The sequence below is a fragment of the Emydura macquarii genome, unplaced genomic scaffold (assembly GCF_026122565.2).
Source record: "Emydura macquarii macquarii isolate MOO-44397 ecotype Brisbane River unplaced genomic scaffold, CSIRO-AGI_Emac_v2 contig_1946, whole genome shotgun sequence".
Classification (NCBI taxonomy): domain Eukaryota; kingdom Metazoa; phylum Chordata; order Testudines; family Chelidae; genus Emydura; species Emydura macquarii.
This window is the reverse complement of record NW_027132083.1, coordinates 59,756-120,703: the sequence shown is the minus strand read 5'-3', so window position 1 is coordinate 120,703 and position 60,948 is coordinate 59,756. Positions and strand designations below refer to the sequence as shown.

At 46.3% G+C, this 60,948-nt stretch overlaps 5 protein-coding genes across 5 annotated transcripts; all 5 read left to right on the top strand.

Annotated features, from left to right (window-relative positions):
* The first annotated feature begins 244 nt into the window (after positions 1–244).
* On the top strand, positions 245–1,207 carry LOC137159831 (olfactory receptor 52K1-like). The gene has a single exon (XM_067558290.1). It carries the CDS (start codon positions 245–247, stop codon positions 1,205–1,207), a length of 963 nt encoding a protein of 320 aa, XP_067414391.1.
* Positions 1,208–13,883: 12,676 nt separating this feature from the next.
* On the top strand, positions 13,884–14,846 carry LOC137159830 (olfactory receptor 52K1-like). The gene has a single exon (XM_067558289.1). The coding sequence runs from the start codon at positions 13,884–13,886 to the stop codon at positions 14,844–14,846; it is 963 nt and encodes a 320-aa protein (XP_067414390.1).
* An 11,849-nt stretch (positions 14,847–26,695) lies between these two features.
* On the top strand, positions 26,696–27,658 carry LOC137159829 (olfactory receptor 52K1-like). Its single transcript, XM_067558288.1, has one exon. The coding sequence runs from the start codon at positions 26,696–26,698 to the stop codon at positions 27,656–27,658; it is 963 nt and encodes a 320-aa protein (XP_067414389.1).
* Positions 27,659–45,793: 18,135 nt separating this feature from the next.
* LOC137159828 (olfactory receptor 52K1-like) lies at positions 45,794–46,756 on the top strand. The gene has a single exon (XM_067558287.1). The coding sequence runs from the start codon at positions 45,794–45,796 to the stop codon at positions 46,754–46,756; it is 963 nt and encodes a 320-aa protein (XP_067414388.1).
* Positions 46,757–53,075: 6,319 nt separating this feature from the next.
* LOC137159826 (olfactory receptor 52K1-like) lies at positions 53,076–54,038 on the top strand. Its single transcript, XM_067558285.1, has one exon. It carries the CDS (start codon positions 53,076–53,078, stop codon positions 54,036–54,038), a length of 963 nt encoding a protein of 320 aa, XP_067414386.1.
* Positions 54,039–60,948: the final 6,910 nt, after the last annotated feature.

The window sequence follows — 60,948 nt, the reverse complement described above, 5'->3', positions numbered from 1 at the left end:
AGCAATAAATCTCTCCTGGCTTAGTCATGCCAACGCTCCACAAGCCTGCTGAAAGGCCTACCAATTTTGGCTGCTGTTAGCAAGAAGTATGAAAATCATATTACACTATCACATGGTCCGTGGGCCCTTTTATTAGTGTATTAAAATCTCCCGTACACTTGCAGGTTTTTAATTTACAGGGTCTATTCATTCCACGTGTTATGTTTTATTGAAAGGACAGACATTGCTGAGAGACTTGGAAAAAATGCCACAACAAGACAACCTGTCAAGTTCCACCAGCGTAGGCTCTGATCCGTCAGTATTCTTCCTGAGCGGCATCCCGGGGCTGGAAGCCATGCACCTCTGGATCTCCATCCCCTTCTGTTCAGTGTTCACTGTGGCCCTTCTAGGAAACTGCACCCTCTTGTATGTTATCAAGACAGAGCCTACCCTCCAGAAGCCCATGTACTATTTCCTTGCCATGCTGGCCATCATCAACCTGGTTTTATCCACAACCATCATGCCAAAATTACTGAGTATCTTCTGGTTTAATTCCAGGGAGATCAGCTTTAATGCTTGCCTGGTGCAGATGTTTTTCCTTCACTCATTCTTTCATGTGGAGTCTGGTGTGCTGGTGGCCATGGCCTTTGACAGATATGTGGCTATCTGTCACCCCCTGAGGTATGCCACCATCCTGACCAATTCAGTGATAGCAAAGATCGGGCTGGCAGCATTGATCCGGGCTGTTCTCATAGCTATCCCTCTGATCATCTTCCTCAGTAGGCTGCCCTTCTGCCGGTCTCACATCATTTCCCATTGCTACTGTGAGCACATGGCAGTGGTGAAGCTAGCCTGTGGCAACACCATGTTCAGTAACATCTATGGGATTTTCATAACTCTCTTCGCCGTGGGAATGGATCTCATGTTCATCGCCGTGTCGTATGTCAAGATCCTAAGGACTGTGTTAAGCCTGGCATCCAAGGAAGAGCAGGTGAAGGCTTTCAGCACTTGTGTTTCCCACCTTTGTGCCATCTTAATGGTTTACACTCCGGTGTCTCTAACCTCAATAGTTCACAGGTTTGGCCAACTAGTCGCCCCTCACATACACATCCTGATGGCCAGTTTCTACTTCATCTTTCCGCCCATGATGAACCCCATCGTGTACGGGGTGAAAACCAAACAGATTCATGACAGAGTGCGTCTCTTGTTCCGACGTAAAAAATTCTAGACCGAACATTGGGTGGAGTCTAGTCCTGGGAAACCCATCAGCAATATCCCGACTCCCCCTAAACACATCAGCAGAGATAGTGGAGACGTACCTAACTGCAGCATCTTGCACCCTGGACATTTTTAAAGCTCTTCACATATTATGGAGTGAAGCGTCTGGGTATGCATGAGTGGAAACTCCCTCTCCGTTGCAGGGGGTGCAGCATACAGTCCCCGGTGTCTCCCTGAGCTGTTTTGGTTAACAGGGAAGTTGAACTTGGCAGTGGTCCTGCCTCATTTGTCCGTCACTAGCAAGAAGGCTAGACTTAAGCACTCCTTGCATGTGGGGAGACAAAGTGACTTGCATAACGTCACCCAGCAGACCAGGTCTCTTTCATCCCAGTCCAGTACTCTATCCACTAAGCCCTGCTGCTTCCATGACCATGAGATTATTTCAGTTTTAATAAGATGATTTCATGGCTTGCAATGCATGTGACATGTTGTTTCTCTAGTAGTCAGTTTCCTACCCCTTTCTCTGTCCATCCCACTGCACTTCAATACCATTCAACACCTAATTTTTGGTGTACCTAGGGCCCAGCCCAATTCTTATGAAGTCAGTGACCTGAAGAAGAACTTTGTCTAGATCGACAGCTCGTGTCTTTCATCAAAAGAAATTGGGCCAATAAAAGATGTTGCCTCCCACAGCTTCTCTCTAGGTCAGTGGAAGTCCATCCTATCATTGCCATGGGATCATATCGGTGATGAGTATGAATTAGGAACACGTTTTACCACCTTTCACCCAGAATGGATCACAAAGCTGTGTAAGAACTGTGGGGCTAGTGCTCAGATGTGACCAACTCCCACAATTCTTACTGGCTGAGGTGGGAGTTCATTGGTCCCCTTTTGTCCGGATCAGGCCACATATTGGGGTGGGCTACACTAGAAAGGCTTTGCTGGCATAGCTATACCAGCAGCACCTTCTAAATGAAATGCAACTTATACCCTCGTAAGGAAACCTTTTGTTGGTATAGGTAAATCTCCACCCAAAATAATACAAGCTATATTGTCAAAAGGACTCTTTTGCTGATATAGTTGTGTCTACACTAAGGGGTTGTCCTGCACAGTTATGTCTGTGAGGGCTGTGCCTTTTTCACACTTCGGACTGGAATAGCTGTGCCATAAAAAGTATTGTCGTAGACCTGGCGTGTGCCATTGGGATCTGGAGAATCTGTTCATTTGAATTCTGTGTGCGTATTAAGGGTGTGGGGAGGGGAAAGGCGGAGGGTGTCTAACTTTCACATTTCAAATATTTGTATTTGTTCTTATGTGTTCTGAAGGGGGCCCCTAACTGCTCTGGGGTATAGAGCTACATTAATGTGAGATAGGAGCTGTGTTTTATTTCCAGAACTAAACAGTAAAATGTGGGCTTGTAAAATAAGCTGAATTTTATATTAGAAGGAAAAGCCAAGAAGAAAAATATCACAAGAAAAGTCTCCAAAAGGGCGGGGGAGAGAGAAAACTCATCAAATATTGAAACAAGCCATGTCACTGTACCCATCTAGTATTGCTGTGTGTCAGAATGTTTGAAATCTAAATACACTTGCTTCCCAGGCTCTCTGCCTACGATTCACATAAATGCTTCTGTCTTTGATCTCCAGGATTTGTCTCACGTTCGCACTTGCACAGTACTTGCTTGCTTTCTGAAATGAAGATTTAAGCTAGGTAAATAAACTCTTTAGGAAACCTCTGACGTCGATCTGTGACTGACTGTTTTTCTATTGCATGTGGCTAGGATGACACCCCTCTAGCAATAAAACGTCTATGATCTCTTTTGACTCAGTTGATCAAAAGGAAAATGAGAGAAAAGTATTCATGGCATTCAAGTACACATGACTAAAATTAGTGGGTGGAATCACCTCCCTGAATTGTACTGAAACAGTAATCAAGAATTATGATACCAGCCATTGCTCCTCTTTACTGGAAGCTTGATTGATTTTGATAGAGTCACTTGTAAATCAACAGCTTAAAAACGCCCCTTTTTTGCCCACTAAACACTGACACCAACTTAACTCTAGAGGGCAGCATCTAGTGGTGCAAGATTGAGGAAAAGTTAAATTATGTACAAGATGACGTCTTCTACTTTGAAAACAAAAAAAGGGTTTCAGAACTGACGAGGGGTTTTGATAAAACTTGGTAACATTAGAATAACACGACATTGCTTTGAATTGTTCTGTGAGCCAGCATATTGGGTTGAAAACACTTTTCTGAGAGGCTCCTGGCTAATTTAGTGCATTCCACTCTTCCAGATCCAAATCATACATTTCAGACAATTTCTTAATTATAAGACCTCTGTCAAGGCATGCAGTCGGAGCTTTGTATTCCGCCATATGTTGGAAAATTTCCTGTGTCTTTGAATATGCCTGAGAATTCATGTTCAATTGCCATTTCCATGAGCCCTGGGTTCCTGGTTCTACTGTTGTTCCCATGTTTCCTGGTTGGCAGAGCAAATCACCAGAAGCTGAAACAAAGAGCAGACACAGGTCAGCACTGACCTGAATGATCCCCAGCAGCAAGGGCCTCTTTTTTTCTCCATGTCACCTACCTGCAATATGCCCTGGCATGCTCACCACAGCCTGCCTGTGATATCGCCTGTATCCACCCTATCATCCATCTGCAGTCTCCATATGGGGTTAGTTTCTGTATTTCAGTTTTATAACTCCCCTTTTAGGATTCCAGGAACCTCACAAGATAAAACTGAAACCGTTTCCAAAAACAAAGCCCCTCCATCATGTGCTGAGGCTCCAGTATTCCCCCACTGCACCAGCTGGCCCATTGCGAGCTATAAGAACAGTGACCCCCAACTCAAACTTTCTCCATCTTCCCCCATCACTCAACTAGTCACAGGCTAAAAGATGGGCTTTGCCGCACACTTGGCAGGTTAACAAATGCAGGTTGGGTGGATCAAGGGGGGAACTTTGTACCAAAGTGACCGCCACTCACGGAGCGTACTCTGTCGGAAGCAGCCTCTGTCTTAAAAGAGAGGCCAGTTCATTCATCTATCTGTCTATCTGTCTATCTATCTGTCTATCTGTCTATCTATCTATCTATCTGTTGATCTATCTGTCTTCTATATTCTTGCCTTGCTGCCATCACCCTAGTATCTTAGTGCCTGAAACTGTGGCCGCATCTCGCGGGGAAAGAGGCCACCTCTCAGTATTTGTCTCCACACCGAGCAATAGCCCCGTGACAGTAAATCTCCGAGCCCAGGTCACCAGACTGGGGCACACAGTACTGCACTGAGAACAGCTGTGTGTACTTTGTGGTTTTACAGGTTAAAAGCAGCACCGTGAACTGCACTCAGAAACTTGTCGGCGGACAGGGCTGATTCTGGAGCACTGGTCTGACCTGTTCTCTGCACAATGATCTGCCTAATTGGTGGGTGCATGTTAAAGTTTGCACACGTGTCCCTGAATGGTGTAAATGAGCAGAGTCAGCCATGTGCATCGCAGTCATCTAACCCCGTTGAACAGAGGGAGTAAGGTCCCATAATGGAAAGGAAAGGGCTCATTGTGACACACTACACCCTTGTACACCCTTATGGTGTAATTGTGTATCATTCATGTACACCCTTATTGTGTAATTGGGTATTGTCTAATGCACAGTATGCCATATGAGATGTTTTTGGAATGCTCATGGCATACAGAACATTATTGTTATAGTACTATGTTTATTGCAGTGTCATGTGTACGGTTAGGAGGCTTCGCTGTGTAATATTCCCACATATGTGTGTCATGGCTTGAGACAGATCTAGGCATAACTCTACAGAGCTCAAGAGTAATTCACATTTTATTAGGACTTGCATAGAAGAACCCAGTTCAGCATTCCAAGAACAAAGGACTGGCCCAAACGTAAACAAACGAATCCACAGTGGATCACGGTGAGTCAGGACATGGATGGAACCATGCATGGACACTGTTTGTCCCCTGACCCTGAAAGGGGTTGCGAGGTCCTTGAGGGGTGGGAAGAAACATGTTAAAAAGGGGAGACGTTTTGCTGTTCTCTCTCTCTTCCATCTCCATCTGCAAAGAGCATCAAACAATTGAAGTGCTGATCACAGGGGGAGGGCCTGCCTGGAGGCAGACCAGCCAGCCTGTGGTGAGAATCATCTGAATATGTAAGGTTGCTGAAAGTGTTACGCTTTGTTTAGAATGTGTTTGTTTTTTGTTTATCTTGATCTAATCTGACATGCTTTTCTCTGATTTATAATCATTTAAAATCTTTTTGTACTTAATAAATTTGTTTGTTTGTTTTATTTAAAGCCATGAATTTGGCTTCAGGTGTATTAGAGACTCCATTTGAAGTGAAAAGTCTGGTGCATATCAATTTATTTGATAAATTGATGGACATATGAGCTTGCAGAGTTCAATGGGAACACTGAACATTGTAAATCGGCAGTAGCTAGTGTTGCATGTGGGACTGGGGGTAATAGCTGGGGTCATACCAGTGCATAATCCCATGAGTGGCTGTCTGTTGGCACTTACCCACTGAGTTGGTCAACTTGCTTGCTGGTGGCAATGCGTGAGCTGCCCAGGGGTGAGGGTTCCCATAGCAAAGCAGAGTAAGATGGGCTTCAGGAGTTGGTTATTTGGGTGACACAGCGATTCACCAGTCCCTATTACAGAGGAGAATGTGACACACATTTGTAGGCACAGATGGCAATAACCTATCCTGGCCACTGCCACTTTCTGAGTGGTCAGCAGTAGGACCCCAGCAACTAAACATTGCACCTCCAGCTCTGATTAAAACTGGATGAACTCCTTTGGGCATGAGAATCATAGTATCTTTTCCTGTCCTTCAGACTACCTGCATCTTACCAGACTGAGCCTCAGCCAGCTCCTAGCCTCAGACAGAGACTGGCTATTCCAGTCCAGTGCTCCCGCTGGGCTGGGTGTGATGTAGCTGTAGAAGTGGATGTCATCAGTATATCGAACACTATTGCTTATTTTCTCCATCTGATTCAGCAGCTTCATGTGCCGTTTGCCCAGCAGAGGGGACAAAATAATGCCCCTGAACTATGGGGCATGAGAGTTCCTGCAGGAAACTGTCCCCTGGGACCTCCCCCAGAGGGAGGAATGATGTCTCACTCGTCTTACAAGGAACAAGTCACAGCCGAATAAAGCTTTGTGGTCAGTAGAACGGAAAATTTCTGACAGCGCCACAAGAATCAGTCGGGACACTGGCTCTTCACCCAGCACGAGGAGGAGACCCTCGACCAGTGCAGATTCTGTACCATATACAGAATCATAGAATCACAGAAGATTAAAATTGGAAGGGAACCCAGGAGGTCATCTAGTCCAACCCTATACTCCGAGAAGGCTAACCCCACCTAAATCATCCCAGCCAAGGATTTCTCAAGCTGGGCCTTAGTAACCTATAAGGATGGAGATTTCACCAGCTCCCTAGGTAACTCATTCTTGTGCCACACCACCTTCGTAGTGAATTTTTTTCCCCTAATATCCAACCTAGACCTCCCCCACTGCTATTTGAGACCATTGCTCCTTGGTCTGTCATCTGCCACCACTGAGAACAGCGTAGCTCCATCCTTCCTGGAACCCCCTTCAGGTAGTTAAAGGCTGCTATCAAATCCCCCCTCCTTCTTCTCTTCTGCAGACTAAATAGGACCAGTTCCCTCAGCTCCCAGCCCCTTAATCATTTTTGTTCCTCTCACCAGTGCCATATAGAGGGAATAATCACCACTCATGACCTGCCGGCATTGCTTCTATTAGTGCAGTCCAAGGGCATCAAGGGCAGACTATTGACTCAAATCCAGCTTCTTCTCCACTGTAACCCCCTGTATTTTTCTGTAAAACTGCTGCATAGCCAGTCAGTCCCCAGTCTGTAGCAGTGCATGGGATTTTTCCATCCTAAGTGTAGGACTCTGCACTTGTCCTTGTTGAACCTCATCAGATTTCTTTTGGCCCAATCCTCCAATTTGCTAATTTCTCCATAGGTGTGAAACGTGATTTAAGAGGGCCAAGGAAAGCTGAGGAGTGAAAAACTACCAGTGCCACTGCCCCACTAAAACCTTCTTAATTTTCTTCCTCAAGAACACAAGTGTAGATGCAGGTCAGTTGTGGGACTGCCAACCTCTTGAGGTGGCCTCCTGCTGTAGAGATTTCACAATAGCTTCCTTAAGGGTCTCTGAAATGCTACCTCCTTATCTCAGTTTCAGCCTTGCTGAAACCAGTGTCATGCTGTGTGGAGTGGCTCACGACCAAGAGTGCCACCTCAGGACAGACTGGGAAAAAACGGAGCAGACACCCGAAACTTGTGGTGGGTCCTATAATTAGATTTCGCCAACACAGAAAGAAATGTGAACTGCTCGATCACTGTAATGGTCTTACCATGGAGTCACAGACAATCCCCGTGGGCTCTCCAGACTAACTTGCCACCCAAGCAAGCTGGACTTCATGAAAAATGATTCCTTACACCAAATATAAAAAAATATTCAAGTTGCTTCCAGTCCCAAGAGACCAGCCATTTATCCCAGATCAATTGGTACCTCAGATCTCACAACAAAGACAACTCTGGTAACCAATTCTATAGTAAACTAATTAAGGATTTATTAATTAGGGAAAAATGAGAGTTATTTACAGACATTTTATAGGGTCTAAACACTAAATACAGACTTATAAGATGAATGCCCACGTTGAACAAAACTAACATACCCCTGATCTGGTTTGGTTTCCAGCTCTGAGTTTGTCAGCTCTTAGCTAATGCCCTGGCAAGCACTGGCACCTGGCTTACCAATGTCACAACCAGTACTGCCTTCTGGTTGGTTGCCAGTGGGAGAATATAGAGTCATAGAAATGCAGGGCTGGAAGGCTCCTCGAGAGGTCATTTTGTCCAGTCCCCCCGGGGACTGCAGGGGGACCAGACATACCTATACCAGCACTGACAGGCATTTGTCCCACCTCTTCTTAAAAAGCTCCAGTAAAGGGGATTCTGCAACCGCCCTTTGAAGCCTATTTAGGAACTTACTTACCCTGAGAGTTAGAAAGTTTATCCTAATATCGAACAGAAATCTCTCTCTTGCTGTACATTGAGCCCATTACCTCTTGTCCTACCTTCAATGGACGTGAAGAAGAACTGATCACTACCCTGTTGTGATGAAGTTGGCTCAGTTTCCCCTCTATCCTGTATTGTTACCCAGTGAGGGTGGTTGCTCTCAGTGCAGGCTAAGGGCAGGTGTACACTTTTCACACCCTTGAGTGACACACTTACATCGATATAGGTCTGTAGTGTAGACCAAATCTTAGAGCCATAGTTACAGGAGTCTCCTTAGTTTTCATATCAATTTAGCATCTGATAAACCAATGGCAAATCCAGTCAACTGACACCTAGCAGGCAATGCCCCAGACAGAGGTGGATTCCCAGCCACTCCTTAGGGAAACTGAACAACAATCCTCATCTCAAGATCAAAGACTGGAGAGGTCGGAGGTGGGGGGATAGTGGCTGGCTGCTGGAAGGAGCTGGGGATCTCTCCTGGAGTGTGACCAAGGAGGTCAGACTGGGAGACCAACTGGGGTCCATTACAGCCTGGCTCAGCTCTGAGCTGACCAGAATGTTGGAATGATTGAAATAACAGAGTGGTAGATTTGTAAGATAAGAAGGGCCCAATATGGACATCTGGTCTGACCTCCAGCATCTCAGGCCAAAAAAGCCACTCAATAATTACTGCATCCAGCCCCTTAACTTGTGATGGAGCTAGATCATCTCTCTAAGAACATCCGATCTCCACTGAAAAACCCCGAGCCATGGAGAATTTACTATAGCCACTGATAATCCTCTTGAAACGGTTAATTGCATCTCAGTTCCAGTAGCATAGTTGCGTCTCATTTGCAGTTTAAACTCTGTAGGCTTCAATTTCCAGCCACTGGAACTTGCTATGCCTTTGTCTGCTTGTCAGTTTCCAATAGCGCAGGCTCTGGATCCATCAGTCTTATTCCCGAGTGGCATTCCCAGAGCTGGTGAGAATTTGTGGAGTTTCAAAGTTCACTTTCTGATGCTGACAATAAATAAATGAAAGAGAGGCCTGTCCGTCTCTCTGTGTGTACGTCTCTGCGTCCATAAAATAGTAGGGAAAAAGTCTTCCTCTGCTTTGCTATCACCTTTGTTCCTGTTGACTAGTATATTTGCTGGCTAGCATATAAATATATATCATATTAATAATACATATTATCCGCACCCCATATATATACTAGTGTGTATTAAGTATCAATAACATTAACCACAACTATTGTAACAGCATATGTGAACAGGATTATGGGATAGGCCTGTTTCAGCTATATCACTAAGTATCCCATAACACCTTGCATTTGCTTAACTGAGTATTTGGCTCAAGTGGATAGGACACTTGTCAAAATCAAGATACATTTATTTTGTATTTCTTAGTACAAACTAAAGAAGTACCCACACAGACCAGTACCTGGAATGCTAGTGTCCAAAATAAAGATAAGGAAGGAAAAGGACCTGTTAGGAATCTGGAAAAGATTGATGGGTTGGATTTCGGTGACATGTGAAGAAATGTGTATTTTGTACAATCATATATATAATACCAGCTGAAATGTGTAGCTGGGAGAGCACATCTTCTGTGTAAGAGGAATGCAACACCACGACATGGAAAGGCTCTTCTCAGACAGGTATCATATCAAACTTTTTTCTTGTACCATATCAATAAACCTGATGGCTATTTGGTCTCTTGAGTCTATTTCATAATAAATTAATGAACCAAAGTATGGTCAAGCAATTGACTCTACAAGTTATCGACAATTGCAGAGAGTTTGAAGAACCACAAACAGATATCAGTGTACAGCTGTTATGTCCCAGTTTTCCATAAAACATTTGATCTCTGACACTCTCTGCACAACACTGTGATTGGGACCATCATAAGTAGCAGCCAGGCCTGGACAAGTGCCTGCCTCTCCACCGCATGGGCGCCCCCGAGTGCTTCCCTTGTTCCCAGGCAGGGGTGCCCGTGAGGAGCCCCAGGTGCTGGGTGGGTGACAGAGGCTGGCTGCTGGGTGAGAGGTGAAGGCAGTGGGCTTCTGGGGTGGAGGGTGTGGGCGGGGGCTGTTGTGGCACCTGCCTGGCCCCTTCCCCTCTCGCTGGCCTGGTTCCTGTGGCAGCCCGGGGGGACAATGTGCCTGATTTCCCATTTGGTCAGTCCAAGGGGACAATGGCTCACATGCCTGGTGGGCGAGGTGGAAGGAGGCTCTATTATACCGTGTGCATTGATAGTACGGGGGGGAACAATTTAGAGATCTGGCTGGCGCCAGAACAACTGGAATCACAACCTCTCCCTGGCAGGCCTCCCCTCCTTTACCCTCAGTCTCTCCTCCTTGAAAGCAGTGGCCCCTTCCTGCAGCGCCCAGCGGTCGCTCCTTCCTCTCCCCACAGGCAGCAGCTCGCAGCAGCTCGCCCAGCCTCTGAGGTCACTGGACTGGCTCAGCTCCAGCCAGCTGCTGTGCTGGGAGGGGCCCTGCAGCACCATCTGACTGAATGCAGAGCAGTCCTAGTCAACAGGAAACCCACGTGCGGGAGTGGGCAGCCCCACGCTGAGCCCCTGGAGACTGGGTGATTTCCAGCCGTGATTTCAAAGACCCCCTGTCTGCAGACCCCAGAACATTAGCCAATCCATGGCTCTGATTAAATCCCCCCCACTCCCCATGTCCGTGTTCAAGACTCGAACAATCACCGGGGCAGGCCAAGCCCTGCAAGCCTGGGGCAGATGCGGAATTTCCACCTACATGCATGGCCCTTTTAGTATGGCTAGAGCTGTCTGCCCAAAGGGGAAGTGGTAACAGTGGCAACTGTGTAGTGTTGCTGCTTATGTTCCACCCCAGAGCGGATGGCATGGCTGCAGTGGGTGAGTGGGTCTGTCTGGAATGAGGTTTGGGGGATTGTTCTGGATAAAAGAGGCAGTATATGTAATTACCCATCTCTTTCCCAAACAAATGCTCAGTTGTCTTCATATTCAAGCCCCAGGCAGAGCCCTAAACACACGGGGTGATTCTCTGCACAGCATGAGTGCATTTTTGCACCTGCTCACTTAAGATGTGTAAATTCCCAGGTGCACGCATTATTAGAGGAGATTTGTACCCTTTCTGTGGACACGTGCAATATGGCCCACACTTGCATACGCTCTGTTGAGGGTTTGGCCCACATGTTTTCATGTAGATGAAGAGATTAACACCCACACAGCAGGAAAGTCGTGGGTTAATCTACATTCATCACTTGCTGTGACTCCCTAGGCACCAAAGCAAATGTACCGTTATAACGACCCAAGTCTCTGAACTCCCATCAGGGGAATAAAGTCAGCAAGGTGTCATTAGAAGGTATAAATACTCTCATCCAGCTGATCATGCCGAGTGGAGAGTCGTGCAGTCTGTGGATGACTGCAGCATTTGCAGAGCGTGAAGAAGACACAGATCTCAGGTGAGCTGGGGTAGTTTGCATTCAAATTAATCAAAGATCTTTTTAACTAGCAAGCAATTGAAAATCTTAGGACAATTCTGCTGTCAGCCGTGCTGGTGTAAAATTGGAACGACTCTGGATTTACACCTGCAGAAGTGAGAGCAGAGTTAGTTTGGTCATTTAGAAGTGAACTATTTAATTTTATTAAAAAAAACAAAAACAAATCTATACTAAAAATCCACTTTTTGAAAAAATCCGAAGTGTTGGAGTTACACACCCATCTTTAGTTCTCTCCCCTTCTACAAGTGTATGGTGAGAGGCTCTTTGTGCTGTATCTGTGTCATCATGGGAGACTGCAGTCTCGGTGAATATATGTTGGGGGTCTCATACTGCCGCTAGTGAATCTTTCTGTTGCTGATACGAGGCCTGGGGCTATTTGACAATCTGATCAGTGATTTGGAAGTAAATCTAAAAACTGTGCTGATAATCTTCGGTAATGACACAGAGTTCGGCAGAGTGGTGAATAATGATTAGCACAGGGCGTTCCTAGAGAGTGATCTCAATGGCTTGCTCGAAGGGTCACTTGAACATCATGCAGCTGATTACAACTAAAGGCAAGACCATACAGCTGGGACCCTAGAATGTAAATCCCACTTACAGGATGGAGGAATATGTTTTAGAAAGCACTGACTCAAAAAAGAACTTGGAGTCATAATGTGTAATTAAAAATGAACTTGAGGTCATGTTGTGTAAGCAACTGTACATGAGGTCCTAGTGGTGGTGAGGAAAGGAAACGCCATTCTTGAATGTATAAGCAGGAGACTATTGAGCTGGAATGGAGAGGTGTCCAGCTGGGAGAGACCATTACTGGACACTGCTTCTAAGTCCAATGTCCACACTTGAAAAAGCTTGTTGACAAGTTGAAGGAGTTCGAAAAATGAGCTACAAGAATTATTTTAGATCTGGAAAACGTGGCTTATATCCATAGACTAAGAAAGCTCAGTCTCTTTAGTTTATCCAAGAGAATGTTAAAGGTGACTTGATCACAGTCTTTAAGTCCACACATGGGAAGAGATTTCTGACTATAACAAAGTTTTTTAATCTATATAAAAAAGGCAGAGTGAAATCCAATGGCTGGGAGCTGAGACTAGAGAATTTCAGACTAGAAATAAGGCTCACATTCCTAGAGCAAGGCAAACTAAGACTTAGAGCAACATATCTAGGCATGTGGCTGGATCACCATCACCTCAAGTTTTTAAATGAAGGCTAGATGCCTTTCTAAGGTCAAAGAGAAGTTATGGGCTTGATGCAGAAATCACTTTGTGACATTCTGTGGCCTGTGGTATTCAAAAGGCCTGATTAGATCATTATTCTTCTTGCCTTAAAATCTGTGAATCTATAATTATTAGACTGCAATTTTTTTTCAGTTCATAAAAGAGCTAAAACATTTTCTACAAGTTGGATTAATCTGGGTTGTAGCATTTTGTAATATTTTCTTCTCTATATTCCACGAACTGAGGGTATGTCTGCCTTTAGACCCTGCACGCCAAAGCTAGGTCAAGAATAAATGGCAGTGTAGATGGTGAGGCTCTTCTTAGCCAAGCAGAGCACTGGGATGCCAGCGGTTTAAAGTATACAGCCTACATAGCTCTTTGCACACCAAGCAGTGCTCCCCTATTTACCATTTAGAGTCCTGCTGCTTCTTTGCTGCCAGAACCCTTAGCCACTGCAGCGATAAACTCCAGGCTGACAATCTTCCAGCAATGCATTAACGATACCAACACTGTTCAGATCAGCAGAGGTACCTGAGCTGTGGGCTAAAGTAGAAAGAGGCTAGTGGCAAGCTGACTCTGGTAGGGGAGCTTTTGCACAACACAGGGAGTGCTGCAAAGCCCATCGTTTTTCCTGCCCTCTGTCTACTATAACCATTAGCAAGTCTTCTAAACGAAAGGCCTGGAGAAAAAGGCCACAATCCAAAGCTACTGATGTTAATGGAATTATTTCCACCGACTGTAGTGGGTTTAGGTTGAGATCGACATAATTTAGGTCTAAGAGACGTTCGCCCCTGACATAAGCAGAGGCTTCCGATGAAGTCAACGGGCGGTGCCTCCCCTTCTCCCAGAGGTGACTGGCCCCTACTATGTATCTAATTTACAGGGTCTCTTCATTCCATCTGTTGTGTTTTATTGAAAGGACAGACACTGCTGTGAAACTTGAAAAAGATGCCACAAGAAGACAACTTGTCAGGTTCCAACAGCACAGGCTCTGATCCGTCAGTGTTCTTCTTGAGCGGTATCCCAGGGTTTGAAGCCATGCACCTCTGGATCTCCATCCCCTTCTGCTCGATGTTCACTGTGGCCCTTCTGGGAAACTGCACCCTGTTGTATGTTATCATAACAGAGCCCTCCCTCCACAAGCCCATGTTTTATTTCCTCGCCATGCTGGCTGTCATTGACCTTGTCTTACCCACAACCACCATGCCAAAATTACTGAGCATCTTCTGGTTTAATTCCAGGGAGATCAGCTTTACTGCCTGCCTGGTGCAGATGTTTTTCCTTCACTCATTCTTTTATGTGGAGTCTGGTGTGCTGGTGGCCATGGCCTTTGACAGGTACGTGGCCATCTGCAACCCTCTGAGGTACGCCACCATCCTGACCAATTCAATGATAGCAAAGATTGGGCTGGCAGCATTGATCCGGGCTGTACTCATAGATATCCCTTTCATCATCTTCCTCAGGAGGCTGCCCTTCTGCCGGTCTCACGTCATCTCCCACTGCTACTGTGAACACATGGCAGTGGTGAAGCTGGCCTGTGCCAACACCAGGTTCAGTAACATCTATGGGATCTTCGTAACTCTCTTCACCGTGGGAATGGATCTGATGTTCATCGCCGTGTCGTATGTCAAGATCCTAAGGACTGTGTTAAGCCTGGTATCGAAGGAAGAGCAGCTGAAGGCTTTCAGCACTTGTGTTTCCCACCTTTGCGCCATCTTAATGGTTTACACCCCGGTGGCTCTAACCTCAATAATTCACAGGTTTGGCGACCTAGTTGCTCCTCACATACACATCCTGATGGCCAGTTTCTACTTCATCTTTCCTCCCATGATGAACCCCATCGTGTACGGGGTTAAAACGAAACAGATACGTGACACTGTGCTTCTCCTGTTCCGACGTAAAAAATTCTAGGCTGTGGAGGGTCTGGGCATGCTGGATTGGGAACTCCCTCTCCTTTGCAGCGACTGCAGCATATAGTCCCTGAGCTGTTTTGGCCAACGGAGAAGTTGTACTTGGCTGTGGTTCTTCCTCATTTGTCCATCACTAGCTCAAAGGCTACCTTTACTCACTCCTTACACATAGGGAAGGGAAGTGACTTGCCTAACATCACACAGCAGCCCTTTTACTGAACTAGAAACTCATCCCATGTCATCCCAGTCCAGTGCTCTGTCCACTAAGACCTTCTACCTCCATGACATTGAGGTTATTTCAGTTTTAAGGAGATGATTTCATGGCTTGCAATGCATGTGACATGGTGTTTCTCTATTAGCTGGTTCCTTAACCCTTTCTCTGTCTGTCCCACAGAACTTTAACAGCATTCAGCACCTAATTTTGGCTGAAATAGTGCCCTGCCCAATTTTCAGTAACCTGAAGAAGAACTGTGTCTAACTGGAAAGCTAATGTCTTTCACCAACAGAAACTGGCCCAATAAAAGATGTTGCCTTTCACATCTTGTCTCTCTAGGTCAGTGGGAGTCCATTCTTTGACTGCAATGGGACCTTTTCAGTGACAAGTATGAATTAGGAACACACTATAACACCTTCCACTCAAAAGGATCACAGAGCTGGATAAGAACTGTGGGTCCAGTCCTCAGATGTGACCAACTTCCTCAATTCTTATTGGCTCCAGTGGGAGGTGCCTGGTCCCCATCTGTCAGGATCAGGCCACACATTGGGCTAGTCCACACTAGACGGTCTTTACCGGCATAAGTATAACAGCAGAACCTTCTAAAGGAAATGCAATTTTTACCCGCATAAGAAGCTCTTTTGTTGGTATAGGTAAACTTCTCCCCCAAATGATACAAGCTATATTATCAAAAGGACACTTTTACTAATATAGTTGTGTTTACAGAGGCATTTTTGTGGCACAGCTATCTCTGTCAGGAGTGTGTATTTTTCACAGTCCTGACTGGAATAGCCAAGCCAACAAAACTCTCTTGTGTAGACCTGACATATGCCATTGGGTCTGGAGAATCAGTTCAATTGAAGTCTGTGTGCATATCAAGAGTGTGGGGAGAGGAGAGATGGAGAATTTCTTAGCGTCATATTACTAATATTTGTATTAATTTTTATGTGTTTTGAAGGGGTTGCCCTAACTGCCCATGTTTAGGGTTACCTAATTTGAGATCTGAGCTGTGTTTTATTTCTAGAACTAAAGAGTAAAATATGGTCTCATAAAATAATTTGTATTTTATATTAAAGGGAAAAACCAACAAAAACAAAATCACAAGAAAATCTCCAAAGGGAAGGGGGAGAGAGAACACTCATCAAATATTTGAACAAGCCATCTTACTAAACCCTTCTAGTATCTCTGTGTATCTGAATGTTTGAAATCTAAATACGCTTACTTCCAGGCTCTCTGTATAGGATTCATATAAATGTTTCTGTCTTTAATCTCCAGGGTTATGCCTCACATGAGTACTTGTACTACCTTGCTTTATGAAATGAAGACTGAAGCTAGTTAAATAAACTCTTTAGGAAACCTCTAACTTCAACCCGTGACTCAGTATCTCTTTTATGTGTGTGGCTAAGATGAAACCTCTCTAGCAATAAAACGTCTGTGACCTCCCCATCTGTTAACACAGATCCTGGAATGGAGTTTCACATTGTTGTTTTCTTTATATTATGTTTGAAGGACTCTTACGAATGTTCATGTGATTTCTGCGTTATGTAGAGTATTTGACAGAAGTCTCTAATTGTAAATCTCATTATTAAAAATTGTAGGTTATAAGTGTACAAGCTAGGTGGTCAGAAAGCAAATGCGACAAAAAAAGTCATGCAAGAAGAACCACACATGACTAAAAATAGTGGGGTAGAGTCACATCCATGAATTGTATTGAATAATCAAGATTTTCCACCCTACCTTTCTGTGCTTCTCTTTTCTGTAAAAGTTCTTGACTTTGAGAAAATCACTTGTAATTCAACAGCTTAAAAATACCCCTTTTTTCCCCACTAGTCACTGACACTAACTTAACTCTAGAGGGCAATGTCTAATGGTGCAATATTGAGGAAAGGTGAATTATGTTCAAGATTGAATACAAAAAAGGGGATTTCAGAATGGACGAGGGTTTTTTATGGAACTTGGTAATGTCAGAACTATACAACACTGCCTGAATTATTCTGTAGGCCATGTTAGTGGGTTGGAGACACTGTTCTGAGAGGTTCCTGGCTAATTTAGTGCATTCCTCACACCCCTCTTCCCTGGATTTCTGAAATCCAAATCATATACTTCAGAGAGAACCGTAATTAAATAACTGGGTCTCTATTTGAGCTTTGTATACAGCCATGTCTAGGAAAACGTTCTGTATTTACAAACATGGCTGTGCATTCATATTCAATTGCCATTTCCATGAGCCCTGGCTTTCCTGGCTCTACCGTTGTTCCCATGTTTCCTGGTTGGCAGAACAAATCACCACAAGCTGAAACAAAGAGCAGCCACAGGTCTGCACCGATGTTCACGATCCCCAGCAGAAATGGCCCCTTTTCCCTCTAGGTCACCCACCAACAATGTGCTCTGGCATGCTCACCACAGCCTACCTGTGATATGCTCTGTATCCACCCTGATATCCACCTGCAGTCTCCATATTGAGTTAGTTTCTGTATTTATTTCAGTTTTATAGCTCTCCTTTTCGGATTCCGGGCACCTCACGCAATAAAACTGAAACCATTTCCACAGACAAATCTACCCCATCATGCGCTGAGCTGCTCGTATTCCCCCATTGTATTAGCTGGCCTGTTATGAGCGATAAGGACAATGACCTTCAAGCCAAACTTGCTTCATCTGCCCTCATCACTCACCCAGTCACCCAGGCTAAAAGATGGGCTTTGCTGCACACTTGACAGGTTAACAAATGCAGGCTGCGTGGATCAAGGGGGGAAGTGTATACCAAAGTGACTGCCACTCACGGAGGGGATTCTGCCTGCAGCAACATCCATCTTAAAGGAGAGGCTGGTTCACTCATCTCCAATGATATATCTGTCTTCTAGTTTCTTGCCTTGCTGCCATCACTCTGGTGTCTTAGTGCCTGCAACTGTGACCGCATCTTGCAGGGAAAGAGGCCACCTCTCACTATTTGTCTCTACACCAAGCAATAACCCCATGAAAGTAAGTCTCTGAGCCCAGGTCAACAGACTGGGGCTCACAGTTCTGCACTGAGAACAGCTGTGTGTACGTTGTGGTTTGGGCTCTGACTCTGAGGGACAGGGGTGGGCCGTAGAGCCTGAGCCTGAATGTCTACACAGCTATTTTTAGTGCAATATCATGCACCACCTGAGCCTCGGTCTGTCAATCCAGATACGGGGTCTCATTGCCATGAGCTGTGTAGACATTACCTCGGAGAATCAACTTCCAGATCAGCGGCAGTTTTACAGGTTAAAAGCAGCACCATGAACTGCACTCACAAATTGTCGGTGGATAGGGCTGATTCTGGAGCACTGGTGTGACCTGTTCTCTGCACAATGATCTGCCTAATTGGTGGGTGCATGTTACAGTTTGCACATGTGTCCCTGAATGGTGTAAATGAGCAGAGCCAGCCATGTACATCGCAGTCATCTAACCCTGTCGGACAGAGGGAGTAAGGCCCCACAACAGAAAGGAAAGGGCTCATTGTGACACACTACATCCATGTACACCCTTATGGTGTAATTGGGTATTGTCTAATGCACAGTATGCCATGTAAGATGTTTTTGGAATGCTCATCTTATGGCATACTGAACATTATTGTTATAGTAGTATGTTTATTGCCGTGTCATGTGTATGGTTAGGAGGCTTCACTGTGTAATTTTCCCACATATGTGTGTCATGGCTTGAGACAGATCTAGGCATAACTCTACAGAGCTCAAGAATAATTCACATGTCATTAGGACTTGCATAGAAGAACCCAGTTCAGCATTCCAAGAACAAAGGACTGGCCCAAACATCAACAAATGACTCCACAGAGGACCAGGGTGAGTCAGGACATGGATGGAACCATGCATGGACACTGTTTGTCCCCTGACCCTGAAAGGGGTTGCGAGGTCCTTGAGGGGTGGGAAGAAACATGTTAAAAAGGGGAGACGTTTTGCTGTTCTCTCTCTCTTCCATCTCCATCTGCAAACAGCATCAAAAAACTGAAGTGGTGATCCTAGGGGGAGGGCCTGCCTGGAGGCAGACCAGCCAGCCTGTGGTGTGAATCATCTGAATATGTAAGGTTGCTGAAGGTGTTATGCTTTGTTTAGAATGTGTTTGTTTTTTGTTTATCTTGATCTAATCTGACATGCTTTCCTCTGATTTATAACCCCTTAAAATCTTTTTGTACTTAATAAATTTGTTTGTTTTATCTAAATCCATCCATTGGGCTTCAGGTGTGCTAGAGACTCCATTTGAAGTGACAAGGCTGGTGCATATCAATTTATTTAATAAATTGATGAACAAATGAGCTTGCAGAGTTCAATGGGAACACTGAACATTGTAAATCAGCAATAGCTAGTGTTGCATGTGGGACTGGGGGTAATAGCTGGGGTTATACCAGTGCATAATCCCATGAGTGGCTGTCTGTTGGCACTTACCCACTGAGTTGGTCAACTTGCTTGCTGGTGGCAATGCGTGAGCTGCCCAGGGGTGAGGGTTCCCATAGCAAAGCAGAGTAAAATGGGCTTCAGGAGTTGGTTATTTGGGTGACACAGCGATTCACCAGTCCATAGTACAAAGGAGAATTTGACACACATTTGTAGGCACAGATGGTAATAACCTATCCTGGTCACTGCCACTTTCTGAGTGGTCAGCAGTAGGACCCCAGCAACTAAACATTGCACCTCCAGCTCCGATTAAAACTGGATGAACTCCTTTGGGCATGAGAATCATAGTATCTTTTCCTGTCCTTCAGACTACCTGCATCTTACCAGACTGAGCCTCAGCCAGCTCCTAGCCTCAGACAGAGACTGGCTATTCCAGTCCAGTGCTCCCGCTGGGCTGGGTGTGATGTAGCTGTAGAAGTGGATGTCATCAGTATATCGAACACTATTGCTTATTTTCTCCATCTGATTCAGCAGCTTCATGTGCCGTTTGCCCAGCAGAGGGGACAAAATAATGCCCCTGAACTATGGGGCATGAGAGTTCCTGCAGGAAACTGTCCCCTGGGACCTCCCCCAGAGGGAGGAATTATGTCTCACTTGCCTTACTAGGAACAGGTCACAGCTGAATAAAGCTTTGTGGTCAGTAGGATGGAAGGTTCCTGACAACGCCACAAGAATCAGTCAGGACATTGGATCTTCACCCAGCACAAGAAGGAGACCCTTGAGAAGAGCAGATTCTGTACCACATACAGAATCATAGAATCACAGAAGATTAGGATTGGAAGAGACCTCAGCGGTCAGCTAGTCCAACCCTATGCTCCGAGAAGGCCAACCCCACCCAGATCATCGCAACCAGGGATTTCTCAAGCAGGGCCTTAGTAACCTATAAGGATGGAGTTTTCACCAGCTCCCTAGGTAACTCATTTTAGTGCTTCACCACCTTCCTAGTGAAATTATTTTTCCCTAATATCCAACCTAGACCTCCTCCACTGCAATTTGAGACCATTGCTCTTTGCTCTGTCATCTGCCACCACTGAGAACAGCCTAGATCCATCCTCCCTGGAACCCCCTTCAGGTAGTTAAAGGCTGCTATCAAATCCCCCCTCCTTCTTCTCTTCTGCAAACTAAATAAGACCAGTTCTCTCAGCTCCCAGCCCCTTAATCATTTTTGTTCCTCTCACCAGTTCCATATAGAGGGAATAATCACTTCTCATGACCTGCTGGCATTGCTTCTATTAATGCAGCCCAAGGGCACCAAAGGACACACTGTTGTCTCATATCCAGCTTCTTCTCCACTGTAAACCCCTGTACTTTTCTGTAGAACTGCTGCATAGCCAGTCAATCCTCAGTCTGTAGCAGTGCATGGGATTCATCCATCCTAAGTGTAGGACTCTGCACTTGTCCTTGTTGAACCTCATCAGATTTCTTTTGGCCCAATCCTCCAATTTGCTAATTTCTCCATAGGCGTGAAACCTGATTTAAGAGGGCCAAGGAAAGCTGAGGAGTGAAAAACTACCGGTGCCGTTGCCCCACTACAACCTTCATGATTTTCTTCCTCAAGAATACAAGCGTAGGTGCAGGTCAGTTGTGGGACTGTCAACTTCTTGAGGTGGCATCCTGCTGTAGAGATCTCACAATAGCTTCCTTAAGGGTCACTGAAATGCTACCTCCTTATCTCAGTTTCAGCCTTGCTGAGACCAGTGTCGTGCTGTCTCGAGAGGCTGGCGAACGAGAATGCCCCTGAGGGCAGACTGGGAAAAAAACGGAGCAGACACCCGAAACTTGTGGTGGGTCCTATAATTAGATTTCGCCAACCCAGAAACAAATGTGTACTGCTGGATCACTGTAATGGTCTTACCATGGAGTCACAGACAATCCCTGTGGGCTCTCCAGACTAACTTGCCACCCAGGCAAGCTGGACTTGGTGAAAAATGATTGCTTACACCAAATATAAAAAAATATTCAGGTTGCTTCCAGTCCCAAGAGACCAGCCATTTACCCCAGATCAATTGGTACCTCAGATCCTACAACAAAGACAACACTGGTAGCCAATCCTATAGTAAACTAATTAAGGATTTATTAGGTAGGGGGAAAATTAGAGTTATTTACAGTTCCAAAGAAGGAAACATATACACACAAATGAGTTTCAGTCTATGATTCAAATATAATTAAATGTAGTAATCTGTCAGAATTGAATGCCTTTTAAAATCTTAATCCTAATTAAGGATTCATTAAACCTTATTTATTTAATAAATTAATAAATATAAGGATAATCCAAATAAAGGCCTTAATCCTTTAGGTCAACCGTAGGGCTCTCTGGTTTTTTGTTTCTTAGCTCCAACCATACTTAGAGTTCAAAGAGATGAGATGAAAAATATTCATATCAACTATTTTGATTTTCCTCTTTCAGCATTCCAACCAATGGGGTGAGACCTTCTGTATGTATTTCTCCATGAATGGGTGGGGCAATTAACAAAGCTTTTGTCCTATGGTGGCCCACTTAATTTTTGATCATCCCCCTGGATGTGCGGGGAGAACCACTCTTCCCAGCTGCGTTCCCAGCATCAGAGTAGGGATTTTATCATTATAAAACACAAGATATTTTACCTTGTTGTGTGGAATACAAACATTAGAAGTGAGATTAATGCAGGTAGCAATTACAGGCATTGCATAGGCTCTAAACACTAAATACAGACTTATAAAATTAATACCCCTGTTGGACAAAACTAACATACCGCTGATCTGGTTTGGTTTCCATCTATGAGTTTGTCAGCTCTTAGCTAATGCCCTGGCAAGCACTGGCACCTGGCTTACCAATGTCACAACCAGTACGGCCCTCTGGTTGGTTGCCAGTGGGAGATCATAGAGTCATAGAAATGCAGGGCTGGAAGGCTCCTCGAGAGGTCATCTTGTCCAGTCCCCCCGGGGACTGCAGGGGGACCAGACATACCTATACCAGCACTGACAGGCATTTGTCTCACTTCTTCTTAAAAAGCTCCAGTGATGGGGATTCTGCAATTGGCCTTTGAAGCCTTTTTAGCAATTTATTTATCGTGAGAGTCAGAAAGTTTTTCCTGATATCTAACCTAAATCTCTGTCCTGCTATGCCTTTGTCAGTCTGTCAGTTTCCAAGAGCGCAGGCTCTGATCCAGCAGTCTTATTCTTTAGTGGCATCCCCAGAGTTGGTTAGAATTTGGGGAGTTTCAAAGTTCACTTTCTGATGCTGACAATAAATAAATGAAAGAGAGGCCTGTCCCTCTCTCTGTGTGTACGTCTCTGCGTCCATAAAATAGTCGGGAAAAAGTCTTCCTCTGCTTTGCTATCACCTTTGTTCCTGTTGACTAGTATATTTGCTGGCTAGCATATAAATATATATCATATTAATAATACATATTATCCGCACCCCATATATATACTAGTGTGTATTAAGTATCAATAACATTAACCACAACTATTGTAACAGTGATATAGCTGAAACAGGCCTATCCCATAATCCTGTTCACTTATGCTAAGTATCCCATAACACCTTGCATTTGCTTAACTGAGTATTTGGCACAAGCGGATTGGACACTTGTCAAAATCAAGATACATTTGTTTTGTATTTCTTAGTACAAGCTAAAGAAGTACCCACACAGACCAGTACCTGGAATGCTAGTGTCCAAAAGAAAGATAAGGAAGGAAAAGAACCTGTTAGGAATCTGGAAAAGACTGATGGGTTGGATTTGGTCAGTCCGAGGGGACAATGGCTCACATGCCTGGTGGGCGAGGTGGAAGGGGCACTATCACACTGAGTGTGTTGATTGTGGGGGGGGCACAATTTAGAAATCTGACCCAGAACAACTGGAGTCACAGCCTCTCCCGGGCAGGCCTCCCCCCTTTCCCTCAATCTCCCCTCCTTGAAAGCAGTGGCCCCTTCCTGCAGCGCCCAGCTGTCGCTCCTGCCTCTGCCCACGGGACGCAGCTCGCAGCAGCTCGTCCGGCCTCTGAGGTCACTGGACTGGCTCAGCTCCAGCCAGCTGCTGTGCTGGGAGGGGCCCTGCAGCACCATCTGACTGAATGCAGAGCAGTCCTAGTCAACAGAAAACCCACGTGCGGGAGTGGGACAGCCCCACACTGAGCCCCTGGAGGCTGGGTGATTTCCAGCCATACTTTCAATGGCCCCCCTGGCTGCAGAACCCAGAACATTAGCCAATCCATGGCTCTGATTAAATCCCCCCCACTCCCCATGTCCATGTTCAAGACTCAAACAAACACTGGGGCAGGCCAAGCCCTGCAAGCCTGGGGCAGATGCGGAATTTCCACCTACATGCATGGCCCTTTTAGTATGGCTAGAGCTGTCTGCCCAAAGGGGAAGTGGTATCAGTGGAAACTGTGTAGTGTTGTTGCTTATGTTCCACCCCAGAGCGGATGGCATGGCTGCAGTGGGTGAGTGGGTCTGTCTGGAATGAGGTTTGGGGGATTATTCTGGATAAAAGAGGCTGTATATGTAATTATCCATCTCTTTCCCAAACCAATGCTCAGTTGTCTTCATATTCAAGCCCCAGGCACAGCCCTAAACACACGGGGTGATTCTCTGCACAGCATGAGTGCATTTTTGCACCTGCTCACTTAAGGTGTGTAAATCCCCTGGTGCACACATTATTAGAGGAGATTTGCACCCTTTCTGTGGACACGTGTACTATGACCCACACTTGCATATGCCCTGTTGAGGGTTTGGCCCACACGTTTTCATGTAGATGTTGAGATTAACACCCACAGAGGAGGAAAGTCATGGGTTAAAATACAATCAACACTTACTGTGACTCCCTAGGCTCCAAGGCAAATGTACTGCTATAATGACCCAAGTTTCTGAACTCTCATCAGGGGAGTATAGTTAGCAAGGTGTCATTTGAAGGCATAAATACTCTCATCCAGCTGAATCTGGCTGGGTGGAGAGTCGTGCAGTCTGTGGATGACTGCAGCATTTGCAGAGCCTGAAGAAGACACAGAGTTCAGGTGAGCTGGGGTAGTTTGCATTCAAATTAATCAAGGATCTTTTTAACTAGGAGATTTTGCAAGCAATTGAAAAGCTTAGGACAAATCTGCTGTCAGCCGTGCTCGTGTAAAATTGGAATGATTCTGGATTTACACCTGCATAAATGAGAGCAGAGTTAGTTTGGTCATTTAGAAGTGAACTGTTTAATTCTATCAAAAAAACAAAAACAAATCTATACTATGAATCCACTTTTTGAAAAAATCTGGGGTGTTGGAGTTACACACCCATCCTTAGTTCTCTCCCCTTCTACAAGTGCATCGTGAGAGACTCTTTGTGCTGCACCTGGGTCATCATGGGAGATTGCAGTCCCCGGGAATATATGTTGAGGGTCTCATAATGCCGCTAGTGAATCTTTCTGTTGCTGATACGAGGCCTGGGGCTATTTGACAATCTGATCAGTGATTTGGAAGTAAATCTAAAATCTGTGCTGATAATCTTCGGTAATGACACAGAGTTCGGCAGAGTGGTGAATAACGATTAGCACAGGGCATTCCCAGAGAGCGATCTCAATGGCTTGCTCGACTGGGGTCACTTGAACATCATGCAGCTGATTACAACTCAATGCAAGACCATACAGCTGGGACCTTAGAATGTAAATCCCACTTACAGGATGGAGGAATATGCTTTAGAAAGCACTGACTCAAAAAAGAACTTGGAGTCATTATGTGTAATCAGAAATGAACTTGAGGTCATGATGTGTAAGCAACTGCACATGAGCTCCTAGTGGTGGTGAGGACAGCAAATGCCATCCTTGAATGTATAAGCAGGAGACTGTTGAGCTGGAATGGAGAGGTGTCCAGCTGGGAGAGACCATTACTGGACACTGCTTCTAGGTCCAATGTCCACACTGGAAAAAGCTTGTTGACAAGTTGAAGGAGTTCGAAAAATGAGCTACAAGAATTATTTTAGATCTGGAAAACGTGGCTTATATCCATAGACTAAGAAAGCTCAGTCCATTTAGTTTATCCAAGACAATGTTAAAGGTGACTTGATCACAGTCTTTAAATCCACACATGGGAAGAGATTTCTGATTATAAAAGGTTCTTTAATCTAGCTGACAAAGGCTAGATGGCTGGGAGCTGGGAGCAGACAAATTCAGACTAGAAATAAGGCTCACATTCCTAGAGCAAGGTGAACTAAGATGTGGAGCAACATATCTAGGGATGTGGCTGGATCGCCATCACTTGAAGTCTTTAAATGAAGGCTAGATACCTTTCTCAGTTCAAAAAGAAGTTATGGGCTTGACACACAAATCACCTAGTGACATTCTATGACCTGTGGTATTCAGGGGTCCTGCTAAGATCATTATTCTTCTTGCATTAAAATCTGTGAATATATAATTATTAGATTGCATTTTTTTTTCAGTTTATAAAAGAACTAAAACATTTTCTACAAATTGGATTAATCTGGGTTGTAGCATCTTGTAATATTTTGTTCTCTTTGCTCCTGAGAGTATGTCTGCCTTTACAGCGGCATGTAGAGTACAGACCCTGCACACCAAAGCTAGCTCAGGAATAAATAGCAGTGCAGATGGTGAGGCTCTTCTTAGCCAAGCAAAGCACTGGCATGCCAGAGCGTTAAAGTATACACCCTACATAGCTCTTTGCACACCAAGCAGTGCTCCCATATTTACCATTTAGAGTTTTGCTGCCTCTTTGCAGCCAGAACCCTTAGCCATTGCAGCGATAAACCCAAGCCTGATTATCTTCCAGCAATGCATTAATGATTCCAATGCTGTTGCGATCAGCAGAGGTACCTGAGCTGCGGGCTAAAGTAGAAAGAGGCTAGTGGCAAGCTGACTCCAGTAGGGGGGCCTTTGCACAACACAGGGAGTGCTGCAAAGCCCATCGCTTTTCCTGCCTTCTCTCTGCTGGAACCATTAGCAAGTCTTCTAAACAAAAGGCCTGGAGAAAAAGGCCCCAACCCAAAGCTACTGACGTTAATGGAATTATTTCCACCGACTTTAGTGGGTTTAGGGTGAGATCAACATAATTTAGGTCTAAGACACATTCGCCCCTGACATAAGCAGAAGCTTCTGATGAATATCAATGGGCGGTGCCTCCCCTTCTTCCAGAACAGACTGGACGGTAATATGTATCTAATTTAGTGGATCTGTTCATTCCATGTGTTGTGTTTTCTTGAAAGGACAGACATTGCTGTGAGACTTGCAAAAGATGCCGCAACAAGACAACCTGTCAGATTCCAACAGCACAGGCTATGCTCCGTCAGTGTTCTTCCTCATTGGCATCCCAGGGTTGGAAGCCATGCACCTCTGGATCTCCATCCCCTTCTGCTCAATGTTCTTTGTGGCCCTTCTAGGGAACTGCACCCTCCTGTATGTTATCAAGACAGAGCATACCCTCCAGAAGCCCATGTACTATTTCCTTGCCATGCTGGCTGTCATCAACCTGGTTTTATCCACAACCATCATGCCAAAATTACTTAGCATCTTCTGGTTTAATTCCAGGGAGATCAGCTTTAATGCTTGCTTGGTGCAGATGTTTTTCCTTCATTCATTCTTCTTCATGGAGTCTGCTGTGCTGGTGGCCATGGCCTTTGACAGATATGTGGCCATCTGCAACCCCCTGAGGTACGCTACCATCCTGATCAATTCAGTGATAGGAAAGATTGGGCTGGCAGCTTTGGCCTGGGCTGTTCTCATAGTGGTCCCTCTGCCATTCCTCCTCAGGAGGCTGTCCTTCTGCCGGTCCTATGTCATTGCCCATTGCTACTGCGAGCACATGGCAGTGGTGAAGCTGGCCTGTGCCAACACCAGGATCAATAACATCTATGGGATCTTCACAACTCTCTTCTTCGTGGGGCTAGATCTGACGTTCATCGCCCTGTCATATGTCAAGATCCTAAGGACTGTGTTAAGCCTGGCATCCAAGGAAGAACAGCTGAAGGCTTTCAGCACGTGTGTTTCCCACCTTTGTGCCATCTTAATGGTTTATACCCCAGTGGCTCTAACCTCAATAATTCACAGGTTTGGCGACCTAGTTGCTCCTCACATACACATCCTGATGGCCACTTTCTACTTCATCTTTCCGCCCATGATGAACCCCATTGTGTATGGTGTGAAAACCAAACAGATTCGCGTCAGGGTGCGTCTCCTGTTCCGCGGGAAAAACGTCTAGCCTGAACATTGTGTGGAGTCTAGTTCTGGGAAACCCATCAGCAATAACTCCACCCCCCTAAACACGTCAGCAGAGATAGTGCAGACCAACATTACTGTAGCATCTTGCACTCTGGACAATTTTAAAGCTCTTCACATATTATGGAGTGAAGAGTCTGGGTATGCAGGAGTGGAACTTCCTCTCCATTGCAGGGGGTGCAGCATAGAGACCCCAATGTCTTTCTGAGCTGTTTTTGTTAACAGGGAAGTTAAACTGGGCTGTGGTCCTGCCTCATTTGTCCATCACTAGCAAGACGGCTAGACTTGCTCACTCTTTGCATGTGGGTAGGTGAAGTGACTTGCGTAATGTCACCCAGCAGACCAGGTCTCTTTCATCCCAGTCCAGTGCTCTATCCACTAAGCCCTGCTGCTTCCATGACAATGAGATTATTTCAGTTTTAATGAGATAATGAGATAACTGAGATAATGAGATAATGTGACATGGTGTTTCTCTAGTAGCCAGTTTCCTACCCCATTCTCTGTCCATCCTAATGAACTTCAATAACATTCAGCACCTAATTTTCAGTGTAGCTAGGCCCAGCCCAATTCTTACGAAGTCAGTGACCTGAAGAAGAACTCTCTCTAGATGGACAGCTCGTGTCTTTCATCAAAATAAATTGGTCCAATAAAAGATGTTGCCTCCCACAACTTGTCTCTCTAGGTCAGTGGAAGTCCATCCTATCACTGCAATGGGATCATAGCGGTGATGAGTATGAATTAGGAGCATGTTTTACCACCTTTCACCCAGAATGGATCACAAAGTTTTGTAAGAACTGTGATGCTAGTGCTCAGATGTGACCAACTCCCACAATTCTTACTGGCTGCAGTGGGAGATCATTGGTCCCCATCTGTCAGGATCAGGCCACATATTGGGGTGGGCTACACTAGAAAGGCTTTGCTGGCATAGCTATAGCAGCAGCACCTTCTAAAATAAATGCAGCTTATACCCTCATAAAGAAACCTTTTGTTGGTATAGGTAAATCTCCACCCAAAATAATACAAGCTATATTGTCAAAAGAACTCTTTTGCTGATATAGTTGTGTCTACACTAAGGGGTTGTCCTGCACAGTTATGTCTGTGAGGGCTGTGCCTTTTTCACACTTCGGACTGGAATAGCTGTGCCATAAAAAGTATTGTCGTAGACCTGGCATGTGCCATTGGGATCTGGAGAATCTGTTCATTTGAATTCTGTGTGTGTATTAAGGGTGTGTATTAAGGGAGAGGCGGAGGGTGTCTAACTTTCACATTTCAAATATTTGTATTTGTTTTTATGTGTTCTGAAGGGGGCCCCTAACTGCTCTGGGGTATAGAGCTACATTAATGTGAGATAGGAGCTGTGTTTTATTTCCAGAACTAAACCGAAAAATGTGGGCTTGTAAAAATAAGCTGAATTTTATATTAGAGGGAAAAGCCAAGAAGAAAGATATCACAACAAAAGTCTCTAAAAGGGCAGGGGAGAGAGAAAACTCATCAAATATTGAAACAAGCCATGTCACTGTACCCATCTAGTATTGCTGTGTGTCAGAATGTTTGAAATCTAAATACACTTGCTTCCCAGGCTCTCTGCCTACGATTCACATAAATGCTTCTGTCTTTGATCTCCAGGGTTTGCCTCACGTTTGCACTTGCACAGTACTTGCTTGCTTTCTGAAATGAAGATTTAAGCTAGGTAAATAAACTCTTTAGGAAACCTCTGACGTCAATCTGTGACTGAGTGTTTTTCTATTGCATGTGGCTAAGATGACACCTCTCTAGTAATAAAACGTCTATTATCTGTTTGGACTCAGTTGATCAAAAGGAAAATGTGAGAAAATTATTCATGGCATTCAAGTACACGTGACTAAAGTTAGTGGGTGGAATCACCTCCCTGAATTGTACTGAAACAGTTATCAAGATGTATGATACCAGGCATTTCTCCCCTTTACTGTAAACTTGATTGACTTTGATAGAGTCACTTGTAACTCAACAGCTTAAGAACATCCCTTTTTTGCCCACTAAACATTGACACCAACTTAATAACTCTAGCTTAGTGTCATGTGCAAACTTGCTGAGAGTGCAATCTTCCCCATCCTCCAGACCATTAATGAAGATGTTGAACAGAACCAGCTGTACGTCTGACCTCTGGGACACTCCGCTTTTTACTGGCTGCCAGCTAGACATGGAGCCATTGATCACTACCCTTTGAACCCGATGATCTAGCCAGCTCTCTATCCATTTTATAGTCCATTCATCCAACCCCTACTTCTTTAAGTTGTTGATAAGAATACTGTGCGAGACTTTATCAAAACCTTTGCTAAATTCAAGGTATATCACATCCACCGCTTTCCCCACATCCACAGAGCCAGTCACCTCTTCATAGAAGGCAATCAGGTTGATCAGGCATGACTTGCCGTTGGTGAATCCATGTTGATTGTTTCTGATCACCTTCCTCTCTTCCAAGTGCCTTAAAATTGATTAATTGAGGACCTGCTCCATGATTTTTCCAAGGGTTGAAGTGAGGCTGACTGGTCTGTCGTTCCCTGAATCCTCTTTCTTCCCTTTCCTGAAGATGGGCACTAGATTTGCCTTTTTTCTATCATCCAGGACCGCCCCCAATTGCCACGAGCTTTCAAAGATAATAGCCAATGGCTCTGAAATCACATCAGCCAACTCCCTCAGCACCCTCGGATGCATTGCATCTGGCCCCATGAACCTATGTATGTCCAATGTAGTCTGGGAGCTGACCTTGTCTGTGAAGAAAGAGGCAAAAAAGGCATTGAGTACCTCAGCTTTCTCCACTTCCTCTGTCACCAGTTTGCCTCCCCCATTCTGTAAGGGGTCACACTCTCCCTAATCTTCCTCTTGTTGGTAACTTCCCTGTAGAAACCCTTCTTGTTCCCCTTCACGTTCCTTGCTAGCTGCAACTCTAATTATGCTTTGGCCTTCCTGATCACATTCCTGCATGTTTGAGCAGTATTTTTATAATCCTCCCTAGGCATCTGACCAAGCTTCCACTTCTTGTAAGCTTCTTTTTTGTGTTTAAACTCACCAAAGACTTCTTTGTTAAGCCAAGTTGGGCGCCTACCATATTTGCTATTCTTTCTGCATATCGGGGTGGTTTGTTCCTGTGCCCTTCATAAGCTTTCTTTAAAATACAGCCAGCTCTCTTGGATTCCTGTCCCCCTCATTTTAACCTCCCAGGCAATCCTGCCCACCAACCCCCTGAGGGAGTCAAAGTGTTTTCTGAAGTCCATTGTCCGTATCCTGCTTTTCTCCTTTCTTCCAGAGCCTTGGAGTGCATTGTTTACGGGATCAGTAAGGACCTGCATTAGAATCATAGAATCATAGAATATTAGAGTTGGAAGGGACCTCAGGAGGTCATCTAGTCCAACCCCCTGCTCAAAGCAGGACTAACCTCAGCTATATCATCCCAACCAGGGCTTTGTCAAGCCTCAGCTTAAAAACCTCTAAGGATGGAGATTCCACCACCTCCCTAGGTAACCTATTCCAGTGCTTCACCACCCTCCTAGTAAAAAACTTTTTCCTAATGTCCAACCTAGACCTCCCGCCCTTCAACTTGAGACCGTTGCTCCTTGTTCTGTCATCTGCCACCACCGAGAACAGCCTAGCCCCATCCTCCCTGGAACCCCCTTTCAGGTAGTTAAAGGCCGCTATCAAATCCCCCTCACTCTTCTCTTTTGCAGACTAAACAAGCCGAGTTCCCTCAGCCTCTCCTCATAAGTCCTGTGCTCCAGCCCCCTAATCATTTTGGTTGCCCTCCGCTGCACTCTCTCCAACTTGTCCACATCCTTTTTGTAGTGGGGGGCCCAAAACTGGACACAATATTCTAAATGCGGCCTCACCAATGCCGAATAGAGGGGAATAATCACTTCCCGTGACCTGCTGGCAATGCCCCTCCTAATGCAGCCCAATATGCCATTAGCCTTCTTGACAACCAGGGCACACTGCTGACTCATATCCAGCTTTTTATCCACTGTTACCCCCAGGTCCCTTTCTGCAGAGCTGCTGCCCAGGTCGTTGGTCCCCAGTCTATAGCTGTGCGTGGGATTCTTCCTTCCTAAGTGGAGGACTCTGCACTTTTCTTTGTTGAACCTCATTAGATTTCTTTTGGCCCAATCCTCCAGTTTGTTTAGGTCACTCTGTATCCTATCCCTACTTTGCAGGGTATCTACCACTCCCCCCAGCTTAGTGTCGTCCGCAAACTTGCTGAGGGTGCAATCTACCCCATCCTCCAGATCATTAATAAAGATGTTGAACAAAACCGGCCCCAGGACCGACCCCTGGGGAACTCCGCTTGTGACCATCAGGTATGAGACCTGTGATCAGTCATATGTCGAATAACCCAGCCATCATCAAGCAGAACATTTACCTCAGGACCCAATGGTTGGCAGTTCTGGGTAATAGCAAATAGGCTAATCTGTCTTTAACTCCCACCTTCTGGCTCTCTAAGTTGGATAAGGTGAGTATACGAAGATCAAGCGTGACAAAAGGATTCAGGAACTAGAGCATAGGCGACAGGATAGGAACCTAAGATCAGGAAGACAGGAACCAATGAGGACACAGGAAGACAGGAAACAATAACGAAGACGAAGACTGGAACTGTGACGAAAGAAGACACTGGAACTAAACTGGAATCACGATGAAGGAGCAACACAGGTAAGTTTTTGATGTTACAAGGAGAGCACACGCAATTGTTGGTGGGCTGCCACTTAGCAGGACCGCATCAGTCTGAGGTCAAAAAAGATCTTAAGTATAACAAGTCCAGCCAATCAGAATGCTCCTCCTTCCCGCCTCTGCACATGGAACTCTGTTTCTTTGCACACAGCACTGCAGTGTTTTTCCACCAGGCACTTAATTTTGTGCAGCCAGCACTAAAGATTCAGCTTTACACGTGGGGCCTATCAAATCCTTAGACTGTACTTTCATATGCCAGCTACAGTTCAATGGTCCACATGCTCAGAGAGGAGAGGAAATTCTTAACATAGGAGGTCAGGTAACACCACCTCTCAGGGTCTGTCTACACACCGAGCAATAGCCCCGTGGCAGCAAGTCTCTGAGCCCAGGTCAGCAGACTGGGGCTCACAGTACAGCACTGAGAACAGCTCTGTGGACGTTGTGGTTTGGGCTCTGCAGCCTAGACATGGGAGTGGGCCTTAAAGCCCGTGGCTGAATGTCTACACAGCTACTTTTAGTGCAGTAGCCTGCACCCCCTGAACCTGTGTTTGTCAACCCGGGTGCGGGGTCTCGTTGCAGTGAGCTGTGTAGACGGACCCTCAGAGAATCAAGTACCAGGCCAGTAGCAGTTTTACAGGCTAAAAGCAGCGCCATTAAAAGCAGTGCACTCAGAAACTCGTTGGCAGCCAGGGCCGATTCTGGAGCACTGGTGTGACGTTTTCTCTGCACGATGCTCTGCCTAGTTGGTGGGTGCAGAGTTACAACGCGCGCACATGTCCCGGAGTGTTGTAAATGAGCAGAGCCCAGCCATGTGCATCATGCTCCTCCCCACCCCGGCAGAGACCCTTTCCCCATAGTGCAAGTGAAGCATGGGTGGAGTTTGGGGGGTGACATGAGAGATAGTGTCCCCTAAGACTCTGTACATTGATAGTGGGGAGCACAATGTAAAGGTACAGTTGCCCACCAAACCACTCAAGTCATGGCCTTCCCCGGGCAGGTCCCCCTCACACATTTCCCCTCCCACTGACGCCGACATGTTGGAAAGGGAAATGGACAGCAACGAGGAGTACCATGTGAAGAGTCGGCTGTGGTGGTTGTCGATGGCCCCCACTTAGGGCCGGAGGAACCCAGCGCCCTAGGAAGGTGGCAGAGGGCAAAGCGGAGCCGCCGGGCAGTGTGCAAGGAGAAGGGGCCTGCCCTGAGAGGTGGTGACTCCCAGGATGGCTGGAGGAGGCTGAGGGTTCACAGCTGTTTCCACTCTGAGCTGCCAGCCCCCATGATCCATGGCTGTAGGACCCCTGGAGTATCGGCCCTGTGGCTCCCTCAAAGACGGGGGCTCCGCTGTTCTGCTTTCTTGCACAACGTTTCCTGCACAATGCCATGGTTGGGACCATCATAAGTAATGACCAAGCCTGGCCCAGGCACCTGCCTCTGCGTGGCACCGGCACCCGCAAGTGCTTCCCTCGTTCCCAGGCAAGGGTGCCTGTGAGGAGCCCCGGATGAGGGGTGAAGGCACTCAGCAGGCTGCTGGGGTGGAGAGTGTTGGGGGGGCTGCTGTGGCACCTGCCTGTCCTCTTCCGCCTCTCGCTAGCTTGGTTCCTGGTGAGATGAGGGGCCGCGCACGCCCCGTGGGGCCCCTCTCGCTGAGGGACGCATGGAGGCCTGGGGAGGCTTGGCTGCGTGCCTGATTTCCCATTTGGTCAGCCCCAGGGGATGATGCCTCGCCTGCCTGGTGGTCGAGGTGAAGGGGGCACTGTCACACTGTGTGCCTTGGTAGTGGAGGGGGCCACAATTTAAAGGTACAGGCGCACCCCGAGCAGCTCAAGTCACAACCTCCTCCAGGCAGGACCCCCCCTTACCCTCAATGCCCTCTCCCGGAAAGCAGCGGTCCCTCCCATCAGCGCCCAGCTATCGCTCCTGCCTCTCCCCACAGGGCACAGCTCCCAGCTCACCCAGCCTCTGAGGTCACTGGACTGGCTCAGCTCTGGCCAGCTGCTGCTCAGGGAGGTTCTGGTAGCACCATGTGACCGAGCGCGGAGCGGCTCTGAGTCGACAGGAAAGCCATGCACGGGAGTGGGTGACCCTGCCTTGGCCACTGGAGGTTGGGTGATTTCCAGACCTGATTTCAAAGACCCCCCTGAATGCAGACTGTGACCCGTCCATGCCCAGGGCAGCCACCTGAAAATGCCAAGGTCAGGGCAGGCTGCAAAAGGAGAGCAGATTCTCCCAGCGCTGGTGGGTGACACTGAAGCCCGGCTTCCCAACCAGCCACGAACTGATTCTGATTTCCCCACACTGGTTATCAAGAAGCCAGTCCACAAATGCCCACAGCCCCCTTTATTGCATTCCAGCCCCTGGCTCCCAAATCAGCACTAAGTCCAGTAAAGAGACCACTTATTTAAATCCTATGGTCTTTACTAAAAAGGTTCCCTCTGACCCCAAGGGGTAAGCCACAATACCAGTTCAATATAAGTTTGGATCTTACCTAAAATACCACACTGCCAACCAATCCTTTAGTAACTAAAACTAAAGGTTTATTGTAAAAAGAAAGAAATAAACCATAAGAGAAATGTTAAAGGGTCAAAGCAAATCAGATACATACAAATGATTGAAAGTCCATATACATCAGGTTTCTAAAAGAAATGTGGAGTTGCAGGCTTGTAGAGTCCCTCTAGTACACATCCAGTACCTGGATGGGCCTTAGTCCTTCGGTTCAGTTGCGAGTGAATTGATCCAGAGGCAGGTATATGTCAGTAACTGGACAGGAACAAAGGCAAAATCGTTTCTCTGGTTTGATCTTATATTCCCTCTGTCTTTGGTCATGCGGCCTGTGAAAACTTACAGGAGCTAAAATGGAGTCCAGAGTCACATGGGACAGTTCTGGTGCTTCATCAGGTATGCTGCCTGTGGAATTTCACAGGAACCAAAATGAAATCCAGAGTCACATGAGCAGGTTCTGGTGACTCATTGGTAATGCTGGCTTCTCCCCTTGGGTCCCTTGCACCTGGGAATGTCTTGATGGGACATTAAGCAGGCTATTGTTCTGCAGCCATCCTGTCTCAGATGCCACTCAGACAGCACACTTTGAAATACAGATATATCAAATATATCTATAATTTCCATTTCACACCTCACACATGAACATAAGTATTATCGTCTTACACAGCATATTATAACCTTCCTAACAGTACCTGACATGGCATATCTCACATGAATTAATATGATTTTGACATATTGATGTCAAACAATATAACCAATGCTCTCCCCCCATCTACCCAGCATGACACAGACCACCGCTTATTAGCCAACCTGTGGACATGGCTAAATCCCCCCACTCACCGAGTCCCTGTGGAAGACCCGAAGAAACACCGAGGCAGGTGCATAGCCCCACAGGCCAGCAGTGACTCTGCAGCAGGCTCAGCCCTACAAGCCTCAGGCAGATGCAGAATTTCCCCCTTCATGTGTGGCTCCGTTGATGTGGCTGGGGCTGCCCCCCAAATACAGAAGTCAAAGTATGCCTGGAATAGGGGGCCGTTGTTTCTACCCAAAGGGGAAGTGGTAGCAGCTGCAGTTGTGTAGTGTTCCTGCTTTTGTTCCCCACCAGTGCTGATGGCATGTCTGCAGTGGGTGAGTGGGTTTGTCTGGAATGAGGTTTGGGGGATTCTTCTGGATAAAAGAGGCTGCTTATGTAATTATCCATCTCTTTCCCAAACCAATGTTCAGTTGTCTTCATATTCAAGCCTAAGCAGAGCCTTAAACACACAGGGTGACATTCTGCACAGTGTGTATGTATTTTTGCACCTACTCAGTTTAGGAGTGTAAATCTCCTGGTGCACACATCATTTGGGGGTGATTCGCATCATGTTTGTGGACACATGCAACATGGCCCACACTTGTATCTGTCCTGTTGAGGGTTTGACCCACACTTTTTCATGTAGATGTAGAGTGTAGCATGTGGGCTCGTTGGGCCCCGTCGTTGTGGCCCTTCCTCTGCCCAGGCTCGGAGGAAGGCCACAGCACCTTCCAAAAAGGGGAATGTTAGTGCCTGGATACTTTGCCATCCAGGCCCTCAGGCAGGGTGGACTGCCAGGTAGTCTATTGTCCCGGTCCTCAGGCAGGGCGGGCGAGCCAGCAGTCTACCGCCCCGGCCCTCAGGCAGGGCGGGCAAGCCAGCAGTGTCCTGGAGGCAGGAGAGCAGGGGACGGTACTCCTTCAGTGGGTTGCAAGGATAAGGGGGAAGGGGAGGGGGACGCAGGCCCACCCAACTCCACTGCGTCCCAGCCCAGGGCCCTAGTAGTGGCAAAGGCGTTGCCACTAAGTCGGCGGGGCTCCCGCCGCAACACGCTGACAGGGCTTACCCCTGTCTCAGCCACGGCTATGGCTGTCCCTGGGCCACTTCCTCCCCGTATCCCCAGGTACCTGTACCTGTGGGATCTTCGGTGTCACTGGGGTACACAGTCCGTGGCAGGCTCGTCAGTCCCTCTGCGTCCACTGGCAGCAGGGTGGGGAGCTCCTCTGCGAGGGGCAGCTCCTCCAGGTTGCAGGGCTCAAGGGATGGCTCAGCCTCAGACAGCTTCTCCAGGTCCTGACCCGTCTCAGGGGATGGCTCGGCCTCAGGCAGCTCCTCCAGGTCAGGTCCAGCCTCGGGGGGGCTCCCTCAGCCCGCAGGCTCAGGGAACTCAGTCCAATTACTGGGGGCCAGGGGCCTGGATCAGTCCTGGGGGTCGGCAAGCCTAGGCCAGTCTAGGGGGCCCGGAGGCCCTATCCAACCCTTGGGACTTGGTTGCTGGGGCCGTCCCTAGGGCGAGGCTTTGTGAGGTGCTCGCTTGCGGTAGTGGCCTGGTTGGGTTCCGGCCTTGGCTGCAGCCAGCAGGACAGCACGTCTGCCTCCAGCGGCAGCCTGTCCCTCACTGAGCTGTGGGGCCTGCGTTTTATACTCTCAGCCCTGGCGGAGGCTCTGCCCCTCCGTTGTTGGATTGGCCGGCCAGCGAGACCTATTGCTGGCCAGCTCCCCGGTTGCTGGGCAGACTGGACAGCTGGCCCTTTTTCTGCCTGCTCTGGGCGTTGTGGCCCTTCCTCAGGCCCAGGCTCGGAGGAAGGCCACTGCACCTTCCTACATAGAGATTAACACCCACACAGGAGGAAAGACAGGGGTTAATCTGCATTCATCACTTGCTGTGACTCCCTAGGCTCGAAAGCGAATGTATCACTATAATGACCCAAGTCTCTGAACTCCCATCAGGGGTCATTAGAAGGTATAAATACAATATAAATAATAAATAAATAAATAAAGGTGTCATTAGAAGGTATAAATACTCTTCCCCAGTCGATCCTGGCTGAGTAGAGAGTTGTGCAGTTTGTGGATGACTGCAGCATTTGCTGAGGGTGAAGAAGACACAGAGTTCAGGTGAGCTGGGGTAGTTTGTATTCAAATTAATCAAGAATCCTTCTTAATAGGAGATTTTTCAAGAAATTGGGAAGCTTAAGGCCAAGTGCGCTGTCAGCCACACTGGTGTAAAACTGGAATGATTCTGGATTTACACCTGTATAAGTGAGAACAGAATGAGGTTGGTCATTTAGAAGTGAACTATTTAATTCCATCAAAGAATAAAAACAAATCTATGCCAAGAAACCACTTCTTGAAACAATCCGGGGTGTTAGAGTTACACAGCTAGCCTTAGTTCTCTGCCCTTGTAGAAATGTGCTGTGAGAGGCTCCTTGTGCTGTATCTGTGTTATCGTGGGAGATTTCAGTCTGGAGGAATATATGTTGGGGGAGGGGGTCATACTGCCACTAGTGAAACTTTCTGTTGCTGATACGAGGCCTGCGGCTATTCAACAATCTCGTCAGTGATTTGGAAGTAAATCTAAAAATTATGCTGATAAACTTTGGTGATCACAGAGCGTTTGGTAGTTTGGCAAATAGTTATTAGGACAGGGCAGTCCTATAGAACGATCGATCGCTTCCTAAAGTGGGCTCACTTGGACAACGTGCAGTTGATTACAACTAAATGCAAAATCACACATCTAGGACTCTAGAGTGTAGATCCCACTCACAGGATGAGGTACAATGTTTTAGGAAGCACTGACTAAAAATGGAATTTGGGGTCATAAAATGTAACCAACTCTACATGAGGTCCCAGTGGTGGTGAAGAGAGCAAATGCCTTCCTGAAATGTATTAAATAGCAGATTATCGAGCTGAAATAGAGAGGTGTGAGGCTGGGAATGAGCATAACAGGACGTTGTTCTAGATCCAGTGTCTATACTTCAAAAAGCTTGCTGACAAATTGAAAGGGGTTGGGAAAAGAGCTACAAGAATTATTTCAGATCTGGAAAAGGTGGCTGATAGCCAGAGGCTAAAGAAGCTCAGTCCATTCAGTTTATCGAAAGGAAAGCTAAAGGTGTCTTGACCTCAGTCTTTAAGTCCACACATTGGAAGAGGTTTCTGACTGTAGAAAGATCTTTAATCTAGCAGACGAATGGCTGGCAATGGCTGGCAATGATACTAGGGAAATTCAGACTAGAAACAAGATGCACATTGCTAGAACAAGGCAAAGTAACACTTGGAATAACATATTTAGGTATTTGGCTAGATCGCCATCACTTGAAGTCTTTACATGAAGACTTGATGCTTTGGGCTTGATTCATTTGATGCACTTGGTAATATTCTGTGGCCTGTGGTATTCAAAAGGCCTGATTAGATGATCATAATGGTTGGTTCCTTCTTGCCTTGAAAATCAATAAATCTATAACTATTTTATCACAATTTTTTTCATTTCAGGAAAGAGCTAAAATTTTTCCTAGAACTTTAGATAAATCTGGGATGTTGCATCTTGTAATGTTTTCCCCTCTTTGCTCCTGGAACTGAAGGTATGCCTACTTTTACGGCAGCATGTAGAGGGCAGAATCTGCATGCCCATCTGGCATGGGTATACATAGTAGTGTAGACAGTGATGCTCTGCTTAGGCGAGTAGAGTAACACAGAGTTACACAGAGTAGTTACACCATAGAGTTACATACCTGATCATCTTGGCTAATAGCCACTGATGGACCTGTCCTCCACGAACTTGTTTTATTCTTTTTTGAACCCACAGAGACTTTTGGCATTCACAACATCCCCTGCCAATGAGTTCCACAGGTTGACTGTGCGTTGTGTGAAGAAGTGCTGTCTTAGTTAATTTTAATCCTGCTACCTGTTAATTTCATTGGGTGACCCCTAGGTCTTATAAGAGAGTCCTATAATTGTAGGACTGGAAGGGACTTTGAGAGATCATCTAGTCCAGTCCCCTGCACTTGTGGCAGGATTATTTTCTAGACCACCCGTGACAGGTGTTTGTCTAACCTGCTCTTAAAAATCACCAATGACAGAGATTCTACAACCTCTCTTGGTAATTTCTTTCAGCGCTTAACTACCCTGACAGGAAGTTTTTCCTAATGTCCAATTAAACCGTCCTTGCTGCAATTTAATCTTATTGCTTTTTATCTTAGCCTCAGAGGTTAATGAGAACAATTTACAATCCTCCTCCTTGTAACAACCTTGTATGTACTTGAAAATTTTTATCATGTCCCCTCTCAGCCTTCTCCAGATTAAACAAACCCCATTTTTTCAATCTTCCATCATAGGTCATGTTTTCTAGACCTTTAATCATTTTTCTTGTTCTTCTCTGGAGTTTGTCCACACCTTCCCCGAAATGTTGCACCCAGAACTGGACACTGTACTTCAGTTGAGGCCTAATCAGTGCACAGTAGAGCAGAAGAATTACTACTCATGTCTTCCTTACAATACTCCTGCTAATACAATCCAGAATGTTTTTTGCCTTTTTTTTTTTTTTTTTTGCAACGGTGTTACCTGGTTGACTCATATTTAGCTTGTGATCCATTATATCCCCCAGATCCCTTTCCAGAGTGCTCTTCCCTGGGCAGCCATGTCTCATTTTGTACGTGTGCAGCCGATTGTTCCTTCCCAAGTGGAGTACTTTGCATTTGTCCTTCTTGAATTTCATCCTATTTTCTGCAGATCATATCTTCAGTTTGTCTAGGTCATTTTGAACCTTAATCCTATCCTCCAAAGTACTTGCAACCCCTCCCAGTTTGGTATTATCCACAAACTTTATCAGTGTTCTCTCTATGTCATTACCTACATCATTGATGAAGATATTGAACAGAACAGGACCCACAACTGATCCCTGTGGGACCCACTTTATATGCCCATCCATCTTGCCTGTGACCCAATCTTGTGTGATGTGAGAGATTAAATAATATTTCCCTGTTCCCTTTCTCCACCCTGTTCTTGATTTTATAGATCTCTGTCATATCCCTCCTTAGTCATCTCTTTTCCAAGCGGAACAGTCTCGGTCTTATTAATCTCTCTTCATACAGAAGCTGTTCTATAGCCTTAATCATTTTTGTTGCCCTTCTCTGTACCTTTTCCAGTTCTAATATATCCTTTTGAGATGGGGCGACCAGATCTTCACACAGTGATCAAGATGTGGGCGAACAATGGATTTATACAGCAGAATTATGATATTTTCTGTCTTATTATCTATCCCTTTCCTAATGATTCCCATCGTTCTGTTAGCTTTTATGACTGCAGCTGTACATTGAGTGGAAGTTTTCAGAAAATATCCACACTGACTCCAAGATCTCTTTCTTAAGTGATAACAGCTTATTTAGATCCCATGATTTTATACGTATAGTTGGGATTATGTTTCCAATGTGAATTACGTTGCATTTATCAACATTGGTCTCTTTTAAGGAGTTACAGGGCACCACACTAAGAATAGCTGTGTAGATGTTGTAGCTCAGGCTCTGAAGCTGGTTGGCTGGACCTCCAGCTCAAGCCACAACATCTACACAGCCAATATGAGTTGGTACCCTGAGCGCCACGTCCCCTGAGACTGGCTGCCATGGGCTGCTGCTCACTGTGAAGATGTGCCCTTGGTCTCACTTTCCCCATCACTGACATCATGTATGTTGCCTGATTTACTACATATGTCCAGGCTGAAATCCCAGACTGTGCCGCTGAATGTACCAGGTAAATCTTGCTACATACAGCTTAACATACCAGGAATTTCTCTACTGAAAGCATGTGCGGTGTGGCCAAATATACTAGGAGAATGCACACGAAATAATGTGCTGCTCATACTACCAAGCTGCACCAGATAGGATTCTGCATAATGTACCTAATTCATTTGTAACAGAATGGGGTTCATTACTTGTGACTTGTGGTGACATTTTAACAACTTTAAATGATTTTGCGTAGAAAAATATCAGATTTGTATGAATAGCCTTATTGCTACGTGAATAGAGGGGTGATATGAAAGTTTCATTGCTGAGCATTTTAAAAGAGTGAATAGATGTTATAAGCATATTTCAGACACACATCAGTAAAAGATGTTATAGGTAGTTGTAAGTAACCTATTGATTTGCTGGACTCCATAAAAATTGATTAACCATGAATTAAACACATCTATGTATTAACCCCTCACACAGTACAAATGGAACCTTAATATCAAGTGAGACCCATTCATCTAGGTAAGTGGAGAAGTGAGACCCCAGGAAAAAGTGGGAGGTGGAGGAAACAACAGGGGATGCCTCCTGATGTGCACAGAGAAAAGAGGGCAATCGGCTAGTTATCTTAGGTGCCTGTACACGAACGCAATACATCAGGGAAACAAACAGGAGGAACTGGAAGTCCTGGTCACTGTCAAGGAACTATGATGTGATTGGAATAACCGAGACTTGGTGGGGTAACTCACACGACTAGAGCTCTGTCATGGATGGGTATAAACTGTTCTGGAAGGACAGGCAGGGGCGAAGGGGTGGAGGAGTTGCACTGTATGTAAGAGAGCACTATGATTGCTCTCAGCTCCAGTATGAAACTGGAATTAAGCCAGTCGAGAGTCTCTGGGTTAAGTTTAGAGGCAACAGCAACAAGGTTAATTTCGTGGTGGGCATCTGTTATAGACCACCAGATCAGGAGGATAAAGTAGACAATGATTTCTTCAGACAACTAGTGAAAGTTTCCAGTTGACAGGACCTGGTTCTCATGGGGGATTTCAATCACCCTGACATCTGCTGGGATACCAATACAGCAGAGCACAGACAATCCAGGAAGTTTCTGGAGACTGTTGTGGACAACTTCCTGCTGCAAGTGCTGGAGGAAACTACTAGGGGCCGTGTTCCTCTTGACCTGCTGCTCACAACCAGGGAAAGGGCAAGGGAAGTAGAAGTGGGTGGTAACCTGGGAAGCAGTGACCATGAGATGGTCAAATTGAGGATCCTGACAAAAGGAAGAAAGGAGAACAGCAGGATACGGACCCTGGACTTCAGAAAAGCAGACTTTGACTCCCTCAGGGACCTGATGGGCAGGATCCCCTGGGAGGCTAATATGAGGGAGAAAGGAATCCAAGAGAGCTGGCTGTATTTTAAAGAAACCTTATTCAGGGTGTAGGAACAGGCAATCCCGATGTGCAGAAAGAATAGCAAATATGGCAGGTGACCAGCTTGGCTTAACAAAGAAGTCTTTAATGAGCTTGAACACATAAAGGAATCTTACAGGAAGTGGAAGCTTGGTCAGATGACTAGGGAGGAATATAAAAATACTGCTCAAACATGCAGGAATGAAATCAGGAAGGCCAAAGCACAACTGGAGTTGCAGATGACAAGGGACATGAAGGGCAACAAGAAGGGTTTCTACAGGTATGTTTGTAACAAGAAGAACAAGGAAAGTGTTGGCCCCTTACAGAATGGGGGAAGCAACTGAGGAATAGATAATATGGAGAAAGCTGAAGTCCTCAATGCTTTTTTTGCCTCAGTCTTCACAAACAAGACCAGCTCCCAGGCGACAGCACTGGGCAGCACAGAATGGGGAGGCCATGAGAAGTCCTGGGTGCTGAAAGATAAGATTCAGGACTACTTAGAAAGGCTGGGAATGCACAAGTCCATGGGGCCGGATGCAATGCATCCAAGGGTGCAGAGGGAGTTGGCTGAGATGATTACAGAGCCATTGGCCATCATCTCTAAAAACTCGAGGTGATTGGGGAAGCTCCTGGATGATTGGAAAAAGGCAAATATAGTGCCCATCTTCAAAAAAGTTTAGAATGAGGATCCGGGGAACTACAGACTGGTCAGCCTTACCTCAGTCCACAAAAAAATCATGGAGCAGGTCCTCATAGAATCCATTTTAAGGCATTTGGAAGAGAGGAAGGTGATCAGGAATACTCAGAATGGATTCACCAAGGGGAAGTCATGCCTGACCAACCTGATTGCCTTCTATGAAGAGGTGACTAGCTCTGTGGATGTGGGGAAAGTGGTGGACATGATATACCTTGACTTTAGCAAAGCTTTTGATACGGTCTCCAACAATAGCCTCATCAGCAAGTATGGGTTGGATGAATGGACTATAAGATGACTAGAAAGCTGGTTAGATCATTGGGCTCAACGAATAGTGATCAACAACTGGATGTCTAGGTGGCAGTTGGTCACAAGCAGTGTGCCCCAGGGGTCGGTCCTGGGGCTGGTTTTGTTCAACATTTTCATTAATGATCTGGATGATGGGGTAGATTGCACCCTCAGCAAGTTTGCAGATGACATTAAGCTAGAGGGAGGGGTAGATACCCTGGAGGGTAGAGATAGGATACAGAGTGACCTAGACAAATTGGAGGATTGAGGCAAATTAAATCTGATGAGGTTGAACAAGGACAAGTGCGGAGCCCTGCACTTAAAACAGAATAATCCCATGAACTGCTACAGACTTGAGACTGATGGGCTAGGCAGCAGTTCTGCAGAAACAGATCTGGGGCTTACAGTGGATAAGAAGCTGGCTATGAGTCAGTGTGTGCCCTTATTGCCAAGAAGGCTAACGGCATATTGGGGTGTATTATTAGTAGCATTGCATGCAGATTGAGGGAAGAGATTATTGCCCTCTATTCGGCACTGGTGAGGCCATATTTGGAGTATTGTGTCCAGTTTTGGGCCCCCCACTGTAAAAAGGATGTGGACAAACTGGAAAGAGTGCAACGGAGGACAACAGAAATGATTAGGGGCGGGAGCACATGACGTTTGAGGAGAGACTGAGGGAACTAGGCTTTTTTAGTCTGCAGAATAGAGGAATGAGGGGGGATTTGAAAGCAGCTTTTAACTATCTGAGAATGGCACTAGGCTGTTCTCAGTGGTAGTAGATGACAGAAGTATGAGCAATGGTCTCAAGTTGCAGTAGGGGAGGTCTAGGTTGGATATTAGGAAAGAGTTTTTCCCTAGGAGGATGGTGAAGCACTGGAATGGGTTACCTAGGGAGGTAGTAGAACTTCCATCCTTAGAGGTCTTTAAGGAACAGCATGACAAAGCCCTGGCTGGGATGATTTAGTCAGGGTTGGTCCTGCTTTGAGTAGGGGTTGGACTAGATACCTCCTGAGGTCCCTTCCAGTCCTAGTCTTCTATAATTCTATGATAATGTTTATTATTACATCCTGGCCTTGATTCATTTCCCATTTATATCAGCTGCCTCAGCTAAACATGATGGTATGCAAGAATCAACATCAAACAGTTTGGGTTACTTTTATTTAATGGCAAAAAAGGGAACCATGACAGAAGTTCCATTGTCCAGGCTGTGCTAAGGCAGGAATGTGCCAGCTTTTCTTTCTGATACAGATCTCACTACTATCATCATGCTAGTCGCACTTCAAGGGTAAAGTCCTGCATTGAGCTCTGTATAGGCCAACATCTTTAAGACCACTTGGAAGCTTGTACAGATTACAGCTCCCACATATTAAGAGGGATATATTGCTTTGAGCTGATGACACAAGCTGGAATCAGCACTGGCTGCCCCTTAGATTTCTAGACGGAGTGCAATTCTAATGTAGACTATTCAGGGTCCAATACTGTGACCATCCCAGTGACGTCTGATTACCTTCCAGCAATGCATTAACGATACCACGCTGCTGAGATAAGCTGAAGTACTTAAACCAAGGGCTACTGGTGAAGGAGGCTGTTGGCAAGCAGGTTCCTGTGGGGGGAATTCCCTTTTGGAACTCTGAGCCCCACAGACCCAAAATAACCCAGATGTGAAGAGCTTCAGGGAATGCTTCAAATCCCATCTCTTTTCCTGCCTTATTGTCTACTTTACCCATTAATAAGTCTTGAAAAGGAAAATCTCGGAGAAAAAGTCTCAATCCAAAGCCTACTACAATCAAATAATTATTTCCACAGCCTTTAATGGGCTTTGGATCAGATTGACATAGTTTAGGTCTCAGACAGATTCATCCTGACATTAGCAGAGGCTCCTGGTGAACTCAACGGTAGATGCCCCTCCCTCCCTTCTTCTGACTGACTGACCCCTACTATGTATCTAATTTACAGGGTGTGTTTATTCCATGTGTTGTGTTTTATTGAAAGGACAACACTGATGTGAGATTTGCAAAAGATGCCACAACAGGACAACCTGTCAGATTCCAACAGCGCAGACTCTGATCCGTCAGTGTTCTTCCTGAGTGGCATCCCGGGCCTGGAAGCCATGCACCTCTGGATCTCCATCCCCTTCTGCTCAGTGTTCACTGTGGCCCTTCTAGGGAACTGCACCCTCTTGTTTGTTATCAAGACAGAGCCCTCCCTCCACCAGCCCATGTACTATTTCCTCGCTATGCTGGCCTTCATCGACCTGGTTCTATCCACAACCACCATGCCAAAAACACTGAGCATCTTCTGGTTTAATTCCAGGGAGATCAGCCTTAATGCCTGCCTGGTGCAGATGTTTTTCCTTCACTCGTTCTTTGACATACAGTCTGGTGTGCTGGTGGCCATGGCCTTTGACAGGTACGTGGCCATCTGCAACCCCCTGAGGTACGCCACCATCCTGACCAATTCAGTGATAGCAAAGATGGGGCTGGCAGCTTTGACCCGGGCTGTTCTCATAGCTATCCCTCTGTTCATCTTCCTCAGGAGGCTGCCATTCTGCCAGTCCCATGTCATCTCCCATTGCTACTGCGAGCACATGGCAGTGGTGAAGTTGGCCTGTGCCAGCACCTGGATCAATAGCATTTATGGGATCTTCACAACTATCTTCGTTGTGGGGCTGGATCTGACACTGATCACACTGTCGTATGTGAGGATCCTGAGGACTGTGTTAAGCGTGGCATCCAAGGAAGAGCAGCTGAAGGCTTTCAGCACTTGTGTTTCCCACCTTTGTGCCATCTTCATGATTTATACCCCAATATTTCTAACCTCAATAATTCACAGGTTTGGCCACCAAGTCGCCCCTCACATACACATCCTGATGGCCAGTTTCTACTTTGTCTTTCCTCCCATGATGAACCCCATTGTGTACGGTGTGAAAACGAAACAGATTCGTGACAGAGTGCGTCTCCTATTCCGAGGGAAAATCTTCTAGGCTGAACATTATGTGGAATATAGTAATTAGAAACCCGTCAGCATTTTCACCACCATCCTAAACACATCAGGAGAGTTAGTGCAGATGTACCTTTTGTTAGAAATAATCAAACAGGTTGTCCTGGGGGTGGATTGGGGAGACGGAACCCTTTATTGCCTGTTCGTTCCACCTCGACGCCACGAGTGAGCAAGAAGGGGGTTACTTTACAATTTTTTTATCCATAAAAGATGGTACCTTCTAATTCAGAAGGCCATATCCCTAGATGGGCATTCTGTAAGAGGTTTACAAAGTGATTTGTTAATATTTGCTGAACCTGGTCACAAGCCTCTTCCCATAAAACAGTTTTGACACTTCTCACCAAAGTTATCATAAGGCCTTTGGTGAGGTTTCCAAGGGTTAAAATAACAATTCCCAGCAGGTGGTCGGTGGAGCTTAGTGCAAATGATCATAGAATCATAGAATATTAGCGTTGGAAGGGACCTCAGGAGGTCATGTAGTTCAACCCCCTGCTCAAAGCAGGACCAACCCCAGCCAAACCATCCCAGCCAGGGCTTTATCAAGCCACAGCCTAAAAACCTTTAAAGATGGCGATTCCCCCACCTCCTGAGGTAACCCATTTTAGTGCTTTACCCCCCTTCTAGGGAAAAAAAACCTATCCAACCTAGACGTCCCCCACTGCAACTTGAGACCATTGCTCCTTGTTGTGTCATTTACTACCATTGAGAACAGCCTAGCTCCATCCTCCCTGGAACCCCCTTTCAGGTAGTTAAAGGCTGATATCAAATCCCCCCTCATTCTTCTCTTTTGTAGACTAAGGAAGCCTAGTTCCCTTAGCCTCTCCTCATAAGTCTTGTGCGTCAGCCCTCTAATATGTTTTGTTGCTCTCCACTGGATTTTTTCCAACTTGTTCACATCCTTTTTGTAGTGGGGGGGGCTCAAAACTGGACACAATACTCCAAATGAGGCCTCGCCAATGCCAAATAGAGGGGAATAATTACTTCCCTTGATCTGCTGACAATGCTCCCCACAATGTTAATAGTTAAATGGGGACCCACTGCCCAGGTACCGTGGATACGGTGGCTCGAGGAAGCCTTCTTGAACCATGTCAGGATTAGCGTAGCACTTGGAGAAGCTCCAACCAAAATTGTTTTTTTGTTATTGAGGTATTTAAAAAAAATACTTAATAACAAAGCTAAGCAACACTAGCTGTTAGTGTTTGCTTAATATATTTTACACTATAATTTTTTTTACACACTTATACTTCAATTTTTTATTTTGTACATTTAGAAACTGTCAACATTTTAATGGAGACCCCTTATTTTCTTTTCTAAATTTCACCAGTTGTTTAGTAATTAATGATTTAAATCAGATTGTTCCTCTGCCCGCTGCCCGCAGCAGTTATTTACAATTAATTGTTTGCAGACAATTCCTTCAGGAAAAGGGCCCATTTTCCTTCAGAAAAGCAGTAAAGGCTCCTGGGGACAAAAACATGGTAGTAGCCACTACCTGACCCCTTTGTGTAATTTGTTTAAGTATTAGGTTTCCATGCAATATGACTGTACCAAATTATACATATATTTACTTTACTGAATATTATTAAACCAAAATATTTTAACACTATTGTGACCTGTCCGTGCCCAGGGTAGCCACCTGAAAATGCCAAGATCAGGGCAGGCTGCAAAAGGTGAGCAGATTCTCTCAGCACTGGTGGGTGACACTGAAGCCAGGCTTCCCAACCAGCCACAAACAGGGCTTCTGACTTTCCACACTGGTTATCAAGAAGTCCAAAATACAAATACACACACAACCCCCTTTACTGCATTTCAGCTTCTGGCTCCCAGATCAGCCACTAGGTCCAGTAAAGAGACCAGTTATTTAAACTCTATGCTCTTACTAAATAGGTTCCCTCTGACCCCAAGGGGCCAGCCACAGAACCAGATCAATATAAGTTTGGATCTTACCTAAAATACCACACTGCCAGCCAATCCTTTAGTAACATCACTGCATGCAATGTAGTGGAATGTAACATCACTGCGTGGAACGGCTCTTCGCAGATGGGTATCGTATCAAACTTTTTTCTTGTACTATATCAATAAACCTGATGGCCATTGGCTATTTGGTCTCTTGAGTCTATTTCATAATAAATTAATGAACCAAAGTTTGGTCAAGCCATTGACTTCACAAGTTTTCGACAATTCCAGAGAGTTTGAAGAACCACACACAGATATCACTGCACAGCTGTTATGTCCAAGTTTTCCCAGAAAACGTTTGATCTCTGACACCCTCTGCGGTAGCATAAAGAAAAAGGGTCCCTCCAACTCCACAGTCTAACTGTGCCGTGGCTCCCTACCCCAGCTGAGGTAGGTCAGGACCCCGCCCCCCTGCAGGCCCACTCCAACAGGCGCCAACATCTCCAAAATGGAAGTACAGAGTATCGAGTGGTCCTGCTGAGAGTCAACCGCCACCCTCCCCCACTGGCAGAGTGGTAGCTGTCGATAGCCCCTGCTTAAGGCCAGAGGAGCCCAGCGCCCTAGGAGGGTGGCAGAGGGCAAAGCAGAGCCATCGGACAGTGGATGAGGAGAAGGGGCCTGTCATGAGAGGTGCGATTCCCAGGGCAGCCGGAGGGTTTCCGGCTGTTCCTGCTCCGAGCTGCCGCACTCCGCGATCCAAGGCTGTCGGGCCCCCTGGAGAATCAGTTCCGTTCCCCCCCCCCAAGGACCGGGGCTCAGCAGTGACGCTCCATCCCACCTGGACAACACTGTGATTGGGACCATCATAAGTAGCAGCCAGGCCTGACCAAGTGCCTGCCTCTCCACTGCACGGGTGCCCCCGAGCGCTTCCCTCGTTCCCGGGCAGGGGTGCCTGGGAGGAGCCCCAGGTGCTGGGTGGGCGACAGAGGAAGGGCTGCCGGGTGAGAGGTGAAGGCAGTGGGCTTCTGGGGTGGAGGGTGTGGGCGGGGGCTGCTGTGGCACCTGCCTGGCCCCTTCCCCCTCTCTCTGGCCCGGTCCTTGTAGCAGCCCGGGGAGGCCTGGCTGTGTGCCTAATTTCCCATTTGGTCAGCCTGAGTGGACAATGGCTCGCCTGCCTGGTGAGCGAGGTGGAAGGGGGCAGAATCACACTGAGTGCGTTGATGGTGTGGGGGGGAATAATTTAGAGATCTGACTGGCTCCAGAACAATTGGAGTCACAGTCTCTCCCGGGCAGGACTCCCCACCCTCAACTTCAGTCTTTCCTCCTTGACAGCAGTGACCCCTCCCTGCAGCGCCCAGCTGTCACTCCTGCCTCTCACCACAAGACGCAGCTCGCAGCAGCTCGGTCTGGCCTCTGAGGTCACTGGACTGGCTCAGCTCCAGCCAGCTGCTGTGCTGGGAGGGGCCCTGCAGCACCATCTGACTGAATGCAGAGCAGTCCTAGTCAACAGGAAACCCACGTGCGGGAGTGGGAGACCCACACTGAGCCCCTGGAGGCTGGGTGATTTCCAGCCATACTTTCAATGGCCCCCTGGCTGCGGAACCCAGAACATTGGCCAATCCATGGCTCTGATTAAATCCCCCCCACTCCCCATGTCCATGTTCAAGACTCGAACAATCACCGGGGCAGGCCAAGCCCTGCAAGCCTGGGGCAGATGCAGAATTTCCACCTACATGCATGGCCCTTTTAGTATGGCTAGAGCTGTCTGCCCAAAGGGGAAGTGGTAACAGTGGCAACTGTGTAGTGTTGTTGCTTATGTTCCACCCCAGAGCGGATGGCATGGCTGCAGTGGGTGAGTGGGTCTGTCTGGAATGAGGTTTGGGGGATTGTTCTGGATAAAAGAGGCAGTATATGTAATTACCCATCTCTTTCCCAAACAAATGCTCAGTTGTGTTCATATTCAAGCCCAAGCAGAACCCTAGACACACAGGGTGAGGTTCTGCACAGCATGAGTGCATTTTTGCACCTGCTCACTTAAGTCATGTAAATCCCCTGGTGCACGCATTATTAGAGGAGATTTGTACCCTTTCTGTGGACACGTGTAATATGACCCACACTTGCATACGCCCTGTTGAGGGTTTGGCCCACACGTTTTCATGTAGATGTTGAGATTAACACCCACAGAGGAGGAAAGTCATGGGTTAATATACAATCAACACTTACTGAGACTCCCTAGGCTCCAAGGCAAATGAACCGCTATAATGACCCAAGTTTCTGAACTCCCATCAGGGGAATAAAGTCAGCAAGGTGTCATTAGAAGGCATAAATACTCTCATCCAGCTGATCACGCCGAGTGGAGAGTCGTGCAGTCTGTGGATGACTGCAGCATTTGCAGAGTGTGAGGAAGACACAGAGTTCAGGTGAGCTGGGGTAGTTTGCATTCAAATTAATCAAGGATCTTTTTAACTAGGAGATTTTGCAAGCAATTGAAAAGCTTAGCACAAATCTGCTGTCAGCCGTGCTGGTGTAAAATTGGAACGATTCTGGATTTACACCTGCAGAAGCGAGAGCAGAGTTAGTTTGGTCATTTAGAAGTGAACTGTTTAATTCTATCAAAAAACCAAAAACAAATATATACTAAGAATCCACTTTTTGAAAAAATCCGGGGTGTTGGAGTTACGCACCCATCCTTATTCTCTCCCCTTCTACAAGTACATCATGAGATGCTCTTTGTGCTGTATCTGTGTCACCATGGGAAATTTCAGTCGGGGGGAATATATGTTGAGGGTCTCATAATGCCGCTAGTAAATCCTTCTGTTGCTGATACGAGGCCTGGGGCTATTCGACAATCTCATCAGTGATTTGGAAGTAAATCTAAAATCTGTGCTGATAATCTTCGGTAATGACACAGAGTTCGGCAGAGTGGTGAATAATGATTAGGACAAGGCATTCCTAGAGAGCGATCTCAATGGCTTGCTCGACTGGGGTCACTTGAACATCATGCAGCTGATTACAACTCAATGCAAGACCATACAGCTGGGACCCTAGAATGTAAATCCCACTTACAGGATGGAGGAATATGTTTTAGAAAGCACTGACTCAAAAAAGAACTTGGAGTCATAATGTGTAATCAAAAATGAACTTGAGGTCATGATGTGTAAGCAACTGCACATGAGGTCCTAGTGGTGGTGAGGAAAGCAAATGCCATTCTTGAATGTATAAGCAGGAGATTATTGAGCTGGAATGGAGAGGTGTCCAGCTGGGAGAGACCATTACTGGACACTGCTTCTAGGTCCAATGTCCACACTTGAAAAAGCTTGTTGACAAGTTGAAATGAGTTGGAAAAAAGAACTACAAGAATTATTTCAAATCTGGAAAACGTGGCTTACAGCCATAGACTAAGAAAGCTCAGTCTATTTAGTTTATCCAAGAGAATGTTAAGGGTGACTTGATCACAGTCTGTTATGGGCTTCTTGCACAAATCACTTGGTGACATTCTATGACCTGTGGTATTCAGGAGGCCTGATTAGATTCTTCTTCTTCTTGCATAAAAATCTGTGAATCTATAATTATTTGATTGCATTTTTTTTTCAGTTTATAAAAGAACTAAAACATTTTCTACAAATTGGATTAATCTGGGTTGTAGCATCTTGTAATATTTTCCTCTCTTTACTCCAGGAACTGAGAGTATGTCTGCCTTTACAGCGGCGTGTAGAGTCCAGACCCTGCACACCAAAGCTAGCTCAGGAATAAATAGCAGTGTAGATGGTGAGGCTCTTCTTAGCCAAGCAGAGCACTGGCATGCCAGAGCTTAAAAATATACACCCTAAATAGCTCTTTGCACACCAAGCAGTGCTCCCATATTTACCATTTAGAGTTTTGCTGCCTCTTTTCTGCCAGAACCCTTAGCCATTGCAGTGATAAGCTCCAGCCTGATCATCTTCCAGCAATGCATTAATGATTCCAATGCTGTTGCGATCAGCAGAGGTACCTGAGCTGTGGGCTAAAGGGGAAAGAGGCTAGTGGCAAACTGACTCTGGTAGGGGAGCCTTTGCACAACACAGGGAGTGCTGCAAAGCCCATCGCTTTTCCAGCCCTCTCTCTGCTGTAACCATTAGCAAGTCCTCTAAACAAAAGGCCTGGATAAAAAGGCCCCAGTCCAAAGCCTAGTGATGTTAATGGAATTATTTCCACCAACTTTAGTGGGTTTAGGGTGAGATCAACATAATTTAGGTCTAAGACACATTCGTCCCTGACATAAACAGAGGGTTCTGATGAACTGAACAGTAGGTCCCTCTCCTTGTTCCAGAGCTGACTGGCCCTTACTATGTATCTAATTCACAGGGTCTTTTTATTCCAGGTGTTGTGTTTTCTTGAAAGGACAGAAATTGCTGTGAGACTTGCAAAAGATGCCACAACAAGACAACCTGTCAGATTCCAACAGCGCAGGCTCTGATATGTCAGTGTTCTTCCTGAGCGGCATCCTGGGGCTGGAAGCCATGCACCTCTGGATCTCCATCCCCTTCTGCTCGATGTTCACTGTGGCCCTTCTGGGGAATTGCACCCTCTTGTGTGTTATCAAGACAGAGGCCTCCCTCCAGAAGCCCATGTATTATTTCCTCGCCATGCTGGCTGTCATCGACTTGGTTTTATCCACAACTACCATGCCGAAATTACTGAGCATCTTCTGGTTTAATTTCAGAGAGATCAGCTTTAATGCCTGCCTAGTGCAGATGTTTTTCCTTCACTCATTCTCCATCATGGAGTCTGGTGTCCTGGTGGCCATGGCCTTTGACAGGTATGTGGCCATCTGCAACCCCCTGAGGTACGCCACCATCCTGACCAATTCAGTGATAGCAAAGATCGGACTGGCAGGTTTGGCCCGGGCTGTTCTTATAATGGTCCCTCTTCTCTTCCTCCTTAGGAGGCTGCCCTTTTGCCAGTCCCATGTCATCTCCCATTGCTACTGCGAGCACATGGCAGTGGTGAAGCTGGCCTGTGCCGACACCAGGATCAATAGCATCTATGGGATCTTCGTAACTCTCTTCATTGTGGGCCTGGATCTCACGTTCATCGTCCTGTCATACGTGAGGATCCTAAGGACTGTGTTAAGCCTGGCATCCAAGGAAGAACAGCTGAAGGCTTTCAACACGTGTGTTTCCCACCTTTGTGCCATCTTAATGGTTTATACCCCACTGGTTCTAACCTCAATAATTCACAGGTCTGGCCACCAAGTCGCCCCTCACATACACATCCTGATGGCCATTTTCTACTTCATCTTTCCGCCCATGATGAACCCCATTGTGTACGGTGTGAAAACGAAACAGATTCGTGACAGAGTGCGTCTCCTATTCCGAGGGAAAAACGTTTAGGCTGAACATAGTGTAGAGTCTAGTCCTGGGAAACCCTTCATCAATATCCCTACCCCCCTAAACACGTCAGCAGAGATAGTGGAGACGTACCTAACTGCAGCATCTTGCACTCTGGACATTTTTAAAGCTCTTCACATATTATGGAGTGAAGAGTCTGGGTATGCAGGAGTGGGAACTCCCTCTCCATTGCAGTTGTGCAGCATACAGTCCCTGGTGTCTCCCTGAGCTGTTTGGGTTAACTGGGAAGTTGAACTTGTCTGTGGTCCTGCCTCATTTGTCCGACAATAGCAAGAGGGCTAGACTTGCTCGCTCCTTGCATGTGGGGAGGCAAAGTGACTTGTGTAATGTCATCCAGCAGCCCAGGTCTCTTTCATCCCAGTCCAGTGATCTATCCACTAAGCCCTGCTGCTTCCATGACAATGAGATTATTTCAGTTTTAATGAGATGATTTCATGGCTTGCAATGCTTGTGACATGGTGTTTCTCTAGTAACCAGTTTCCTACCCCATTCTCTGTCCATCCCACTTCACTTCAATATCATTCAGCATCTAATTTTTGGTGTAGCTAGGGCCCAGCCCAATTCTTATGAAGTCAGTGACCTGAAGAACAACTCTGGCTAGATCGACAGCTCGTGTCTTTCATCAAAAGAAATTGGGCCAATAAAAGATTTTGCCTCCCACAGCTTGTCTTTCTATGTCAGTGGAAGTCCATCCTATCATTGCCATGGGATCATATCGGTGATGAGTATGAATTAGGAACATGTTTTACCACCTTTCACCCAGAATGCATCACAGAACTGTGTAAGAACTATGGGGCTAGTGCTCAGATGTGACCAACTCCCACAGTTCTTACTGGCTGCAGTGGGAGTTCATGGGTCCCCAACTGTCAGGATGAGGCCACAAATTGGGGTGGGCTACACTAGAAAGACTTTGCTGGCATAGCTATACCAGCAGCACCTTCTAAAGGAAATGCAGCTTATACCCTCATAAGAATGTTGTGAATGAGCAGAGCCCAGCCATGTGCATCATGGTCCTCCCCACCCCGGCAGAGACCCTTTCCCCATAGTGCAAGTGAAGCATGGGTGGAGTTTGAGGGGTGACATGAGAGACAGTGTCCCCTAAGACTGTGTACATTGATAGTGGGGAGCACAATGTAAAGGTATGGTTGTCCACCAAACCACTCAAGTCAAGGCCTTCCCCGGGCAGGTCCTCCCCTATACATTCCCCCTTCCAATGACGCCGACATGTCTGAGAGGGAAGTGGACAGCAGCGAGGAGTATCATGCCAAGAGTCGGCTGCCAGCCACTGGCTGGCAGAGTGGTGGTTGTCAATGGCCCCCACTTAGGGCTGGACGGACCCGGCAGACTCGGAAGGTGGCAGAGGGCAAAGCGGAACCGCCGGGCAGTGTGCGAGGAGAAGGGGCCTGCCCCGAGAGGTGGTGGCTCCCAGGATGGCTGGAGGAGGCTGGGGGGTTCACGGCTGTTTCCACTCTGAGCTGCTGCCCCCCAAGATCCATGGCCGTAGGACCCCTGGAGTATCGGCCCTGTGGCTCCCTCAAAGACGGGGGCTCCACTGTTCCACTTTCTTCCTGCCTGCACAATGCCATGGTTGGGACCATCATAAGTAACAGCCAGGCCTGGCCCAGGCACCTGCCTCTGCCCGGCACGGGCACCCCCAAGCGCTTCCCTCGTTCCCAGGCAGGGGTGCCTGTGAGGAGCCCCCGGTGCTGGGTCAGTGACGGGGGCAGGGCTGCCGGGTGAGAGGTGAAGGCACTCAGCAGGCAGCTGAGGTGGAGGGTGTTGGGGGGGGAGGGGGCTGCTGTGGCACCTGCCTGGCCCCTTCACCCTCTCGCTGGCCTGGTCCCTGCTGAGTTGAGGGGCCGCGCACGCCCCGCCGGGCCCCTCTCGCTGAGGGACGCGTGGCAGCCTGGAGAGGCCTGGCTGCGTGCCTGATTTCCCATTTGGTCAGCCCAAGGGGATGATGGTTCGCCTGCCTGGTGGTCGAGGTGAAGGGGGCACTGTCACACTGTGTGCGTTGGTAATGGAGGGACACAATTTAAAGGTACAGGCGCACCCCGAGCAGCTCAAGTCACAACCTCCTCCAGGCAGGACCCCCCTTTACCCTCAATGCCCCCTCCCGGAAAGAAGCGGCCCCTCCCTGCAGCGCCCAGCTGTCGCTCCTGCCTCTCCCCACAGGGCACAGCTCCCAGCTCGCCCAGCCTCTGAGGTCATTGGACTGGCTCAGCTCTGTCCAGCTGCTGCTCAGGGAGGTTCTGGTAGCACCTTGTGACTGAGCGCGGCGTGGCTCTGAGTCGACAGGAAAGGCACGCACGGGAGTGGGGTGGCCCTGCCTTGGCCTCTGGAGTTTGGGCGATTCCAGCCGTGATTTCAAAGACCCCCCTGAATGCAGACCACTGCTTATTAGCCAAGCGGTGGACATGGCTAAATCCCCCCACTCACCGAGTCCCTGTGGAAGACCCGAAGAAACACTGGGGCAGGTGCAGGCTCAGCAGCAGGCTCAGACCTGCAAGCCTCAGGCAGATGCAGAATTTGCCCCCCCTTGTGTGGCCCCATTGATGTGGCTGAGGCTGCCCCCCAATATAGAAATCAAAGTATGCCTGGAATAGGGGGCCGTTGTTCCTACCCAACGGGGAAGTGGTAGCAGCTGCAGTTGTGTAGTGTTCCTGCTTTTGTTCCACACCAGAGCTGATGGCATGTCTGGAGTGGGTTTGTCTGGAATGAGGTTTGGGGGATTCGTCTGGATAAAAGAGGCTGTTTATGTAATTATCTATCTCTTTCCCAAACCAATGTTCAGTTGTTTTCATATTCAAGTCCAAGCAGAGCCTTAAACACACAGGGTGACATTCTGCACAGTGTGTGCACATTTTTGCACCTGCTCAGTTTAGGAGTGTAAATCTCCTGGTGCACACATCATTTGGGGGGGATTCACATCATGTTTGTGGACATATGCAACATGGGCCACACTTGTATCCTCCTGTTGAGGGTCTGGCCCAAACGTTTTCATGTAGATGTAGAGATTAACACCCGCACAGGAGGAAAGACATGGGTTAATCTGCATTCATCCACTTGCTGTAACTCCCTAGGCTCGAAAGCGAATGTACCGCTCTAATGACCCAAGTCTCTGAACTCCCTTGAGGGATTATTAGAAGGTATAAATAGAAAATAAATACAAAAAATATAAATCAATAAAGGTGTCATTAGAAGGTATAAATACTCTTCCCCAGTCAATCCTGGCTGAGTGCAGAGTCATGCAGTTTATGTATGACTGCAGCGTTTGCTGAGGGTGAAGAAGACACAGAGTTCAGGTGAGCTGGGGTAGTTTGTATTCAAATTAATCAAGAATCCTTCTTAATAGGAGATTTTTCAAGAAATTGGAAGCTTAAGGACAAATGCGCTGTCAGCCACACTGGTGTAAAACTGGAATGATTCTGGATTTTCACCTGTATAAGTGAGAACAGAATGAGGTTGGTCATTTAGAAGTGAACTATTTAATTCCAACAAAGAATAAAAACAAATCTATGCCAAGAAACCATTTCTTGAAACAATCCGGGGTGTTAGAGTTACACAGCTAGCCTTAGTTCTCTGCCCTTGTAGAAATGCGCTGTGAGAGGCTCCATGTGCTGTATCTGTGTTATCATGAGAGATTTCAGTCTGGAGGAATATATGTTGGGGGAGGGGGTCATACTGCCACTAGTGAAACTTTCTGTTGCTGATACGAGGCCTGCGGCTATTCAACAATCTCGTCTGTAATTTGGAAATAAATCTAAAAACTGTGCTGATAATCTTTGGTGATCACAGAGAGTTTGGTAGTTTGGCAAATAGTTATTAGGACAGGGCAGTCCTATAGAACGATAAATCCATCCTGAAGTGGGCTCACTTGGACAACATGCAGTTGATTACAACTAAATGCAAAATCACACATCTAGGACCCTAGAATGTAGATCCCACTCACAGGATGAGGTACAATGTTTTGGGAAGCACTGACTCAAAAAGGAATTTGAGGTCATACAATGTAACCAACTCTACATGAGGTCCCAGTGGTGGTGAAGAGAGCAAATGCCTTCCTGAAATGTATTAAATAGCAGATTATCGAGCTGAAATAGAGAGGTGTGAGGCTGGGAATGAGCATAACAGGACGTTGTTCTAGATCCAGTGTCTATACTTCAAAAAGCTTGCTGACAAATTGAAAGGGGTTGGGAAAAGAGCTACAAGAATTATTTCAGATCTGGAAAAGGTGGCTGATAGCCAGAGGCTAAAGAAGCTCAGTCCATTCAGTTTATCGAAAGGAAAGCTAAAGGTGTCTTGACCTCAGTCTTTAAGTCCACACATTGGAAGAGGTTTCTGACTGTAGAAAGATCTTTAATCTAGCAGACGAATGGCTGGCAATGGCTGGCAATGATACTAGGGAAATTCAGACTAGAAACAAGACGCACATTGCTAGAACAAGGCAAAGTAACACTTGGAATAACATATTTAGGTATCTGGCTGGGTCGCCATCACTTCAAGTCTTTACATGAAGACTTGATGCTTTGGGCTTGATTCATTTGATGCACTTGGTAATATTCTGTGGCCTGTGGTATTCAAAAGGCCTGATTAGATGATCATAATGGTTGGTTCCTTCTTGCCTTAAAAATCTATAAATCTATAACTATGTTATCACAATTTTTTTCATTTCAGGAAAGAGCTAAAATTTTTCCTAGAACTTTAGATAAATCTGGGATGTTGCATCTTGTAATGTTTTCCCCTCTTTGCTCCTGGAACTGAAGGTATGCCTACTTTTATGGCAGCATGTAGAGGACAGACCCTGCATGCCCATCTGGCATGGGTATAAATAGTAGTGTAGACAGTGATGCTCTGCTTAGGCAGGTAGAGTAACACAGAGTTACACAGAGTAGTTACACCACAGGGTTGCATCCCTGATCATCTTGGCTAATAACCACCGATGTACCTGTCCTCCAAGAACTTGTTTAATTCTCTTTTGAACCCACATAGAGTTTTGGCATTCACAACATCCCCCGGTAATGAGCTCCACAGGTTGACTGTGCGTTGCGTGAAGAAGTGCTGTCTTAGTTTGTTTTAATCCTGATGCCTGTTAATTTCATTGGGTGACCCCTAGGTCTTATCAGAGAGTCCTAGAATTGTAGGACTGGAAGGGACTTTGAGAGATCATCTAGTCCAGTCCCCTGCACTTGTGGCAGGATTAAGTATTTTCTAGGCCACCCCTGACAGGTGTTTGTTTAACCTGCTCTTAAAAATCACCAATGACAGAGATTCTACAACCTCTCTTGGTAATTTATTTCAGCGCTTAACTACCCTGACAGGAAGTTTTTCCTAATGTCCAACTAAACTGTCCTTGCTGCAATTTAATCCTATTGCTTTTGTCGTGGAAAAGAATCACACTGCTACATTTTAGAGTTGGATCGGGTGCAGCTTTAATTGTGACACACACAATCACATAACCATAGCTATGGGGAATACTATAGCCATAGGGAAAACCCAGGTGCCTATAGGGAAGTCAAGCAGCATGTCTGGATGCTGGGCAAATGTACTTCACCTGACTACCAGATACAAAAGACTTATATAGGGGTTGCTTAGGTTCATTTACACATAGATCATATAGTGGAATTTGATTAACAGTTTATACTTAACAGGGTAGACAATCACAATGCATAGTGGGCACACCAGACGCCCTCCCAGAGACGCCCAATGAGTCACTTGAGTATACAATGGTGTGAGTCTCTGTGGGGCCGGTAAGACAAAGGGACAAGTACTGGTACTTATCAAACAGGTGAAGTCTGTTCACAGACTTCAATAAGACTTAAGGCTCAACAGAGAACTTGCCTCTCGGGTGTGGTTCAGAGACCTCTTGTGGGACTTTAACATCTTTATCCTAATTTCAGTTGAGGCCTTCTGTTAATGGTTTAGCCTGGGGCTTCTATTTCAGTTTCAGGCTACAACTTCAGGCCAGGCCTTCCATGACCAGTTTCAGGCCAAGCATTCTATTAATAAATGTAATGCTTATTTCTTTGATTCCACACTTTTTATCTTAGCCTCAGAGGTTAATGAGAACAATTTACCTTCCTACTCCTTGTAACAACCTTGTATGTACTTGAAAACTTTTATCATGTCCCCTCTCAGCCTTCTCCAGATTGAACAAACCCCATTTTTTCAATCTTCCCTCATAGATCATATTTTCTAGACCTTTAATAATTTTTCTTGTTCTTCTCTGGAGTTTGTCCACATCTTTCCCGAAATGTTGCACCCAGAACTGGACACAGTACTTCAGTTGAGGCTTAATCAGTGCACAGTAGAGCAGAAGAATTACTACTCATGTCTTCCTTACAATACTCCTGCTAATACAATCCAGAATGATGTTTGCCTTTTTTTTTTTTTTTTTTTTTGCAACGGTGTTACCTGGTTGACTCATATTTAGCTTGTGATCCATTATATCCCCCAGATCCCTTTCCAGAGTGCTCTTCCCTGGGCAGCCATGTCTCATTTTGTACGTGTGCAGCCGATTGTTCCTTCCAAGTGGAGTACTTTGCATTTGTCCTTCTTGAATTTCATCCTATTTTCTGTAGATCATTTCTTCAGTTTGTCTAGGTCATTTTGAATCTTAATCCTATCCTCCAAAGTACTTGCAACCCCTCCCAGTTTGGTATTATCCACAAACTTTATCAGTGTTCTCTCTATGTCATTACCAACATCACTGATGAAGATATTGAACAGAACCGGACCCACAACTGATCCCTGGGGGACCCACCTGATATGCCCATCCATCTTGCCTGTGACCCAATCTTGTGTGTTGTGAGAGATTAAATAATATTTCCCTGTTCTCTTTCTCCACCCTGTTCTTGATTTGTATCAAATTTACAGGAATTGTATCTAATTT

Excerpts from the sequence above, each read along its gene's own strand:
- LOC137159831 (XM_067558290.1), top strand. The coding sequence starts at position 245 with ATGCCACAACAAGACAACCTGTCAAGTTCCACCAGCGTAGGCTCTGAT.
- LOC137159830 (XM_067558289.1), top strand. The coding sequence starts at position 13,884 with ATGCCACAAGAAGACAACTTGTCAGGTTCCAACAGCACAGGCTCTGAT.
- LOC137159829 (XM_067558288.1), top strand. The coding sequence starts at position 26,696 with ATGCCGCAACAAGACAACCTGTCAGATTCCAACAGCACAGGCTATGCT.
- LOC137159828 (XM_067558287.1), top strand. The coding sequence starts at position 45,794 with ATGCCACAACAGGACAACCTGTCAGATTCCAACAGCGCAGACTCTGAT.
- LOC137159826 (XM_067558285.1), top strand. The coding sequence starts at position 53,076 with ATGCCACAACAAGACAACCTGTCAGATTCCAACAGCGCAGGCTCTGAT.